Source organism: Lygodium microphyllum, chromosome 22 (genome assembly GCF_053477565.2).
Source record: "Lygodium microphyllum isolate KBCC chromosome 22, Lygodium_microphyllum_v1.1.10, whole genome shotgun sequence".
Classification (NCBI taxonomy): Eukaryota; Viridiplantae; Streptophyta; class Polypodiopsida; order Schizaeales; family Lygodiaceae; genus Lygodium; species Lygodium microphyllum.
The window spans coordinates 23,941,438-24,013,526 of NC_141156.1; the positions used below are offsets into that span (position 1 = coordinate 23,941,438).

The window sequence follows — 72,089 nt, forward strand, 5'->3', positions numbered from 1 at the left end:
TTTGTCACATAGCATTTAGATACAATTAAATCCCCTTGATTACTGCACTTTGCAACTTTATCTATGGAATGTATGAGATGAAACCTATCCCTTTGCATGACCTAATTCTCCTGCGGTATCTAATGTACTTCATGTGGGAATCAAAACAAGCATCTATTTATTTAGAAATACATTTCTTACAACTGGTACCGTTGTTGGATGGCCACTGATGTCCTCCCTTAACGTCGTTGTTGCGGGATTACCATTCGCATGTGACATCTTCCACTTGGGGGCCGTTCCCCATCTTCATCTTCCATGGACCTGAATCACACAAGCCTTCCATCCTTTTTTTCTTGATTAGTAGGTGGAATTTGGGAAGAGAAACAAACTATGGTGGGGGGGATAATTTCCTAGAAAAGGGGAGTAGGCGCATGTGGCCATCCTCTAAGGAGGGAAAGAGAAAGAGTCTCTCTCCCTCCCTCTCTCTCTCTCTCTCTCGCCTTCCCTCTTCTTCTTCTTTCTCTCTCTCTCCCTCTTCTTCTTCTTCTTCTTCTTCTTTTCCCCCTTCTCACCTCTCTTCTTCTTCTTCTTCTACTTCTCTCTCTTCTCACCTCTCTTCTTCTTCTTCTTCTTCTTCTTCTTCTACTTCTCTCTCTTCTCACCTCTCTTCTTCTTCTTCTTCTTCTTCTTCTTCTTCTTCTTCTCTCTCTTCTCACCTCTCTTCTTTCTCTTCCTCTTTCTCTCTCTCTCTCTCTCTCTCTCTCTCTTTCCCGCTCACTCCCTCCTTGTAACGCCCTCTCTCCCTTTGTCTCTTTCCCTCTCTATCACTCTCTCTCTCCCCTTTCTTTTTCCTGGTGCAAGTAAGGCGGTCTGTTGTCTTCAATTAAGGAGGGGGGTTTATAGGCGGTAAGGGGGGTGTTATTGGAGCACAAATTGGAGTGGTGGCATGGTTTTTCCCACCCACCACCTGTTGGCTACATGGCGGCTTTGCTCTAGACCGGAGGTGGTAGGCCTTTGGCCCCCCTCCTCAAAATCTTATTTTGCTTCATCCTTAGCATTGTTTTCATCTCCTCTATGTCATTTTCTTCCTCCCCCTACCATGTCGTCAACTTCCTCCTCTCTCATCATCAAAGGTCTTCCTCCCCTCCACGCCATCTTACTGATAGTTCCATCTTCTCCTACCTCCTTTCCCATTCCCCCCGGCACCACCTATCAACAACAGTGGGGGAGGGAAAAAAAAAATTCACTAATGCTTAGTTATTAAGGGGGGGAAGAAGCTCATTCCCATGTAGGTGGGAAATTACATCCTCGCCCCCTTAGAAAACTCGAGATGTCCTCATCTTGGAATAAACTGAGGAAGACAAGTACTAATGGGGGTTAAGGCATGTGGGTTAGGACCCACCATGTCTTCACTATGCTACTCTGAATCCTTACAATCTTTTGAAACAAAAACTTATTGTATAAGGTATAACCGAGATGTGATTAATATAAAAAAAAGTATATTGTAATTGCATCTCATGAATATCTTCTAGGTTTTTCCTAGGTATCTGATATATCCTGAATCACTGGAGCTTGTACAGTTTCATTCCTCGTAAGTTCAGGTTCTCCTTGAGTCTTGTTGGGACAATTGATGTAGTTATGTCCAATGTTGTGGCACTTGGAGCATTGGTGTTTAGGGTGCTTTGGAAATTACCTTTTGAAACAACCTTGCTCCTCGCAATAGAAACAATGCGAAGCTTTATCACTTGGAGTCACAAGATTCCTAGTCACAAGCTTTATCACTTGGAGTCACAATATTCCTAGTCGTCCTTGGCAAGTTTTTCTTCATTAGAACAAATTGTCTTAAGATCCTTTTAGCGGATCGAAGTGGTCCTTTATCTCAAAAACTCTATTTCCAGATCATCATTTCCTTAGTTTGGGACTGAGTTCCATGGATAATCAGCTTTTCTTGTAATATTAAAGAATACTTCCAAGCTTTGGTATTCTACTAAGACCCAATTTATATTAGTTGAGAAGAAACAACTTAAGAGAAAACCATTGCAAGTTATAACTGTCATACTTGCTAAAGTATCTCTGATCACTTGCAAGTTCTAAGATTAAAATAGATGCAACTCATATTACCCGGGTTAACTCTAGTTACAAGAGTAAGGTTTATTTTAATATAAGTTGTATTTCATGTCGATAAATTTTCTAGGATTTCTAATCATCTTGAAGAGGTGTTGTAGATTCTAGGTTTTCGTATTCTTTGATTCCTCTATATATTGGAATAGTGCACTTATGTAGCTACGTTTCCTTGGAGGCTCCATATCTTCTGGGATTAAGTTAAGACTGTCTACTTGGTCATGTCCTAGTTCATTGCAGTGAAAACATCAGTGGTGGAGATATCTCCTACAGATGTGCCCTATGTCTCTGCACAGGTGGCATCTCTTTTCCCCTAATCTCGAGAATCCTCTTTGTCACAATTGCCCAAATTAAGCTCTTGGATCATTGGCTTTGCTTGAAGTAATACATTTTGCAAGTCCATTGGATACGTGGCTTCTAGATGCTGGTTTTTAAAGGAGTGTTTAGGCCATGGCAAAACTTGAATACTTGCTATGCAATATCCATAAATGGGATGTATTTTAATAGGGTTACAAACTTTTAATAGTTAATTCCAGTTGCTTGGGCTTGAAGAATTCATCCATCTTCAAAGTCTGGTAGGTTGACAAAAGGTATCATCCCCGTACATCTTTCAGTTGAGATGAAGTGATAATGGCTTCAAAAATACCTTGATCTTTACACTATTGCTTCTACCACATCCAAGCATGGCCAACTAACTTAAGTTTGGCTATCATTGCTTGATTGGTAGAGATAGTTCCTGAAGCATAGAAATAATCATCCATCGACTCAACCCGTATCTCTGCCTCTGCTGTGACATCCATTCCTTTTCCATCAAACTTAGATGCCTTAATTTTCTAGAGAAGGAATTTCTTCTTTTGCATGTTAGCATTTGTGGGTACCAAAGGTGCCTAACAATCAAGCCATACCATATAGATTATCTTGTTTAAGATATGTTTACAAACCATACATAAATCAATCCTATATCATTATGAAGTTTCACTTTGATACCAAATCTAACGTGCATACCTATCGACTGTCCACGCACATTTTATCAATCCATCAAGAAACAAATCTAAGTGTCACTTGCCCGCCCCTCCCATGGAATGTTCTGGGGTTTGTCGCCAAGGGTTTTTCAAGTTTGTCTCACAATGGATTGTTCATGGCCAAACCCACTAGGATGATTGACCTAGAATCTAGGTTCCTTGTGATCAAGGTCTCCTGACAACATTCTAGCATCGGGTCCTCAACATCCTACTTTACGTAGAGATATCCAACCCGAAGTAGACCCATGCCACACTTGGTTCAAAGAGAATGGAAAATGAGAGGGATGCCCCACTCAACTCCTCTACCTGTAGGGCATAGTCCCATTCTGGTCCTCTAAAATGCCATGAATTGGGTTCTAACTTAACAATACCTAAAGGTCGAACGACAGTAAAACTTTGTAAGAAGCCTCCTAGTTCTCTGGGACCACTCTACTATATGATAGACTCGTTGGGGGTTCCGCCCGACCGCTTCCCTTAATAGGCATTCTTTAGTTATCTAATTAGGTCCTATCACATTTATATGTGCCATTTGAAATCAACTTCCTTAATTAAGCCTTTAGGAAATAGGTTCGTTCACGTAATTTATAGCACAAACACAAAAACAGAGCATGTAGTCATTTTGACAACCAAGTTCCTTAACTTATCTTCAAGTTAATATTTCTCTCCTACCCATACAGGGAGAAATTATGTATCCCTTCCATCCAAAAAGAGTACTCGATCCAAATCACATGGCACCACAATTTCCATCCATTATCTAGAATAGGATCTGCCAATGCCCTAGACATTGGAGTCTACAACTCCATTCCGGACTAGGCAAGGGGTGTCTTGAGCTCCACTGACCCCAACTAACCTAGGAGTGAGACCCATGAATTGAGAAGTGCCCTGACGGGTTGAAATGCGACGTGACCTTGGTGATGATCCACTTGTGTAATGTATCATTCTTTGATTAATCCAATTAAGAATCAATCACAATCCAAGCAATGAGCCTAATATCATCTTCCAAGAAAACATTCTTTTAATTTTCCATGGCAACTTATGATCCTAACCCCTGCCATGCATTTACCATCAAACATAAGCACTTGGAAAAATCATTCAATCACATCCCAACAATGAATTTAATGCAAGAGCATTTAGGACGTTATTTCATCAACCAACAAACAATGGTACTCCTTTGCAACATTGCAAGAATAGTCGCGATAACCCTTCCATTGCATACTCACTCTCCCCCTTGGGATCTAAACGGTTCCATGCAAAATTTACTTAATATGTCGACTAAGACACATGCCAAGATCTCATAAAACAATGCAAGAATATAAATTCTATTGAGCACTTACTTTGATCGACAAGCCGACCTTTTTCCCAACAAGTATAAAAGCATCGGTCTTTCCTTTGACCTAGGGTTTTCTAGTCCTGCCCGAATAGGATTAATAACATAGTCACTATCGCACGGATCTCAAGGTGTCTTACATCTAATCCTTATGATTCTTGTTGGTGTTAACTATGTACTAGAGTTTCGAAATTGACTTATCTATTATTTTTTAGAAAGGACAGTTGACAATACCTTGGAATGTTATTATGCTATGTGTGAGTTTGTCGTATAGCATCTAGATATAATTAACTTCCCTTTCCAACTTTATACTTGTAATGTATGAGATGAAACCTATCCCTTCCCATGACCTAAATCTCGTGCGGTATCTAGTGTACTTCATGTGAGAATCAAAACAATCATATATTTATTTGGAAATACATTACTTACAATCGGTACTACTAAAGAATGTCCTCGCTCGACGCCTAGACTGCCATTCACGCATGACATCTTCTACTTGGGGATCATTCCTGATCTTCATCTTCGCTGGATGTGAATCGCACAAGCCTTTCATGCTTTTCTTCTTAATTAGCGGGTCCAATTTGGGAAGAGAAATAAACTGTGGTAGGCAAGGCAAATAATTTCACTGAAAAGGGGAGTAGGTGCGTGTGGCCACCCTCTAAGGAGGGAAAGAGGAAGAGTCTCTCTCCCTCCCTCTCTCTTTCTCTCTCTCTCTCTCTCCCCTTCCATCTTCTTCTGATTTCTCTCTCTCTCCCTCTTCTTCTTCTTCTTCTTCTCCTTCTTCTTCTCTCTTTTCTCACCTCTATTCTTCTTCTTCTTCTTCTTCTCTCTCTTTTCATCTCTCTTCTTTATCTCTCTCTCTCTTTCCCACTCTCTCCCTCTCTCTCTTTCCCTCTCTATCACCCTCTCCCTCCCCTTTCTTTTTCCCAGCAGCAAGTAAGGTGATCTCTTGTCTTCACTTAAGGGGAGGGGGGGGAGTTCTATAGGTGGTAAGGGGGGTATTATTGGAGCACAAGGTGGAGTGGTGGTGTTGTTTTTCCCACCCAACACCTGTCAGCTATGTGGCCGCTCTTCTTTGGACTGGAGGTGGTAGCCGTGTAGCCTTCCTCCTCAAAATCATCGTCTTCTTCATCCTTGACGTTGTCATCATCTCCTCCATGTCCTTTTCTTCCTCCCCCTGCCATGTCATCAATTTCCTCCTCTCTAATCATCAAAGATCTTCCTCCCCTCCATGTCATCTGCTCTGACAGTGCCATCTTCTCCTATGTCCTTTCCCATTCCTCCCCTCACCACCTATCAATGATAGTGGGGGAGGGAAAACAAATTTCACTAATGGTTAGTTATTAAGGGGGAAAGAAGGTCGTTCCCATGCGGGTGGGACATTAAATCCTCTCCCCCTTAGAGAACTCGAGATGTCCTCATCTCGGAAGAAATTGGGGAAGACAAGTATTAATGGGGGTTAAGGCCTGTGGGTTAGGACCCAACATGTCTTCGCTATGCTTCTCTGATCCTTGTAGTCTTTTGAAATAGAAACTTACTGTATTAGGTATAACTGAGTTGTGATTAATATAAAAAAAGTGTATTATAGTTACATCTCATGAATATCTTCTAGGTTTTTCCTAAGTATTTGATATATCTCGAATCATTGGAGCTTGTACAATTTCATTCCTTGTAAGTTCAGGTTCCCCTTGAGTCTTGTTGGGACAATTGATGTAGTTATGTCCAATGTTGTGGCACTCGGAGCATTAGCATTTAGGGTGCTTTGGACATTCCCTTTTGAAATGGCCTAGCTCCTCACAGTAGAAACAACGCAAAGCTTTATCACTTCGAGTCACAAGATTCCTAGTCATCCTTGGCAAGTTTTTCTTCATTAGACCAAATTGCCTTAGGATCCTTTTAGCGGATTGAAGTGGTCCTTTATCTTAGAAACTCTATTTCTAGATCGTCCTTTTCTTAGTTTGGAATTGAGTTCCATGGATAATCGTCTTTTCTTGTAATATTAAAGAATACTTCCAAGCTTTGGCATTCTACTAAGACCCAATCTATATTAGTTGAGAAGAAACAACTCAGGAGAATAAGATGGCAGTAAGGAGAAGGGTTGCTCTCAAAAGTTCCACAAACAAAAATGAGCTCTTCCATTCATAGTCTACCTTTTATATATCATGGTTAAGCTTACGGTTTCTTCAAAAATTTGGGCATTGTGTCCCCTTTTTAGGCTCTTAACTGGTCCTTTATAAATTGTGCATACACTCAATGTTTATTGGATCCCAACTCTACCTAAAGTGAATAGAATATTTGTAACTACAACCTCATATGTGTTGCAAGTCTCTCTAGGTAACTGTCAGATATGTTGCAATTTGTACAAGAGTGAATCCAGTTCTCAAACAATGTTATAAATGTAATAATATTACCTTAAGAAAGAACAAAATATTCTTTTGGTTACATATTGCTCATGATAGTGCCTAAATTAAAATAATGCAACCTCTTGCTTATTGTAGCTCATACTACTAAAAGCTATCTAGACTAACAAGATGAATTTCTTGTTCCTAAAATCCTCCCAACCAATTTACATTTTTTGAAATGCACTTTTTGTTACATATTGCAGCTCAGGATGTCTATATGGTTCATCCAAAATGGTATGTTCACCCTAATTTTCAGCATTATGTATGCAAGCTGAAAAAGTCACTGTACGGGCTGAAGCAGGCTCCAAGAGCTTGGCATCTTAAGATGAGTAACTACTTGCAGAGGTTGGGATTTACTGTTGGTAGGGCTGATCATATCCTTTTTACAAAGAAGACTGACAGTGGCTTGGTAGTGCTGGTCATATATGTTGATGATTTGATAATCATTGGTAATGATGACTTGGGCATACAACATGTAATGAAGATGCTGAAATCTGAATTTGACATGAAAGATCTAGGTGAATTGAAGTATTTTTTGGGTATTCAGATAATTAAGGTTGAAAATGGTTTATGGCTGATGCACAAACATTATGCCATGGAAATGTTAAAAAAGTATGGCATGGCTAAATGCAAACCATTGGATACACTCCTTGATCAGAATGACAAGTTGGACATTAGCATTGGAGCTAAAATTCAGGATGTGACTATGTACAGGCAGATGGTTGTATTTGAACAAACTATAGTGGATCTAATGAGATTTTCCAATGTATCAAGGTAAACATCTTAGATTGTAATTGCTCTAATTTGTAATACAATGTAAAATTTAACTACATTTTTTATCTATACTATTGTACATGACATAATTGAAAAGCTTTAAATTCTCTTCTGAAGAGAATATCATTAATAGCTAGACTCAATTAAAAGTTTGTTTCAAATTAAAAAACCTAGATTTGGTGTTTTCTTAGTTGGAGTTCAAGAGGCATGCTTTGGTGGTTGATAATAACAATTGTTTTGACACTGATTAGCCAATTTATGAATCATGTAATATAGAAGTAACTTCATATAAAGTTTTGTTGTTTATATTATTCCTGTAGCTTTCGCAATTCTTGATCCCCACCCAGCTAATGGCATTATTGTTTCCCTAAATTGTTTGTCGGTATGATCACTACATTTTACACCACGTGTGACTCAGTGGTGGTTTCTTGAGTATGCTATATAAGTTCTCCAAGAAAAGAATAGCAAGTGCATGTCATCAATCTAGCTAAAATTCTTTCTTGTTTTATTTATTGAAAATTTTTGGGTTGAGATACCATTGAGAAGTTTCTTTTATAACTTGATTCTCATTTTGAATTTGTTTCTCATAAAGTAGCTACAAGAGAAGAGGAATTATGAGTTGATGATTATATAAATCTACAAGAGGAATTATGAGTTGATGATTATATAAATCTGAATTGTAGACATTTATTTCTGATAGGGTAGGTGCAAGAGAAGATGAATTATGAGTTGATGATTAATAAATCAAAATTCTGGACATTTGATACAAAAAGAAGCAAACAACAAAACATCAAAATTTTATCATAGTAGATATGTTGTTTACATGGTATGATTCTTTAGCTTACCTTGAAATTTGTCAAAATTTCTAGAAAACTAGACTCATTACATTCAATTGCCTCCAGTGTTATATCAATTCTGGAATGTAATTGGAATATTAATCTAGACTCAACCAAAAGTGACAAGGTTTAAAGAAGAACTTGATACAAGGCAATAACCTCTTTTACAATTGGTTTCCTTTCATGATAAATTGATTCAATACATAAAGCTTACAATAATACAATAATGAAAAGAAAGCAAACAATGTTAAGCTGATGCATAGGTACATTGAATGTTGATGATATTAGATATACTACTAGCATAAATTTTCATACTTACAAATATTGGACATGTTAGAAGATCAACCATGATCATCTTTTTTCCTCTATCCTCAATAGTCAATCAACAACATTACACTTTGTATTGTTTAACTTCCACACAATGGCTACCATTATTTCATTGAGTGCTTTGGCAACTTGTTCACAAGGAACTTTTAATTATTTCCTATGTAGGGAAAAAAAGGGAATTCCCTATTAATTCCTTGGTTAAAAATACACATAAGTAGCAAAAGTAAATAATAGGAAAAATGGAACATATCCTATCTAGAGAAATAAGGGAATGTTCCGACTTCCTAGTTAGAGAGCTAGAGAAACAAGGGAATGTTCCAATGTTACATTCCCTTGTTTCTCTAGCTAGGATATGTTCCATTTTCCCTACTATTTACATTCACTACTTATGTGTATTTTTAACCAAGGAATTCATAGGAAATGCCATGAATCAAGAAAGCAATCTATTTATAGCCAGTATAACATACCTACTATAATACTCATTCTCTATTTTTTAACTAGTAAGACAAATCTAAAGCTTCTTTCACTAAAAGAAATGATAATTTTTCACTGCTCAAGGCATGTGAAGCATAATAATACTCAAAAAATATAAACCTAGTGAATACCAAGAAGGCCTACAATTTCGAAATGTTGCAAGAGTGTTGCAATCCCACTAAAGCTTCAAACATTGGCATGCATAAGAAGATTTAGCACTTACAACATGAGACACATACTTGTAACTGAATACTTTTAAAATTATAGATCAATAAGCAAGTACTAAATGATGTATTGATTTTAGTGAGCTCAAAGAAAGAGCATAAGAATTTGACCATGAGTAAGTCAAACAAATTATAGTACCAATATCACCATTTAAAGCATGATATAGTATACATAAGAAGGTTCATCACTAGCAACATGAAATACCTACTTGTAACTAGAGACTTTTAAAATTGTAGATTAGTAAGAATGTTCTAAATGATGTATTTATTCCAGTGAGATTAGAGAAAGAGCATAAGAATACGACTATTAGTATTGTTTGAAAGGACTAATATCACCATCTAAAGCATGATAGACATAGCTATGATTGATTGGAGAAAGAGCATAAGAATTCAACTATTAGTAGTGATCAATATCACCATCTACAGCATGATACACATAGTTGTGATTGATAGAATTTGAGATAAACTATACTCATTAAACAAACTACCAATAACTATATTTATCCTTACAACTAAAAATTAAGAAGCATACATTGCAAGCATAGAATTCCACACACCTGTGTCATGCTGCTCATTTAATCCATTAAAAACATTCTCAGTAATCTCAATTACTTTAAAATTTCCATGTTTGACTACATCAATCTCTTCAAAATCAAGTAGAGGCTTAAAATTCATTGTTCTATTCTGGAATAAGTCCTCCATAGAAAGTACTTTAGCATAGGCCTTAAGCAATGAAATAAAAGAAGCCTTATCTGGGACAACTCCATCAGAAAGCATTATTGTATTCCATGAAACCACATCTCACTCAATCATACAACTAAACATGCTCCACACATCCTCTCGACTACGACACCTTCCTACATACTAAAAAGGGAATTAGTCATAATTAGATCTACCACAAGTCTACTCTCAATAATAATGCAAGCATGTACCGTCTAGCCTTCAACAATGCTTGTTTGCTTGGTAAGTGCGGCAAGGACACCTATAAGTGTAATCGAGTTTGGAACTAAGCTTTTCTAGTGCATTTAATGCAAAAGTTGAATGACCTCTTGACATACATAACTCATGTTGAGCACAAACCATAATCATAGAATTCCAAAGCACTAAGTCACATGCATGTGCTCTTTTGAATGTTGTCCAAGTATCATCCACATTGCCCCACCTCTCATAAATGCTTACCAAAGCACTAGCTACCATGGCATCTCCATGTAGTTTCTATGTGAACATGTATTTGTTCACTTGTAGCCAAGTGTCCATGGTTACGACAAGAAGATAGAATTGTGGTAAAAGTAACCTTTCTTGGAAGAACTCCCTCCTCATGCATTTTTCTAAAAAGTTGGAAGGCTTGATCTGGCTCTCCATGCTTGGCACATGAAGAAATCATAGATTTCCATGAAATTACATTCTGCATGGATAGCTACTCAAATTTATCATATGCCTCAGTTCGGAAAAAACATTTTCCATACATATCTAAAAGAGAATTTCCTAATTCTTTATCTAATTTCCAATTATTACTTAAAGCATGCATGTGGATGTGCCTTTGAGCTTGTAAATTAGCCAGGCTAGAGCATGCATCAAGGTTGTTAATAATTAGCATGACCTTATTTGGAAGTATTTCTTATTGTTGCATTTGAGCAAGAAGTTTTATTGCTTGAATGCCCTAACCATGATGGGAATAAGTAGTCAACATTGCATTCCAAGAGACCATATCCCATTCATACATCTAAGAAAAACCCACTCTACATAATTTAGGCTCCCACATTGTGCATACATGTTGACAATTCCACTACATATACCAGTGTCAATGCCACTGGTATATACCACTGCATATACTAGTGTCAATCTCATACTTCCTATTAACAATGCCACTGCATATACCAGTGTCAATGCCATTGGTATTTGGAAGTATTCCTTATTGTTGAATTTGAGCAAGAAGTTTTATTGTTTGAATGCCCTGACCATGATGGGAATAAGTAGTCAACATTGTATTCGAAGAGACCATATCCCATTCATACATCTCAAAAAAACCCACTCTACATAATTTAGGCTCCCACATTGTGCAATGTTGACAATGCCACTACATATACCAATGTCAATCTCATACTTGCTATTAACAATCTAGGCATGTATTTTCTTCCCTTTGAATAATTTTTTTGAGCCACCACATGTAGAGAGAGCACACACATACATGCATTTGTCCTTCACAACTCTCTCTTGAAACATCTAATCAAACAAGTGAAGATACACCTAGTGCTTCTCATGCTACATACATGCCGTGATGATGAAGTTCCATGAGAAAGGTATCTATTTCAAGCATATCGATAAACAGATCCAATGCATGTTTGACTGTACCACACTTGCCATAAATCTATGTCAAAAGCGAAGTATGTGTCCTCTGCTAAATCATTTTGAACCATATGATGATGGATGTGCTTTGCATTAGACAAGGCCTTCTAATCCCCGCAATGCTACAAGAGGGAAGCATAGGAGGCTAAATCTTATAGTAGATCAAGGTTACTGAGAAGATCACAAGTTTCAGCAGAGATAAAATCCATGAGTTTCAATGTCTAGGTAGCCAACACAGGACCTAATAGCCATCTTTGTGCAGACAACAATGGCTTTATGGTTGGTTGAGCCGAAAACCCTATAAGTTCAATGTGTGAATGGAAACCACAAGATGTGAAAACCATCATTATGCAAGCGAGAGTGATTGCTTCTTGGCAAGAGAATGAAGAAACTAGAGCAAGGCCAAGCCAAGATGGGAGGTTGCACACTTGACTCACCCTCCAGTCCCCAAAAGCAATGGCTCCCATATTGGTTAGATCCCATTTTGAAGTAAACTAGGGTAAGGGGGCCACCCCCTTAATTATATCAAGTGGTCACCCAGATTTCACACACTTGTGGCCTAGTAGGAGAACAAAAGCCAATCATCCATTGGAGGAGGCTAAGCACTCTCCAATCTCAAATTGCCACACATCTAGTCTCTTTAGTTGTGCATGTTTTTCTTCCTTCTATGGGAAATTTTTTAATGAATGTGAATCCATTCAAGAGCTTCAATCTTCATTAAGAGGGGCATTGAGCACCTCAAATTTCTTTTGGACAGTTGATTCTAGGAATTGAAGGGCCTTAGAGATGGAATTTTCTACACGCACACTTGATGACTAAGATCGAAGGGGAGGAGTTGCGTGCCACTATACTAGTCCCCCTTACCCTAGCAAGCCTCTATGAAGTCTTAATCTTGCTAAGAGTGAGATAAGATATCCTATCTCTCTATACTTGCAATGGAGTCTCGGTTCATTATGACCCTTTCTCTTTCTAGGTATGGGTATATGTGTGTCTCTAATATAGATTTGATCTTGCAAGTCAAAGTTCTCACAAATGCACATATAAACCTCATGCAATTGAGAGAAACTAACACATAAATACACATAAAAATGCAAATGTGCATGCACAAGGAACACCAAAACACACACATGTAGATATACATGCATATGTATAGATGCACACACATGCATAAAAGTATACACACACAGAGATGTGTGTGTGTGACCCTACACATCACATGACACCAATTTATGGAATGATAACTCAACCCTAATACCAAGAAGGTCTTGAATGGGGCACCAATTTATGGATGGTTGTCCTATTATCCAAGGTAAAATATCCTGAAAAGCGACTAAGAAGAATAGGAATTAATGAGCTTTGGGCTCTAAATGATTATGCAACTAATAATAAACTGTCTTGGTCAAAAACCCTAGGTTTAGACCTCAACCCACCAACAAAGACACCATCTTAAAAAGTCTCTTTCTACTTGCATGTTATGTTTCTCAATGATCAAGGCACCTTATATCTTGTTTTTTATACTCATCTTGTTTTGAATGAGTTTGCTTCTATGCTCTAGACTAGACTAAGGTATCCCTCTAAGTTTTACCTCCTTTATCTTTTAAAATTAACTTTTATCCTCTTCATTGGTTCACTCTAGGTTCTCTTTTACACACTCTATGGATCATTTCCACTTTTACACATTGGCTTCTTAACCTCAACAAGGTCATGATCAGCTCATTAGAGATCTATGCTCGTGTGACTTTCATGACACACATTTGTCAAAAGTGGGGAATGGAATGATTACATTCTCTTATCTAGGGATTTTTGAGAGTATCTAAGAATTCTCTATGTTGGCCTATAATTCCCTACTATTAGAAGTAGGGAATTAGGAATAACATTCATGTTTTCTCTTAAATAGGGAATTTCAAAAGAATGTAGGAAATTCTCTACATTGAGCTATAATTTCCTATTACAAGAGGTTGGGAATGTAATTCACTAGATATATATAAAAAATACATACGAATTTACATAGAATTTTTTTTGAGAATTACTTATATTTCACAAAATTTCCTATATACGGAATGATTAAAATTTCCTTGTGGTTACTTTGGGATCTAGTCTTAAGTCTTTTCATTTTAGCAACATAAGGATTTATTGTTGATCATAAAAAACGGATTCCAATAATAATGATCTATCGAGCATGCTTGGCAATGACATTTAGAACTATTTGAGTATCTATATGCATAGTTTAAATTTTCAGATAAAACACATACCTGACTGCACACTAAGGAATAAGCATTTAAGCTTTATAGACTCCCATAATAGATTATATCCGATAGATATATCAAATGCATGGAAGATTTTGGGAGTTTATTTGATTCCATGGGTATTATCTTGACTCCAAGCTGTATCACTTATGCTGAAATGGATGGTCGAACTGAGCTTATCAATCAATGGCTATAAGTCTAATTTGCTTGTTTACATATATGACATTTTGGGATACAAGAAACAGAAAGCATGAGGAAAACATCAAAAAAGAAAAGATCTAAGTAGAGTCGAATCCTTAAGAGACTGATCATTCATAGCTAAAATACTTCAAGAATCTGCTAGTATTTCGAAGGGCATAGCAAATTTCCAACAGGTATTCTACAGTTCCAACCGATACAAATACACTAAAATGTCATTTTCTTCGGTTGGTTGGCTAGCTAATCGAGGTATGTCTGCAAATTGCATGCGTTCCACAGGAGTTGGCCGTTGTTGTTACCAATGCATTCGTTGAGGTCAACAACGCTAATGTTGTTCGGGAAGAGACGAGCGTGATCACCCACGCAGTTAGCCGTGAGGAAACCGTTGGGCAAAAGAGTAATGTTGATGCACGTCTTAGAGAAGTGACAACTGCGGTTTCTTCTTGGGTCCGTTGGGCAGAGGGGACACGTACGATACTGGCAAACGATCCCGCATTGAAGCACACCGTGAAGGTTGGCCACCCTCCTGTCCAGGTGGATGGCCGCCCCGTTGCCGCCGGCGCACGATGCTGTCATCCCCACGTCACCGTCTTTCCACACCAGCGCCAGATCGGTACACGATTTTGTAAAGTTCGTCATTATCTCGGGATGGCATTTGGTATGCAGGTCCTCCTGCAGCTGTATTAATGTACATCATCATGATTCATACCCAACTACCGCATATGTCTAACACCACAACATCGTACATCATATGATATGCACGTACAGGAGCAACGTCATTCATGTTCATGTTCATGATAACTTAGGGTTAAGAAGACACATGAGAAGTAAGAATTATTAACATACACACGTCGGCACACCAATATCACGATAGCAACTACTGTATTATGCAAGCGTTGGTTAATAACTAATTCCACAACAACAAAACGAATTGAGCGGCCTGCACTACCTATCGTAGCTGCCTTAACTAAATCAAGACAGGCATGACGAACATCATATTAAACGCAAACGACAACCAAATCTTGAGGCTACTTACTGAGGAGGGTTCCTGCTGCGCCAAGGCCAGCTGTACTATCGTCAGCACTGTCACCGTTATGTCCACAGCCAGACAGGCAGAAGCGTACACATGCAGCTTGCCACCGCTCACAGGAGTCCTCGACTTTGACGCCATCTCGTTGTCCTTACTGGGCGCGGTAATGAGATTACTAAAAGCCCCTTTTCTAGTCCCTCTAATCCGTAAACACCGACCCTCTCTCAAAAAGGTACTCTTCCAATATATTCAGTGTTTCGGTTGGTCGTTTGAAGCGTCATCTGCGCAATGTTCACAGTAATCGTCCCATTTTTATGGGCTGGGTAAGGGGCAGTGCTCATGAAAAACTTTTTTCCATTCCAATGGAAAATAGAAGTAGGTTAACCCTAGCAGATTTTGAGAGGGAAATAGTCAGTTTTATAACTAAAATGCTAAAACGTTAGCCGCTATTCATAAAAACAAGTTTCAATTTTAACCAGTTTTTTTAGAATCTTACCTCGAAAAAATACACTAAAGGATGGGTCTCTGTGAGCACTGGTAATGGCTTTTCAAAAGTCTTCAAGTTTGCCTTCATTTTTCAAGGTGGATCTTCAAAGGAGTTTTGCCCCCATGGAAATTGACTAACTTTTAAATATTATTGTTTTAAAATGAGTTGTTTCTTTCCAAGTACAGTCACATTTCAACGGACATTCACATATAAAATAACATCTATATGTACTAGAAAATGTAAGTAACACTACAAGGATTTGAGCTAGTAGCGACGGCGGATAGCGGCGTCGCTATTTGCGCAAATAGTGACGTTCCATAGGGAAAAAAAGCGGCCGAAACCGAGCGCGGTTTTCATTTCGCGTTTGCAGCTTGTGAGTTTTGAGAGCGAGAGCGAGGGAGAGAGCGACCGTCGTGAGAGAATGAGAGGAAGAAGACTTGCCGCCGCCGCCGCCGCCGCCGCTGCCACCGTTGTTCGCGAAGGAGAGGAGGAGCCTTCATCGCAAAGAGGAGCCGCCCCACGCTCGCCATATCTCATCGGTAAGTCTCCCTCTCTCTTTCTTTTGCTTGTTTAAGGTTTAAATCACTCTCTTTTGCTTGTTTAGGAGAGGAAATGAGAGAGAAAGAGAGGGAGAGGGAGAGAGAGGGAGAGAAAGAGAAAGAGAGGGAGAGGGAAAGGGAGGGGGAGGAAATGAGAGAGGGAGAGAAAGAGAAAGAGAGGGAGAGGGAGGGAGAGGGAGAGTGCATTCTCTCTCTCCCTCTCCCTTTTGCTTGTTTAATGTTTAAATCACTTTCTTTTTTGCTTGTTTAGGAGAGGAAACGAGAGAGTAAGAGTATAAGAGAGGGAGAAAGAGAAAGAGAAAGAGAAAGAGAAAGAGAAAGAGATGGAGAGGGAGAAGGAGAGGGAGGGGGAGGAAATGAGAGAGGGAGAGAAAGAGAAAGAGAGGGAGAGGGAGGGAGAGTGCATTCCCTCTCTCCCTCTCCCTTTTCCTTGTTTAATGTTTAAATCACTTTATTTTTTGCTTGTTTAGGAGAGGACATGAGAGAGAAAGAGAGGGAGAGAAAGAGAGGGAGAGGGAGAGGGAGGGAAAGGAAATGAGAGAGGGAGAGAGAGAAAGAGAGGGAGAGTGCATTGTCTCTCTCCCTCTCCCTTTTGCTTGTTTAATGTTTAAATCACTTTATTTTTTGCTTGTTTAGGAAATGAGAGAGAAAGAGAGAAAGAGAGGGAGAGAAAGAGAGGGAGAGGGAGGGAGAGTGCATTCTCTCTCTCACTCTCCCTCTTGCTTGTTTAATGTTTGAATCACTTTCTTTTTTGCTTGTTTAGGAGAGGAAATGAGAGAGAAAGAGAGGGAGAGGGAGAGGGAGAGGAAGGGGAAGGAAATGAGAGAGGGAGAGAAAGAGAAAGAGAGCGAGAGGGAGAGGGAGAGGGAGGGAGAGTGCATTCTCTCTCTCCCTCTCCCTTTTGCTTTTGGAGAGTGTTAAGATATATTGTGAGAGGGAGAGGAAATACGAGAGAAAGAGAAAGAGAGGGAGGGAGAGGGAGAGAAAGAGAAAGATAACATATATTGGAATTATAGCATATCCATGATTATGGTAATGGTATCCACTTTACTTTTTTTATGGGTACCATTACATCGACTCCTTAAGGGGGCTAAAAATTAGTCATACCGTTTAATAGGTCTAATTCGGAGATTTAAGATGCACGACAATAGACTTATCGATAATGGTATGCAATGTGCTTTGCCATGGGCCACGTACATTGGTGACTCTTTAAGATGGCTTAAAATTGGTCATGTCCTTCATAATGTCCAAGTAGGGGACCTAATTGTGATATGCATAATTCATTGTTTTTGTATTAACTTTATAGGCATAACAAATTAGAAATCATGCCAACTAGTCGACGGAAGGACTAAAAGAAAATGATATCCTAGCTAATGATCATTACGGTACTTCATCAAAATGAACCCAAAAGTATTGTTATAGAAGAAGAATCCCTTAAATTGAGTATAGGATATTTTCTCTCAGGTCTTATGACTACGAGTAGAATTGATTGAAATAAATTTTATTACTATAGTTGATAAATTTCATAGATGGCATTAATTTTAATACGCGATCCTAGGACAAAAAAACCACATTTCTAAGATACTTTTTGTTGAGACTGATTTATTATTAGACTAAGAGATCCTCAATGATGCTCATAAATGGATTACTTATACTCAAAGCCCTCCAGTGCAGTTTTTTACAATAATGAATAATTATCTACCGGGACAAACAAATCCTTGAACATGATACAAGGCCAAGATATAACATCAAAAAATCTCTCAACTACTATGTACAATGCAAGATTTATGGTCAACTTGCAACTTGACGTACATCTCCATAAAGCTATCCATTTAAGCCTCGTTTGTTGTAATGTAGATAAGATGAAAAACGAAGGTCTTATTGTTCAAGATCGCGAGACGTATCTTAATCAGCGTGTCCCATGTCCTTGCTCTCAATGCAAGTTGGCAATTAGACGAAAATGCCGATTGTCTATAGAACACGTACGACAATTTGGCGAGTTTCAATCTGAGATCATTGATCAGGCGATTGCGGATTTTCAGCAAACGGTAATTTGAAGTTAATATTAATCATGCATTGTACTCGCAAGCTAATTGAAAACCATACACAATAAGATTGGGTCTTGTTGGCAAATTTTCTATCCAGGGGGGTGATGTCTCGACCCAAGGGGGAGTGCACCCTTTGCGGCCAATTAGAAGAGTTCGTGGATGTGCGATGGATGGATTGCAGGAGCCAATCCACCACTCGCAAGGCCCATTCGGTCTGCGCTCCACTTCTTACAGTGTGTGGCCTATAGTGCTTGTCAACTACAACATCCCTCCATGGCTTTCTACGAAGAAAGAACATCTCATCCTTAGCTTGCTCGTCCCGGGCCGCTACAAAGTAAAAAATATAGACGTGTATCTTCGTCCATTAGTCGATGAGCTTAAGATTTTGTGGAAGGAGGGGGTCACTGTGCAAGATATGAGCAGGCGCGATGGTCGGCGGTCAGCCAACATTCGAGCCATTCTCATGTGGATGATGCATGACTTTCCGGGATTGGGAGAGTGCTGAGGTGAGCAGACCTCCGTTCTCGCTGGTAATATCTATATTTTATTTCATTCAATCAAGTATTCACTAGGTTGTGGCTCGCCTTACAGGTCTGGTTACCTCAGGTTATCATGCATGTCCATTGGGTGGGCCACAGTTAGACTCTCGAAGGTCACGAACCATGAAGAAGATGATATATCAAGGACACGCCGCTTTCTTACCGGAGGATCATGAACTCAGGGAAGGTTTTCTTGGACGACCTCCAACACGTATGAACGCTACAAGCTGGTACGAGCTGAAAATGGTAAACCCGGAATCACATCCAAATGGAATGCGACGGTTCTCAGTTTTCTACGAGTTGCCATATTGGACCCACTTACAGGTCAACTACTTGTTGGATCCCATGCATATTTTCAAGAATGTGGGCAGCTTGCTATGGGACTTCATCACAGGAAAGAGAGACACTATAGGGTCACGAATGGATTTGAAGGAGGTAGGTAAGATGGAGGTGCTTTGGCCGCAGTCGAGTGCTGAAGGGGGAGTGCAGCTTACTCGCGCTCCTTGGGTTTTGTCCACCAAAGAAGAGCGCATTGTGAAGCAAGTAATCAAGTCTATCCGCACTTCGACGGGTATGATGCGTTCTCTCAGGTCTGCATTTTCTAAAGATGACCAATTATCGGGGCTAAAATCCCATGATTGGCATAAGATATGTCAGGTTTGTGAATAGAATGGATTGTAATTAGCGTGGGCATTTTGCAATTTGAAAAGTTGTCATTATTCATAATGCTTTCTCATTTGTGGTAGTTTGTCCTACCGATCGCGATCGTAGGATGCCTTACTCCAGAAATTCGCAGGGCCATTTACAAGTTGGCGACTTTGGTGCAATGGATCTCACAGAAAGAGATTAAGATGTCCTCTATTGAATCCGCAAGGCGGGGAGCAGTGGAGAGGGTCTGTCTCTTTGAGAAATACCTGCCCACTAGCATGCTCATGATACAAGTTCACCTTCTTGTGCATCTTGTGGGCGAAGTGGAGATTGTTGGACCTGTCCATATGCGATGGATGTTCTTCCTGGAGCGCTTCATGAAAACCCTGAAAGGTTTTATGCGACAACGAGCTCGTCCAGAAGGTAGCATGGCGGAAGATTGGTTGGTGTCAGAGGCATTAGTGCATATCTCACAATGGCTACCAACGGTGGAACCAGACAATGAAATGCTATGGACGCTGAAGGACGATGATAGACTGACTAGAGATGTAGTGGTTGGAAATGGGATGGAAAAAAGAATGGATGCCTCAATGGAAGAGAATGTGAATCGCTTTTGTATATTGCACCATGCCTCCATGGAGACGTGGCTCGCCAAGTACCAGATTGCAAGGCAAGATCGAGAGGAAGCGCTAGCTGAATTCCAACGCAGTACGTGTCATCGACCGATTCGATATCCCGAAGGCATGGAGGAGATGCCACGGTTTATGTCAACACGATGGTTGCATGGAGCCTTGATCGCAGCATCCAACGAAGGGACAGAGGTCTCAATGGAGGAGTGGGAGTTCTCGAGGGGATGTAGTCCAAAGGTGATGAGGGGTTTAGAATATGTCGTATCTAAATTTTATATGCGACATCTAATTTGAGTGTTTCAATGTACAGTACAAAATATATAGTGCAGTGTGGTCGCGCGGACGGCATATTCGCGTGGAGCGTATTGACAAAATGTGCTTCACAATGGACTGTGGTGTCATGGCAAGGTTTGAGCAAGAGAGCCGGCGACGAGCAACGGATCCGAACACGGTTGTGGATGAGATGGAGTATTTTGGGAACTTGCAAAGTATTATTACAGTGGATTACCATAGCTTCTCCATGATACTATTCGATGTGCAGTGGTTCAAAGTGGTACTTGGAGGAGCTAGAGCAACAGTTCGACGAGGTCCATCTGGATTTCTCGAAATAGATTCCGAAAAAAAATGGATGGATTTGCGCGACACCTTTGTATTGCCGGCCCATTGTGAACAGGTGCATAGAGTCATTTGCTTGCTAATTGTAATACGACATGGTTTATGTCACAATAGTTTGAACTCGCTTTGTACGTGTTTGTGAACAGGTAATCTTCTATCCAAACCCCCGACAACCTCGATGGTGGTATGTTATACATTCAACTCCTCGAAGTGCGAGATTATATGATCAAAGCGATGTTTCGGGCATAGATGAAGATAATATGCAAATAGAGGGGTCGATATTACAAGGGGTGGAGGCCACCGCAAGCTTGGAGCCCGCATCGGCTAACAATGATAGAAATACAGTAGTCCAAGAATTTTTTGAGAACGAGGCAGACTCGTTCTTTTGTGGTGACATGTCTATCGACCTTCCAGTGTATGCAGAGTTGTGTCAAGAGATTAACATGGGACCATAGAATAATTCATTCTTGGAGAATTGTATTACTCAATTCGTTGTTTAGATCTTTCATAAAGGTAGATAAGATATGCATTTTAAGAGGGATTTTTCAAAAATGATTGATATTACTATGCTTTGTATAGTTTAAATTGATTATTCTAACACCATTTTTAATCTGTGCAGATCACATTTTCAGGATGAGTCGAGGGATGAGCGATGAGGAGTTTCAGGACATGATGGCACGCATGTCTCCAGACCAGCTCGCGAGATTCAAAGAGATGGTAGACCAGGAGCTGTCTCGTTCTTCGTCAGGGCGCTCTTCTAGATCTGCTTCAGCGCGATCAGATGCTTCAGCTTTGAGCAGACGATCTCGACGCTCACGACTTGGGCCAGAGGGAGGGATTACATCGAGATCAGGGGGTGCTACTGTGGAGACACGGATGTGGTGTCTCCGTCTCGTCGTTCAGTTGGAGCTGCATCACCTCTAGGATTTGTCACACCTGTGGGGATGTCTACTCCAGTTACTCCGACTTTTGCACAGCCGTCAGCAGGTGGCACCCCTTTGAGTGGCACTCCGAGAGAGGTTACCCCCATCGATACACCGGATGTACAAGGGTCTCGTGGATATGCCCAGGAGCGTGGACGGAGGTGGGAGAGGACCCATCTTAGGCAGACTCCTAGGGGTTATGGATACCTGGTTGATAGTAGGTCAGGAGCCATCATCATGAATGATGAGGGGAGGAGGGTGATGGCTCGCATGAGAGAGTTGTGCCAACAAGTTTTTCGGCATAACGTCCTGGATCATTGGAAGAACATACCGGAGGGGAGCAAGGACTACATAGTAGCATCCTTGCACGAGGAGTTTCCGGTGCCAACCGCAGTAGATAGATTCTCTAAGGGCTGCATGATGGATTGCATGCGTGCAAACATGTCACATAGACGATCCGACGCACGCAAGGCAATCAAGAGTGGGACTGCAAAGCCCGAGTGGTTAGATGCAGACGACTGGCGTCGACTGAGGGAGTAGGCTACAGATTCGCCAGGACGTTGAAGTCAACAGGAGTGGGAGGCGGCGAGCGCACGACTCGACGCCAGAGTGGTCCATCATCTTGGGAGTGGCAGCCACAGGACATATTTGGAGGACTTTGTAAGTTTCTCTTTTGTTTTGCTTGTTTGTTTTTTTGAAATATTCTTTGTATTGACAATCATGTTTCTAACAGTTAGCATTTTGTTTTCTTTGCAGCACTCCATTACAAATCGCGATCCGCAAGGCCTTGAGACTCGATATGCAGAGAGGCACGGTTTCAGGGCATTGATCGACCGATTGTATAGACGCGGCGACCCTGTAAGTCACTCATCTTTCTTGTCCGTAGTTACCATGAGATATTTGAATGCATTATTGTATGGTGGATTGATATGTTGTTTCTTTTTCTGCAGAATCCGTTCGATGCTCCTTTGCGGCGGGACGAGCTTTCGGGGGACGAGGATTTATAGCTCGCCCTTGGATCCTTGGAGCTCACACACCTTTAGTTTTTAGTCACGTGATCTATGTAGACATTTTCTATGTATTAGTGATATCCTTTCATGATTGTACCAATCGCATTTTATGCGATCATGTATTTATTTCATGTATCAGTTTTATGATTTCAGTATACATTCTTTTTGTTTGCAAGTGCTTTGTATGCAGTAGTGCAGAAACTATTTTGTATGGCTCGCTGCCCTGCCACAAAATATTTTTTCTCCTGTTATTGTCGCTATTTGCGTCGCAAATTTACTGTTCGCGTCACTATTGGCCTCGCTATGTGCGTCGCAAATTTACTAGTTGCGTCACTATATGCATCGCTATATGCATCGCAAATGCGACGCATATAGCGACACCAATAGCGACGTTTCTATGGAGTCATCAATAACGACGCTTTTTGCAACGATGGGGGCAAATTTTGTTGTTTGTATTTTCGTCACTTTAAACGTCAGTATAAGATCTATATCTTGTAGTGTAATATTAGAAATGCATAAGCTTTATGAATCGAAGTGATTATCATTACAAGACCATCCTTTCAATATACTAGTTCTCTTGATCCAAAGTGTAAACTCCCGTATTGTTTTATCTGGATGTGGCACATATCTTTCTATTATTGATTGGTAATCCCTTCCATTATACCCCTCTTCTCTTTCTTCCACTCTACCTCTAAGCAATAGTAGACTTCTCTAGTGGGGAAGTCTTTTCTCTATCATTTTCTTGTGGATATATACATGCCACATCAATAATGAGCTTTTACCTATGGTGATTGGCATCATTGTATTTTTCCATCTATTTGCAAGCCTTTTATTCTTAAGAGTCACGAATCTCTTATATATAGTCTTTATAATCTTCACTAACAAGCCTGGTTTTTTTTACTTGAAGAACATGAAACAATATTTGATTGTGGTGTGCATCATATAACAAAGCTAAGCTATGATCTCCCTGCCACACATATCCATCTTGATGCCATCGTTTCTTTTTACAAAAAATCCCCCAAAAATGGTGGTTGAAAGGTACTTGCTTTCTTTTACATGTCATACTATTCTAGAAGTTGTCTACAGATTTTGGATATTTACAAGAAATAATATCTAAAATATCAAAAATAGACTAAACTTACACAAAAACTCTAGTATTTTTGAACCATCCACACTAGGGACACTAACATTAATGGCTAGTATGGCTTTAGCTCTCTAGATCAATAAGAAAGCCGAATGATGATGCATTCTAGAGTTTTTCACACTGCATACACGTAACAGCATGACATCCACCCCCTCTTAACCTGGACATCCTCTGGCATGTGCCAAAGTCTTATGGATCTGTAATGTCAGAAGAAGTATCCTCTACCATGTCAATGTCTTCATCTTCTACCTCTTCTTCTTCCATATTCTCATGTTCACTCTCAACAAACTCTTGAATGACTTCATACATATCCACTACAAGATATAGACCTTATAGCGACATTTAAAGCGACGAAAATACAAACAACAAAATTTTTCCCCGTCGTCGCAAAAAGCGTCGTTATTGACGACGCCATAGAATCGTCGCTATATGCGTCGCTATGTGCGTCGCAATTATTGCGACGCATATAGCGATGGTTTCAGAGAATTTGCGATGCTCATAGCGACGCCAATAGCGATGCGTGCAGTAAATTTGCGACGCAAATAGCGACGGTAACAGAGAAAAAAAATTTTGTGGCAGGGCAGCAAGCTGCCCTGCCACATATAGCACTGTGTGCTGTATGAGAGCCATACAAAATAGTTTATGCACTGCTGCATACAAAGGGTTTGCAAACAAAAAGAATGTATACTGAAATCATAAAACTGATACATGAAATAAATACATGATATCGCATAAAATGCGATTGGTACAATCATGAAAGGATATCACTAATACATAGAAAATGTCTATATAGATCGGGCGACTAAAAACTAAAGATGTGTGAGCTCTAAGGATCCAAGGGCGAGCTACAAATCCTCGTTCCCCGAAAGCTCGTCCCGCTGCAAAGGAGCATCAAACGGATTCTGCAGAAAAAGAAACAACATATCAATCCACCATACAATAATGCATTCAAATATCTCATGGTAACTAGGGACAAGAAAGATGAGTGACTTACAAGGCCGCCGCGTCTATACAATCGGTCGATCAATGCCTTGAAACCATGCCTCTCTGCATATCGAGTCTCAAGGCCTTGCGGATCGCGATTTGTAACGGAGTGCTGCAAAGAAAACAAAATGCTAACTGTTAGAAACATGATTGTCAGTACAAAGAATATCTCAAAAAAACAAATAAGAAAAACAAAAGAGAAACTTACAAAGTCCTCCAAATATGTCCTGTGGCCGCCACTCCCAAGATGATGTACCGATCCGGCCTCGATTCGTGCCCTCGCCGCCTCCCGCTACTGCTGACTCCAACGTCCTGGTGAATTTCTAGCCTCCTCCCTCAGTCGACGCCAGTCGTCTGCATCTAACCACTCGGGCTTTGGAGCCCCACTCTTGATTGCCTTGCATACGTCGGATCGTCTATGTGACATGTATGCACGCATGCACTCCATCATCCAGCCCGTAGAGAATCTATCCACTGCGGCTGGCACCGGGAACTCCTTGTGCAAGGATGCTACTATGTAGTCCTTGCTCCCCTCCGGTATGTTCCTCCAATGATCCAGGACGTTGTGCCGAAAAACTTGTTGGCACAACTCCCTCATGCGAGCCATCACCCTCCTCCCCTCATCATTCATGATGATGGCTCTTGACCTGCCATCCACTAGGTATCCATAATCCCTACGAGTATGCCTAAGATGGGCCCTCTCCCATCTCCGTCCACGCTCCTGGGCATATCCAGGAGACCCCTGTACATCCGGTGTACCGACGGGGGTACCCTCTCTCGAAGTGCCACTCAAAGGGGTGCCACCAAAGGGGGTGCCACAAAAGGGGGTGCCACCAAAAGGAGTGCCACCAAAAGGCGTGCCATCTGCCGACGGCTGCGAAAAAGCCGGAGTAACTGGAGTGGACGTCCCCACAGGTGTGACAAATCCTGGAGGTGACGCAGCTCCAGGTGAACGATAAGACGGAGACACCGCGTCTGTGTCTCCACAGCAGCACCCCCCTGATCCTCCTGCAGTCGCAGTCCCTCCCTCTGGCCCAAGTCGCGAGCGTCGAGATCGTCTGCTCGAAGCTGAAGCATCCGATCGCGTTGAAGCTGATCTAGCTGAAGTTGATTTAGCAGAGCGCCCTGACGAAGAACGAGACAGCTCCTGATCTGCTATCTCTCTAAATCTCGCGAGCTGATCTAGAGACATGCGTGCCATCATGTTCTGAAACTCCTCATCGCTCATCCCTCGACTCATCCTGAAAATGTCGATACCTGTACAGATAAAAAATGATGTTAGAATAATCAATTTAAACTATAAAAGCACATTAATATAAATCATTTTTGAAAAATCCCTCTCAAAATGCATATCTTATCTACCTTTATGGAAGATCTAAACAACGAATTGAGTAATACAATTCTCCAAGAATGAAGTATTCTATGGTCCCATGTTAATCTCTGACACAACTCTGCATACACTGGAAGGTCGATAGACATGTCACCACAAAAGAACGAGTCTGCCTCGTTCTCAAAAAATTCTATGACTTCTGTATTTCCATCATTGTTAGCCGATGCGGGCTCCAAGCTTGCGGTGGCCTCCACCCCTTGTAATTTCGATCCCTCTATTTGCATATTTTCTTCATCTATGCCTGGAACATCGCTTTGATCATATACTCTCGCACCTCGAGGAGTTGAAGGTATAACATACCACCATCGAGGTTATCGAGGGTTTGGATAGAAGATTATCTGTTCACAAACACTTACAAAGTGACTTCAAACCATTGTGACATAAACCATGTCGTATTACAATTAGCAAGCAAATGACTATTTGTACCTGTTCACAATGGGCCGGCAACACAAAGGTGTCGCGCAAATCCATCCATTTTTTTTCGGAATCTATTTCGAGAAATCCAGATGGACCTCGTCGAACTGTTGCTCCTGCTCCTCCAAGTACCACTTTGAACCACTGCACATCGAATAGTATCATGGAGAAGCTACGGTAATCCACCGTAATAATACTTTGCAAGTTCTCAAAATACTCCATCTCATCCACAACCGTGTTCGGATCCATTGCTCAAACCTTGACATGACACCACAGTCCATTGTGGAGCGCATTTGGTCAATATGCTCCACCCGAAAATGCCGTCCGCGTGACCATGCTGCACTATATATTTTGTACTGCACATTGAAATACTCAAATTAGATGTAGCAAGCAAATTTAGATATGACACATTCTAAACCCCTCATTACCTTTGGACTACATCCCCTCGAGAACTCCCACTCCTCCATTGAGACCTCTGTCCCTTCGCTGGATATCTTATGCCAATCATGGGATTTTAGCCCAGACATTTGGTCATCTTTAGAAAATGCGGACCTGAGAGAACGCATCATACCCATCGGAGTGCGGATAGACTTGATTACTTGCTTCACAATGCGCTCTTCTTTGGTAGACAAAACCTAGTGAGCGCGAGGAAGCTGCACTCCCCCTTCAGCACTCCACTGCGGCCAAAGCGCCTCCATCTTACCTACCTCCTTTAAATCCATTCGTGACCCTATAGTGTCTCTCTTTCCTGTGATGTGGTCCCATAGCAAGCTGCCCACATTTTTGAAAATATTCATGGGATCCAACAAGTGGTTGACCTGTAAGTGGGTCCAATATGGCAACTCGTAGAAAACTGAGAACCGTCGCATTCCATTTGGATGTGATTCCGGGTTTACCATTTTCAGCTCGTACCAGCTTGCAACGTTCATACGTGCTGGAGGTCGTCCAAGAAAACCTTCCTTGAGTTCATGATCCTCCGGCAAGAAAGCGGCGTGTCCTTGATATACCATCTTCTTCATGGTTCGTGGCCTTCGGGAGTCTAACTGTGGCCCACACAATGGACATGCATGATAACCTGAGGTAACGAGACCTGCAAGGCGATCCATGACCTAGTGAATACTTGATTGAATGAAATAAAATATAGATATTACCAGCGAGAACAAAGGTCTGCTCACCTGAGCACTCTTCCAATCTCGGAAAGTCATGCATCGTCCACATGAGAATGGCTCAAATGTTGGCTGACCGCCGACCATCGCGCCTGCTCATATCTTGCACCGTGACCCCTGCTCCCACAAAATCTTAAGCTCATTGACTAATGGACGAAGATACACGTCCATATTTTTTACTTTGTAGCGGCCCGGGACGAGCAAGCTAAGGATAAGATGTCCTTTCTTCATAGAAAGCCATGGAGAAATGTTGTAGTTGACAAGCACTATAGGCCACACACTGTAAGAAGTCGAGCGCAGACCGAATGGGTTCACACCATCCATGGCGAGACCGAGCCCAAGATTCCTTGGCTCTCGCGCAAAGCCTGGGAAGGTAGAGTCAATGTGGCTCCATGCGCGCGAATCTGCTAATATTCGTTGAACTCCATCCGTGGACCTATTCTGCACATGCCACGTTGTCAAGCTTGCCATGGCAGACGTGCGAAACATGGGTTTATGCGGGGGATGAGCGGAAAGTGTCTGAGAACTTTTTGAGGGATGGTCTGCCCTTGCAAGTCCTGTCGATACCTGTGAGCACCACACTTTGGACAGGTCTCCATAGTCTCGTATTCATCTCGAAACAATATGCAGTCGTTGATACATGCATGGATGTTATTATAGTCCATGCCAAGCTTCCGTAAAACATGTCGTGCATTATCACGAGACTCAGGCATGGTGTTTGCAGGTGGCAATATATGATATTTCAATAACCTGAAAAAAATCATAAAACACCTTGAAAAAACACAAATGTTTGCAATAATATTGTTTAAAAAAAAACAATGAAGTCTGTGTGCAAGGTACCTGAATAACTCAGTCACACTCGTATCGCTCCAACCGTATTTTGCTTGCACACTTAAGAGTGCAAGCAATGTCTTCAATCGAGATACTCGGCACCCATCATATAATGGTATGGATGCTTCCTCTCCAAGCGGGTCAGATGTCTCAACATCCATGGGAATCAATGCATCGATCATTGCCTCCATCTCAGACTCCAAGATTGTAGGCAAGTCGAAAAGGTTGTCTGTCTCCTCTGGCATTGACGGTATAGATGGGCCTTGCGAGTGGTCGATTGGCTCCTGCAATCCATCCATCGCACGTCCAGAAACTCTTCTAATTGGCCGCAAAGGGTGCACTCCCCCTTGGGTCGAGACATCACCCCCCTGGATACAAAATTTGCCAATAAGACCCAGTCTTATTGTGTATGGTTTTCAATTAGCTTGAGAGTACAATGCATGAAAAATGCTAACTTCAAATTACCGTTTGCTGAAAATCCGCAATCGCCTGATCAATGATCTCAGATTGAAACTCGCCAAATCGTCGTACGTGTTCTATAGAAAATCGGCATTTTCGTCTAATTGCCAACTTGCATTGAGAGCAAGGACATGGGACACGTTGATTAAGATACGTCTCGCGGTCTTGAACAATAAGACCTTCTTCATTTGCCATCTTATCTACATTACAGCAAACGAGGCTTAAATGGATAGCTTTATGGAGATGTACGTCAAGTTGCAAGATTGCCATAAACCTTGCATTGTATATAGTAGTCGAGAGATTTTTCGATGTTATATCTCGGCCTTGTATCATGCTCAACGATTTGTTTGTCCTGGTAGATAATTATTTGTTAAATCTCGGCTTTGAGTATAAGTAATCCATTTTAAAATTAATGCACGCCATCTATGAAATTTTATAACTATAGTAATAAAATTTATTTCAATCAATTCTACTCATAGTCATAAGACCTGAGAGAAATTATCCTATACTCAATTTAAGGGTTTTTTCTTCTATAACAATAATTTTGGGTTCATTTTAATGAAGTACGTGGCCCATGGCAAAGCACATTGCATACCATTATCAATAAGTCTATTATCTTAAATTTCCTTCCCCTCCCTCTCCCTCTCTTTCTCTCCCTCTCCCTCTCTTTCTCTCTTTCTCTCACACTCTCCCTCTCCCTCTCGTTCTCTTTCTCTCCCTCTCTCATTTCCTTCCCCTCCCCCTCCCTCTCCCTCTCCCTCTCCCTCTCTTTCTCTTTTTCTCCCTCTCCCTCTCTATCTCTCTTTCTCTCTCATTTCCTAAACAAGCAAAAAATAAAGTGATTTAAACATCCTCCAATCAAAAGGGAGAGGGAGAGATACAATGCACTCTCCCTCTCTTTCTCTTTCTATCCCTCTCTCATTTCCTTCCCCTTCCTCTCCCTCTCGCTCTCTTTCTCTCTCATTTCCTCTCCCAAACAAGCAAAAAATAAAGTGATTCAAACGACAAACAAGCAAAAGGGAGAGGGAGAGAGAGAATGCACTCTCCCTCCTTCTCCCTCTCTTTCTCTTTCTCTCCCTCTCTTATTTCCTCCCCCTTCCTCTCCCTCTCCCTCTATTTCTCTTTCTCTTTCTCTTTCTCTTTCTTTCCCTCTCCCTCTCCCTCTCCCTCTCCCCTCTCCCTCTCTTTCTCTCTTACTCTCTCGTTTCCTCTCCTAAACAAGCAAAAAAGAAAGTAATTTAAACATTAAACAAGCAAAAGGGAGAGAGAGAGAGAGAATGCACTCTCCCTCTCTTTCTCTCCCTCTCCCTCTCCCTCTCTTTCTCTCCCTCTCTCTCCCTCTCCCTCTCATTCTCTTTCATTTCCTCTCCTAAACAAGCAAAGGAGAACGATTTAAACCTTCAACAAGCAAAAGAAAGAGAGAGGAGACTCACCAATGAGATATGGCGAGCGTGGGCGGCTTCTCTTTGCAACGAGGGCTCCTCCTCTCCTTCGCGAACAACGGCGGCGGCGGCGGCGGCGGCGGCGGCGGCGGCAGCAAGTCTCTTCCTCTTCTTCTCTCACAAAGCCTTCTCTCTCTCCCTAGCTCTCGCTCTCAAAAGGCGAAAAAATGAAAATGAAAACGGCGCTCTGGTTTCGGCCGCGCTTTTTTTTCCTACGGCGTCGCTATTGGCGTCACTATTTGCGTCGCAAGTTGCGACGCCAATAGCGATGCCGATATCCGCCGTTGCTAATCGGCGTCACTAATTGCCCAATTCCTTGTAGTGATCTAAAGTGTCAACATAAATAACCTCTTTTTTTGTCATGTTTTTAGCATTAATTTCTACAAAAATTTCAGCCACTGTATCAACATCAACCAGCCCTAAAAACATCCTTGAAACACCTTCATTTGTAGCCATCAAACCATATGTCTTTAGCTCTTTTTCAGCCCATTGTACATATTTATTTTTAGCCCTACATATGGCTTAAATATTCTTAAAACTACCAAGACTACATGCTATCCATTCCTGCAATCCAAACACAAACATAGTTTTCCCGTTTCGTGGAGGTATACTTATCTTTCTAGAGGCATAACCATAGCCTCCACTTATAGCAGTGCTGTCTAAAAACCCTTAAGCTCTTGTGCATTAGGTGGCATGGGATTATCCCACAGCCTATCTTGATTGCAGGGATGATTCACATAAACAGTGAGAAACTATATTGTCTTTACTCTGAACACCCGAGCATATTAAGAACCATCATACAATGCTTTTGCTTCCAGCCTTGATTCAGAAATGTAGGATTGCCCCAAAATCACCCTGATAACTACATAAGTCCTGCACAAAAATATGATATTCATCCCTAACATCTCCAATAGTCACAGGTACATTCGAACAAGCCGCATAAAGATTCCTTGATGAATTGTTTGCTACCTGCATACACCATCCCGGATGTACATCAATCGACAAACTTCCATTCTCATACAAGCTATGTGCCATAACATTCATTTCGAAACCATGATCCAAGAGAGCTATGCAAGGAGTCTCTTTTTCTACCACTTTAACAATTGTCTCTATTGTAGCACGAGCCGAATGCATTCGTAAATAATGACTACTTGGAATAAAATGAGCATCTTGTTCTTCATGTACTTATTGTTGGAAATCCCAATTATACATAGCTTTCTCTCTATACTTACTATTGCCCATAAGACCTATTTTAGCCACAAGCTTGCTGTCTACACTCCAATTTAACCCATTTTCAACATTACCCTGATCCAAATCAGTAGTACATGCATCATCATATTCCATCTGAAGTTGTTTCTCTATATCTTTATCAACCTGCATCAATTCTTGCAAAATTTCACCATCAAACTTTCTTTTTCATTTTAGTATATCAATGATTGCATCATGAAATTCACACTCTACTATTCCAAGAACTTTGCCAAGTGTAAATTCCACTCTCTTGCCAATTATGCAATCTTCCAAGACCTTTTTAAGGTTTGCGACAGTCTCAAGATCCGATTGTAACATGTAACCGGCTTGCTTTTCCCTTTTCTTCATAAAACCATGCTTTATCTCACATGTATCTTGCATTTGGATCGCCGATGATACACATTAGAAATTGCTAACACTCCTCCGAACATCAATATACCCTCCATTTTATTTGAGCATCATCTCCCAATCAAAATCTCACAAATCAGTCCATCCACTTCTCTCATAGAATAAGGCATAAAAATAGGTACTAAGAGGAGAGAGAGGGAGAAGAGAGAAAGATTTGATTTTGAGATTTCAAACTAGACAACCAAATTTCACAATATAACAAGCGATGCAAAGCGAAAAAATCGAGGAATTCATTGCCATGATCAAATTGGTTACTTATTTGTAGGCCCCCAATACCTGTTAAGCACAAATCGTCATGGAGAAGAGAATGTGCCATTTTGCAGCCGTCGCCATAAAAAAGATGCTCCCCCATTTGTCAAATTTTGGTGGCCTTTGAGCCCCCTAAAGGCCCAATAGGCCATGCCTTTTAAAATCTTGGTAATTATTTGACCCTTTCTGGCCTCCTGGTACTCCCTGTCCGACGAGCTGATTCATGATCTAAAAAATCCTATGCATTCGACTTGGAGTTCTAAATGGTGGAGAATTTGTATTACTATTCAATCCGATGGTTAGAAAAGTTATGAAAATTTTACAATCACTGCATAGTCAAAATTTGCATTTCGATTGTCCATGGTCACTTAAAGTTGTTGAATCTACGTCTTCCACTTCCATCGAGCTTTAAGTTCTACCTCAAATTTGTATCATTTTGTACCTTTCTATCATGTCCTAGGCATTTCAATTCCTCTCTCATTGGGAACCATGAAATAGAGTGGCTTATCTCGTCGAATCCCTTGAATTGATCTGCATAATCAACAACAATAAAAAGCATCAAGCTACCACAAAACAGAATCCACAACAAAGCACAAGAACCCATCAAAACCTTGTTTTTCCTCTCTGCAACACCGTTTTGCTGCGGTGTATAACTACATGTGAGCTGTCTTCTGATCCCGTATTTAGCAAGATACCTGTCAAAGTAATGAGACATATTCATCTCCTCCATCTGATCTCAAGCATGATATGTAACAACCCAATTCATTTTCAGCATGCTTCTTGAAGTCTTTGAATGCATCAAACACATCATCCTTATGCTTCCAAATATAAGGCCAAGTGTACGTGCTGAAATCATCAATGAATGAGACATAATACCATGCACCGCCAAAAAAAGCATTATGTGAAGGACCCCAGACATCAGAGTGCACCAACTGTAAAGGCCTAGTGCTGTTTTTTACATGTCTCATGAAAGGAAACTGTGCGTGCTTCCCAAACTGACACGCAAGGCATACATGACCAAAATCGTTATACTTGAATTCAGTTTCAGCTTTTGTACATTGACATGTCCAATCCACTTGTGCCAAATCTCTACATCCCGAATGGCACTCTCATCATGAGCAAACATGGCTGCCTGAAGTCCCAGAATGGTCACATCCAATGTAAACATCCTGCCATCCCTTCTGCCCTTGGCAATTAACTTGCAGCCATTTCCATACTCCTCAATGAAACACCCATCTTTGTTAAACCTCACTTGCAAATTCTGTTCTGCCATTTGACCCATAGACAACAGACTCTTCGTTTTGGTCGGTACATGTAATACATCATGCAGGCCTTTCTTCTTGCCATCAGGCATCATAAGAGGAACAATCCCTTTATGCTTTATGTCATGTTGGGTGTCATCCCCAGTACGTACATGACCATGTGTACCTGCAACCATCTCATCAAACCACTCTCCATGTGGTGTCATGTGGTTTGATGCTCCAGAGTCAATGTACGATCTGTCATCTCTATCATGTCTCGATGCATTTAGGATACATGTTGCATGGCAAAGAGTCTATCAACTAGCTCATAATGAGCACCACTGGAAGATGCATTGTGCCCATGTTGTCTGCTCTTTGCCTTGATATCTTCCTTCTTCTTGTAACAATCCTTTGCAGTATGCCCATACCAGCCACAATAATGGCAATCCTTGTCCCTGTTGGACTAATCAAATGACTGCCATGAACCAGAACCACCACCTCTACCTCGGGATGATCTCCCCCTACCTCTAAACCCGCCAGATCCACGCTGGCCTTGTGTATTTGCACCATGCCAATTACTCTACTGCTGATGCTGTCCATAAGCATTACGAGTGTCACCACGACCTCGAAATGAACCACGACCTCTAGATCCTCTACCACGCTGGCTAGAGTATAACACAGTGTCTCTACTCTGAGATGCACTGGAACGTGTATTCAAATCAAGTTTGACTTCCTCATGCAGTAACAAAGCAACTAGCTCTTCCGAGCTAGGGGGCTCTTCTCTGACAGAAATGGAATTATCAAAAGCTTTGTACTCTTTGCCTAAGCCATTCAAGGCAACAGCAATCATGTCATCTTCTGATACACTTGAGCCAATGGTAGCAAGTTGATCAGCTATGGTCTTAATCTCCATGGTATACACCTGGATGCTCTTGCCATTCCTAGACATGTTGTTGAACCACTGTTTCAACTGGATCTTCCTTGCATGTGTCATGGTTCCATAATTTTTCATTAGTATGTCCCAAGCATCCTTCAGAGTCTCACATCCAGTGATTTGAATTACCATAGCATCAGATATACATAGAGAAAACCAATGCAGCACCTTGCATGCTCTTTCATTCCATAGCCTGTAAGCTCTTTTCTGTTCATTAGTTGGAGTCTGTGCAGGCAACTCAGGAGCAGCCTCATCTCCTATACATAGATCCCAGTAACCTCTGCCAACCAAAAAGTTTTTCATCCTGAATTTCCATAATACAAAGTTCTTATTGTCCAACTTCTCTCCAACTATCTGAGTGATATTGCCAGTCCCATGTGCATTAGCCATGATGTAATAGACTGTCTATCAAGTGCCTGACTCCCTACAGACCAATAAGTATGACTGACCAAGTTCAGTCCGTAACAGTTTATGACAGTTTTCTGCACTAAATTGCAGAAAAAATAGGGTATTTCAGCCCACTGACACCCCAAAACAACCCACAAACAAGTGGTCTCAACTATAGGTATAACTATCAATACATAAACTATGTGTTTGCTTCAGCTTAAGCTTCTGTAACCTCACTGCCAGGGTACATACATGCAGTCTGAAAACTATAAACTGTGAGTAACCAGCAGCAATTTCAAGTCCAAAACTGAGTGGTAATCATGCCATACATGTTCCAGAACCTCCCAGATAGCCGCTAGTACATTTGGCAGTCAAGACATGAGCAAAGAGGCACAGAACAGTGCATAACCAGCACATACAAGTGTTAACAAATTTAGTTGCAGGTTGCAGTCAACCAAAATTCAGCAAAACAAGCTCCAAGCAGCTCCAAAATGTCTTCCAGTCATGTCATACATTTACTTTGTAGTGGCAAGTTCAATACATGAGCATCTGAGTAGGCATAGACAACCTGTCTTCATTGACCAATGGCATAAACTTCATGAACTATTTGTAATTAACTAAGACAGTGTGACTGCATTTACTTTAGCTTCAGAATTCAGTTTTCAATGATGGTCATTGCTTGCTTCAATCCTCCATACATTCAGCATGTATAGGCCAGTTCATATAGATGATAGAACCCCCAAGATAACCTATATTGCTTCAGTAATACACAATGCTTGTCATTGACTGTGTATGACAGTTTTCAGCCACTAACATACTTCAGATCTTAGTGATTTTAGTGAGCAACTTCAGCTCAAATGCATTACATCCGGTACATATGGCTTCTCGACATACATCTTGGCTCCAGTGATGCTTCTGGGTATGTATGAGTGCTTCAAGCTCATGCCAGACAAGTGTATATACTTTGTAGTGGCTGTATACAACAGGGCACTGTTTATGACAAACCTGTGATCTCTATTCTCAGCTCATAAGTGAGCTCCAGCACAAGAAATGGCTGCCTATTATCTTCAAGTACCTTCCAGGGATCTCTTGCAAGCAATGTACAGACAAGTGAGTGATTACAACCAGCAAATGAGGTAGAGGAGTTCAGGCCTGAAATAGGCGAAATTTGTGCAGACTGGACAGGGGTTTGTGGCAGTACACGATGTTGATGATGATGATAATGGAGCACACAATGGTGCTTAATGCTCCCTTCTCAAGGTTCTAAACAAGCCCCAAACAGTAGCTTGGACCATAGAGCAAACAATCACACAATGCATACCTTCCATGTTGAGTGTTGAAATGACTTGTTTTTTGGCTGATTTTTGTTGTTTTTGAGAGCTGAATGGTTGATTTTATGAGATGATTGATTGATTTGGAAGTGGTTTGAGAGTGTTTTGGATGATATTGATTGTGTTTTGGAAGATCATGATGTTTATTGGTGGTTCTGTGATGTTCTGATAGGTTCTGATAGGTTCTGTATACCTTCTGTTTTGTTCTGTTTTGGTCTGTTTTGTTCTGATTGTCTTCTGTAAGGAGGGATGGAGTATTGATTGATGAATATTGAGATATTGAGAAAGCTTATTGAATGGTTTGTGAGAGTTTGGAATGATTTGAGAATGAGTTATGTGGTTTTGATGACCTTCTGTAACCTTCTGTAGGTCTTCTGTAGAGCTTCTGTCTCTGTGACTGTTCTGTATGCTTCTGTATGTGTTATGATGGATGAGAGTGTAGCTTGGGAAAGTTTTCTAGCCTTGGAAAGAGGTGAATACAAGTGCAAAAGAGCTGAAAGAAGTGAAAGAAGTAGCTGCTGAAGACTCAAGAGAAGACTGGAGTGAAGTGACAGTAGTGAGCTATGAAAGGACACTGTAGTGGCTCTGGTGACCCTTCATATCAGACATACCTCTTGGGAGGGGTATCCACGACCTAAGAGGGATTATTGAGAGTAATTTTTGAGAGATTTTAGTGAGGATATGATGTATTATTGATGGAGAGAGAGAGAGAGAGTCAGAGATAGCCAATTTTACTCAAACAGAGTGATTGTATATGAGAGATTGAGAGAGAAGACTATGAAGATATTGAAGATGAATACTATGTGATGTATTTCCATTCAAAGATGGTGTATTTCTTTGTTTTCTTTGTTCTATTGATGGATTTTGTGAAGATGTTGAAGAATATGGTTGATTCTATCAAATCCGTGGGAGATCTACATGATGTTGTATGAAGATTTGTTATGCCTGGTGTTCTTTTCTTCATTGTGATCATATGAAACATGATAAACAAGCTTGTTGATGTTACAAGATAGATTTTCTTGCAAGATAATTTCCTTTTCCTTGGTTTTCCTCTCGGGGCTCCATGTTTTTGGTGCGCAGCCGGGGAAACTTGCCATCAACAAGCACCAGAAGAGGCTAAAAATGAAGGAAATGGCATTGCCAAGAAGAGAAGAATTCAATGGATGTTTGTAAAGTTCCTTCTTCCACTGAAGAGTTGGAATTCCTCATAATCAAAGCTACTTTCCACAAGAAGTTCATCCCACAATGGCGGAGACACATCACCATCATGATGCATGCTTTATGTGGTGGACAGTTTCCTCTTCCTGTTGAAGCAGCAGAAACTTGCATCTTGGTGGCAAACTGTTTGGGAACAAACTGAAGAGCAGAAACAGAGAGAATGACCATCCATGGAAGATTTGGCATTCATTGAGAAGTTTCCAGACAACATCAAGTGGGAGATTGTGAAGAGGCTTCAGGAGTCTTGGTCTGTAGAGGTTCACAAAGACAAGAAGGAAAAAAGTTGGAATTTGTTCGTGGACGCTCAACAGCAAGATACATGGGATGCTTGGTGTACTGATAATCTTCTGTTTGTTCAATTAGCAACCCACTGGAAGTTGGTAGACAGAGTGTTTTTCACAACATACACTGTTGAAACCATCAGAAGCTGGCATTACTATGATGATGGCACCACCACAATGCTCAGACGTATGCATTTTGACACCTTCAGAACCAAATATCTTCCTCTGTGCAATGGCATGAAAGCAGAATTCAGGGACGTTGAAAAGAAAGAAGTAGAAGAAATGTTGGCAAGAGAGTCCCCCAGAGACTGAAGACTTCTGTTAACCCTCTGTGGAGCACTAACAACATAGTGGAGCCAACCCCCTGATGAATGACGCAATAAAGAGGCAAGCATTAGAATGAGTCCAGAGGTACGTGAGAAGAGAGAAAGCAAAAATCAGAGCCGAGAGCAAGCTCGCAGCAGAAGCCGCCTTTGACGCCCTTGCGGAACTCTTTACAGAAGTCCCAATGGCACATCAAGCCCTTCCTCCTCCTGTTGGAGGTCCACTTCCAAGCTAGATCCGTCCTGGAAATATTGATGACAGGCCAGCAAATGTAGTCCCATTGCCAGTTTTTAAGGGAGAGTATAATGAAGAGCCCGATCTTCATGTAGCAGAGTTTATGGTAGCATGTGTGGCTAACAATGCCAGAACCCCTGAGCATTGGTTAGCAATATTTTTCGCCACTTTCAAGGGCGCGGCATTTCACTGGTATGAGAGACAAGCAGCAGGAACTTTTGTCACATGGGACGACCTGAAGTTGGCCTTCCTCACTGTAATATTTCCATCATGAGAATATTTCTAAACCCACGTGATAGTCATGCAAGGAATTCCATCATCCAAAAATTACGCCAATGATGTGATTTTCGAATGTCACACTACGTATCTTAATCTCCGCTTGCATAAACGAGTTAATCGAATTCACATGGGAACCTCCTCCTAGAAAGCCAAAAGGATAACCTTTAGATTAAAGGAAATTTTTTTTTATTTATTACTTTCTTTTTTTCTTTTTCTTTCCCCCCAGCGACTGTCATGCTGGAGGGGAGGGGAATAGCAAGGATGACTAAGCATCCTTGCTGGGGATCATAGGATGGGTTAGGCCCATGCACCAGCCGCGTGGGGAGGGGAGGTACCTCTCCCCCTCCCATATAAACCCTGTGGGAGGGAGAGGGAGGGGTACAGCCTTCGCTCTGTTGAAGCCGGAGTTGTGGGAGAAAGGACGATGCTGCGGATTAAGGAGGAGGCCACAATCGCCACAAATCGTGAGAAGAAGGAGCTGAGGCGATGACGTTGCACCAATCGTAGCTGAAGGAGGGCCGTGTGTTAGCCAAGGGAGGAGGACGCTTTGCCTGGAGCCTTGAAGTTGCCGTCAGCCCCTGCGTCAGCTGGGTTACCTCAAGCTGAGCCGCCTTCAAAGGATGTTCCAAATTACTGCCGCCTTCCGCCTCCTGGCCGCCGTGAACTCTTCCACGTCATCTCCCCTTTCTTCCACGTGGTTCTGAGACCACAGAACTTCCAAGAAGCTTCTTGGAAGCTTCTAAGGGGAGAGATATAAGACTCTTTTCCTATGGTCTTCAAGTGGGTTTTTTTTTTGTAATAGGATTTAAGTTCCCATTCTCATGGGCTTCACCTAAGCCCTATCCTATTGCCTCTCAAACGGGTTATAGAAAAAACCCCTTCCCTTTCCCGGAGTTTAGGCCTTTCCCAAACTTGTCCTACACCCTTTTTCCGTCACAATTTAAGACCTTTCCCCATTAAGACCCCTTTCCCTAGTGGAACCCAAGCCCCGTGATCTAAAGCATTATATACTCTTCCCCATTGGGTTCGGAATCATTTTCCCCTTTACATGTGTAAACCCTCATGAGCCTAAATTGCCTAAAGGTCCTTAGACCCTTACTTATAACCTTTACGGTTATTAAATTCCCTTAAAACTCTCCTATACCTTGCGTCTTTTTCCACACTTTGATATTTCCGTTCGTGCAAGCTTACTAAGGCCATTAAGCTTGTCCCATGGCTTTAATGTGTCTTAGTGGTAAAAGTTTCTAAAACACCCTTTTCAATTCCCGAATTCAAGGAGGGAGCCTTCCAAAACTACTTTTGACGAACGGTGCAAGGAGCGACGGTGGAGTTCTAAGGAGAAGTTATAAAGCTGCTTCCACGTTCGACGGACCACACTTGCGATGCCTCCTAAGAAAGTCCAAGGCGTAGCCGCGGGAGGGTCATCTCCCGGTATCCATGTGGATATCTCACCTCAAAGCCAGGTTTTCTTCTTGATGTTAATTTGGGTTTTAGTCAATCATGCAAAGAAAAATTATCAAGGAAATATATATATTTGTTCGAATCAATTCTAACGAAGGAGTTAGCTTATGAATGACAATGTATTCAAATTAGCTTCCATCAAATTGCATCAAGCATTATAAAATAATAGGTAATACTATCCATTTACTATAGTATTATAATCCTAAAATGAAGAAATTATATCTTGCTCCATTAGTCTTATTCTTTTCGCAACGGATCATGGCAAAATGGCTAAATTCATGAAAAGTTTCCTTCAATGCTCAAATTATTAGAGAGTTATCTTTGCTAGTTGCAAGGCAACTGTTGTTAATTGGCATGAGTTTATCTTAAAGAAAACGGAAGTTAAAAGTTAGAAATTAACAAGTATAAAAATTAGACATACAAAATCATTTGGAAAGAAAATGTAATGGGGAATTGCTGAATGATACTTTATTAACACTTTTTCCCCTTCCAATTGAGGACTTGGAACAAATAAAGTGTGTATTCACCAATTCCTTAGCTAGGTATTTAGGAGTATCGTCACTCTTTGTATCATCATGGCATTAGGCTATATGCCAAATTAAACTGTATTGATTGAGAAAGTTAATCGAAGATAGTAAAACCGTGACAAGACGAGTAAGATTACCTTCCAAAAGCTGACCAGACCAATCTTTCCAAAAGCTAACCGGACCAATCTAAACATAGAAACATTCATACCCTAAAACACTGGACTACTTACCTTACCGCAAGGACAATAAATTCATAAGGATAAGAAATTAGGGTTCGTCCCTAAGGTTCTTAAAAAGAAGGAACCCTAGGCCTGACATACGTCAGCTTAAGGAATCTAAACAGATTATTCCATCGCCGGACTTGCGCAACATGTATGAAATCATTTTGTGATTGAGTCACAAAAAGAAAAGGAAAAAAACCCTTTTCAAAGACGGCAGATCCTTACGCAAGTTATCTTGCAAAAAGACGTAGTTTTTGGATATCCTTCAAAATAAGAAAAGTTGTAAAATAGAAACTAGCATATCTAAGGTACCTTAGGGTAAACCAAACTAGGTATACCCTACATCCGAATGTAGGAAATCTTGCCAAAGTTACAAGACATCTTAAGAACGACTGTTGATACACTCAAAAAGGAAAGAACACTTCTTTAGCAGTTTGCCATACAACTGGATTGGTTAATGGAAATGTTTGTGCTTGCTAGAGATTTTAGAGCTCTGTTTGATTTATGAATTACAAATTAAATAAGTATCCATACTTCAGGTTAAAAACCTGAAGGGAGAGGCGGCTTCAGTTACCCCCGACTGCCTGCCTGACCCTAACCAAGGGGGTTGTTTGACCGTGCCGGGAACGTGGACCGAACCCGCCGCGAGAGGTCTCTCCGTTGAGTTCTACTTGGAGCAGGAGGACGCTTGGGTGCCAGGGGGGGCTCTAGCCGTAAATCCCTCGCCTTCCGGGTCCTGCACAAGGGGCTAACGCGACTCAGGATTGGATCCCGAAGCCCGTATACTAGTTGACGGGCGGAAGCTTGGAATAGTGATCCCTGGAGATTACTTGTTAGCCTCCGGGCAGATTATGGATAAGCCTACGGGCGGAACTTCTTGTAATTCAAATATAAAATGATGAGATGTTGAAAGAACTTGCTTGATATTGTTTTTATATGTCACGTGATAAGATTACGTGAAGGAACCAGTGCTTAAACAAGGTTAATTAAAGAAGCTGATTGTTATATGTCAAATTAATGTGTTAGATAATTACATAACTAAAACAAACCGAGGAAAGTGCGGAGGATGGACCATGGGTCCGTCCTACGGTTGGGTGGTCCCGATTAGCCGGGAACTTTTCTCATAAATCTCGAAAGACAGCGGAATGATCATCATCATCAAATAGAATAACGAGAGCGATGACTTAGAGTTACGTCTTACCCAATTTACGTTGTTTTAGGGGAACGGAATGGGACTATGCCTTATGGCAGAGAGGTTGAGATTAGCATCCCTCTCGTTTCCCATTCTCCTTGAACCAAGTGCAGCGTGAATCCGCTTCGGACCTGGCGTTTCTGCGTAAAGTAGTTCGCTCGAGTCTGACGCCAGTTGCTGTTAGCTAGTGACCCATTAGGAAAACCCTAATTCCGGTCGATCCTAAGTGGAAACGGCAAGGATACTTCCGCTACGTGGCAGACGCGGGAAGAACTAGATCACAAAACCTGTAACATTCCATGGGAGTGTCGGGTGGAGCTTTCTAGACATCCTTTTCGATGGACTGCTAAGACGTGTCCTGGATGATACTAGGGGACACGTTACACTCACTAAATTCAGGCGTGAAGGTTTTGAAAAGTGGATGCGAGAGGAATTTATGAACCTAAGGCAGTCTTCTGGAGAAAGAGTAGAAGCCTATGTCTCACGAATAGAATCCATCCTGAAGAAATGGACTAATCATAATCTAGATGATGGCATTCAGAAGGGGGTGTTTCTCAGAGGATTACAACCAGAAGTCCGTAAGTTTGTGGAGCTGCAAAGACCAGCCACCCTGCAAGCTGCAACAGAAGGTGCAAGACTGTACGATGAAGTGGAAGCTAGATTGGCAATGAATACAGGAAGAGGAGTCCTACCTCCCCTGATGCCAGAAATGATGTACCCACCAAATGCAATTCCAGGGACTGTTCCCTATCCCTATCAACAGATGCCCTCGATATCACAGTACAGTGCACCAAATCCACAGTGGCCACAATCCATGCCTCAAATGGTGGTTCAACCACAACAACAATGGTCCCAACCAATTTTCTCAATGCCAAATCAGCAGCAACAATGGAATCCTACCAACTGGAGCCCACAGCCAACAGTTCAAACAGGAGCTCTGAATCAGAACCAGAACAGAGACCCCTCTGTACCAGCCCAACCCGTTTATGCAGTGATTACAGAGACTCCTCAAAACCCTCCTGCCAGTACGTCCGGAGGTGAAAGCTTGAAGGACTACTTATCTAATTCAGTTGCAAACATCAAAAAGGAGTTGATGGATGTGATTACAGAGCAGCTACAGACGCTGAAAGTAAACACAGCAAGCATATCCAACGTTGCAGGAGCAGGAAGAGATGTGATGCGGTCAAATACTTGGTGTGGTAAGTGTCATCAAGCAGGCCATTTAGCCACCGAATGTACACGAAAACCAACTATTCCTGGGGCCTTCTGTTCCTACAGTTTGCGGAAGAACCATACAGAGGACATTTGCTCTTTGAAGGAGATGCATGATAGGAGAAGGAAGGAAGAAGACGCAAGATTCAACTTGCTGGAATCCAAAATGACAACACAGGATATTGGACCCAAGCCTACAGAGTTTGGTCCTAATTTCGGACCCAGAAGATTTCCCTCTCAAAGTTACAGAGGAAGACAGTCTGGCGGTGGTCAGAGATCAGAAGTGGAATGTTACAGATGCGGAGAAAAGGGACACATTTCACCAAATTGTCCAAATCCTCGAAGGTCAGTGGATTACAAGCCCTTATGCAGTCGATGCAAAGGAGAAGGCCACACTGCAAAAGACTGTCCAAGCCCAGCCCCAGTGAAAAACAATGCTACTGATAGTCCAGCCAAGGCCCAAGAGCCTACCTCCAATTTAGTGGAATTGGAAGTTGCTGCCATCACGCGTGCAAAGCAGAAGGAACCACCTGTCCAGAAAGAAAATAACCCTCTTGCCAGAACAGTGAAGTTCAATCTTCCACCAGAAGAACATAACAGAACAGAGCTTAACAGTGCCGTACAGTGCACTACAGTGCCACAGAGAGTTACAGAGACAGTTACAGAGACAGGACCAGAGGTCCAGGATACAGAAGAGGAGGAAGTGCCACAAGTGGCAGAAGAAGTTCCTGTAATTCCTCTGTTGGAAGAAAGAGGGAAAATGAAAATGGGTGTTGCCCCATTCCCTAACCGATTAGAGAAGCCAGTGGATCCTATTAAGGAATACGATCTGGTAAGAGATTTAGATACCTTTAGACCAAATCTCACATTTCGACAATTATTGATGTTGTCTCCCAGTTGCTGAAAAAGGTTCAAAAGTATATTGACAAGAAGACGTGGTTTAAGGATTGCTCCCTCAATAGCAACAAAGTCCAACAAGGCTCCAGAGCCTGTAACAGAAGTGGATGTGGCTAATGCTTTCCTGGATCTGGGTACTCCAGAGACTGGTGTGTGGATAGAAGGTTACTTTATTTCAAATGCACTGATTGATGGTGGTTCATCAGTAAACATTATGACGGATGTGACAATGAAGGATCTAGGCCTACAAGGTGTGCAACCAACCCAATGGCTCATCAGACTGGCGGATCAGAGCAGAATCAAGCCTTTGGGCATTCTTCCATATGTGAAGACTACAGTGGTTGGAAAAGATTATTGGCTAACCTATTTGGTGGTGAAGCCAAACTCTTATGGTACATCCTATCCTCTGTTACTGGGCAGACCATGGCTTTTTGAAGCCCGAGCAAGGACGGATTGGTTCAAAGGAACCTTGACCTTGGGTAGAGGACCCAATAAAGTGGTGCTGAAACTGTATGGCTCTCAAAAAGGACATGGATCCACCTCCTTGGAATTATCTTCTGACTCCCCTAATGAGGCTACGGATGGAACATCAGCAGAGACGAAGATGCTGTCAAACAGATCTTTCCCAAGAAAACAGTGGCACATTCCTTAACAATGGATACTGTAAGCCGACTTCCAAAAGATGCAAAGCCATTATCAATGGGTGAATACTTCCTGCCTGAACCAGGAATGACTTCTGAAATCACTTCTGACAGTGAGATAGAAGCATGGATGTACTGCTCTCCCTGTTACATGGCCATAGCAGAGCCAGAGACAGAGGTAGAAGATGAAACAGAGAATCTGTTCTTCTGTTACAGAGCTCCTACAGAGACAGAAGCAGAAGCAGAGACAGAAGTAGAAGCAAAAGCAGAAGCAGAGACAGAGACAGAAGAGGTTGGATATGAAATGGACGAAGAAGATTATGAAAGTGAGATGGAAGAGTCTATCCCACCTAAAGAGGATACATTTGAAGAAGAAGTTCCAGAAGCATCAGAAACAGACGATCTCATGCTACAGGACAGAATGGTGATGGTACCATTTGGTCTAGTAAATGGATCTTCTCATATGCAAAACCTTTATAAGAAATGGATTAAGAAGAACAAGCCGTCTTTTAACAGTGGCTCATGCCATCTTAACCCATTTTTTCCAAAGAAAGATGATGATGATGCACCGTGCCAACAAGCACCAGTCCCACAAACCCAACAGAAATCAGAGGGTCCCTGTTATGTGACGTTCCTGGATGCGTCATCAGAAGAGGAGTCTTCAAGCCAAGAGGTAATTACTCTTGAAACCAAACCCGAAACGGCTCTAATCCCATTCCAACATCTTAAGGAGCAACCTAAGTCTCCACCAAAAGAAGAAGTTGGTTCTAGTGGGACATCAGAAGAGGACACCACTCCCTTGAAGGAGTCGGATCTGTATCCAGAAGCAGTCCGTGGAACCTTCATCCGTGAAGTAGAAGGTGAAAGGCAATTAACCTTTGTGGATGCAGAAGGCACTGAACGCCACTTGAAGGTGGGTAGCAGCCTCCCAGAAGAGGAGTTGTCAACCTTGTACAACTTGTTGAAAGAAAATTTGGACGTCTTTGCATGATCTTACAAAGACCTAAAGGGGATTGATCCCACAATATGTCAACATCATATTGACTTGGAGCCTGATGCCAAGCCAGTACGGCAACGACAAAGGCGAATGAACCCGAATTATTCCACATTGGTGAAAGCAGAGCTGCTAAAGCTTCTGGAAGCCGAGTTCATCTATCCAGTGGCAAATAGTGAATGGGTTTCACCCATCGTGGTTGTACCCAAGAAGAATGGCAAATTGCGAATATGTGTGGATTTCCGAAAGCTCAATTCTAAGATGAAGAAGGATCACTTTCCTATCCCTTTCACAGACCAAGTGTTGGACACAGTGGCAGGACATGAGCTTTATTCCCTTCTGGATGGATTCAGCGGATACAACCAAGTCCAAATCGCAGAAGAAGACCAGTCCAAAACAACCTTCACCACAGAATGGGGAACCTACGCTTACCGAGTGATGCCATTTGGACTCTGCAATGCCCCTGCTACTTTTCAGCGAGTCATGATGTCCGCATTTCAAAATCATCTGCACGACTTCATTGAGGTATATTTGGATGACTTCTGTGTCTATAGTTTGATCCGTGAACACTGGGAACACCTAGAACAATGCTTTGACCGATGCCGGGAGTATGGGATTTCCCTCAACCCCGACAAATGCATCTTTGGGGTTTCTTCTGGAGTCCTGTTGGGCCACATTGTCTCTGCACAAGGGATATCAACAGACCCTGCAAAGATCGAAAAGATCGCAGCTCTGGCAGCACCCACCAACCTCAAACAGTTGAGGGGATTCCTTGGCCATGTCGGTTTTTACAGAAGGTTCATAGCTCATTTCGCAACAAAGGCAACCTCCTTGCACAAGCTTCTGAGAAAAGATGCAGAGTTTACTTGGACAGAAGAATGTGACAAAGCCTTCCATACTTTGAAGCAGTGTGTGATTGAGGCACCCATTCTGCAACCTCCTGATTGGACGAAAGAGTTACATGTACACACTGATGCATCAATTGACGGCTTAGGTGCTGTCCTCTGCCAAAAGGGCTCCTCGAAGTTGGATCAACCGATCTATTACGCAAGCCGAAAAGTCACTGATAGGGAAAGGAACTATACAGTGACAGAGCTGGAGTGCTTGGCAATGGTGTTTGCCCTCGAGAAGTTTCGCCACTATCTCCTATCCATCCACTTTAAATTTTATGTGGATCATGAGGCCCTGTCCTTCCTGATGAACAAAGCAGATGTGAAAGGACGAATGATGAGATGGCTCCTTCTATTTCAGGAGTTCGACTTTGAGGTGATTACTAAGCCTGGTCGTTCCCATGTTCTGGCTGATCATCTGTCGCGTATCCCACAAACTGCAGACGCGGAGCAGGATGATCCAGACCTCCCTGATGCTTCCCTATTCTTGGTAGAAACTATAACTCCCTGGTTTGCAGACATTGCCAATCTGCTGGCAACCCAACAGTATCCTCCTGGTATTTCTAGTCGAGAGAGGAAGAAGCTTATGCTAGAATCAGCCCCCTACACCCTGCTAGGCGGTGCACTTTATAAGAAAGGCAAAGATGAAGTGCTCAGAAGATGTGTTGCAGGAGATGAGATTGGGATTGTTCTGAAGGCTTGCCATGATGAGCCATGTGGAGATCACTTTGCAGGAGAAGCTACAGCCAGGAAGGCTCTGCTAGCAGGATATTGGTGGCCTACAATTCACAAGGATGCCTATGATTACTATAAAAGATGTGATGCTTGTCAAAGAATGGGGAAACCCACCAAGACAAGTGCCATGCCACTACAACCTATCCTTCCGTTGAAGCCGTTTGAGAAGTGGGGCATTGACTTCGTCGGTCCAATCGACCCTCCCACTAGAAGGAAACAAAACCGATACATCCTTGTATCTACGGATTATGTCACAAAGTGGTGTGAAGCTAAAGCCTTAAAGCGGGACGATGGTAACAGCGTGGCCCTGTTCATGTATGAGAATATCATCACCCGTTTTGGCAGTCCCTTAGAGCTAGTAAGTGATAGAGGCACTCATTTCCTTAACAAAGTCATGAAGGAGTTGACAGAGTTGTATAAGATCCGCCATCGCAAGTCCACTCCTTATTATCCTAGAGCCAACGGCCAAGTCGAAGTCACCAATCGCATCCTCTGCTCGATCCTGACAAGAACGATTGCCGCACATCGTCGTGATTGGGATGATCGAATTACAGAGGCCCTCTGGGCATACAGAACCTCCCATAAAGCTGCAACCGGACAGACACCCTTCCAGCTGGTATATGGTACAGATCTGTTTTTCCTGTTGAACTGGAACTACCCTCTTTGAGAGTGGCTATGAAAGAGCGTTTGGGGGACGATGATTCACTGCAACGCCGTCTCCTGCACTTGGAATGTTTGGACAAAATTCGTAGGATGGCTCTACAGTGCATGGAAGCCACGCAAGCTCGACGCAAGGCTTACCATGATAGCTTCATCAGCACAAGGAGTTCAAAGAAGGTGATTTGGTCCTAGCCTATGATTCACGATTTGGCAAGTTTCCTGGTAAGCTCCAGCAGCGGTGGATGGGCCCCTATAAGGTACTTGCCGTCAATCCTAATGGTTCTGTCCAAGTGCAGACCGTTGATGCCTTTGATGATCCCTTTCTGATCAATGGATATCGCCTGAAGAAGTACTTCCCTCCTTGGGGATCTTGACAATTATGGTCACTTGATCTTTTCCCTCATTGGCACGGCGCTGTACTTCTTATGATGCTACTTCTGATACCCGTTCTTCAGTCAGTCCTGATGAAATGGACGCAACCCTTTGTCCCCTCAACTCCATCTTCCAGCCTTGATCTCTTATCCTCTATTTTCCACCAGCATCAGTGGCGAGGTTGGTTCTGACAAATGGTAGTTCTACCATTCCCTTGCTCAATTCGAAAAAAAAAAAAGAGAAAAAGAAAAGAAAAGAAAGAAAGAAAGAGAAAGAAAAAAAAAAACAAAACATATCGATCATGGGAGAAAAGGACTTAGGTCCCTGTCATGCCGACCTATTCTTCGAGAAAAGGTGGAAACACCCTCGGGAATAGGGTAAAACAAGAAAAAGAAAAGAAAGAAAAAAAAACAAATCTGTTATGAGAGAAAAGGAAGCAATTCCCTGTTATAGCGGGCCTCGTGCCAAGAAAAGGTGGTAAACACCCTTGGGCGAGAAGCTGGCTGTGGAAAAGGTGCTAACACCCAGCAGTCCAGAAAGTGAATTCATTAATTGATATTCCCAGGATCCAATTCCGAAGCTGCCTCCCTTGGTACGCTGTGTCCTGGGTCTCTCTGCAAAGTGTCTAACTGTCCTCTAGCAGACGACATGTTCCTGTCCAATAAAACGTTCGATTTGATGGCTACCTCCCTGGGTACGCCTCTTCAACAACTGATGATGCAATCTTCATCGACAAACAATCGAGTGATGTGAGCTTTCATCCTAACCGGATGGGGAAGTGAGTATGGGTTGCCCTCTATATTTATCAATAGAGAGTGAGACAGAGGGTGGGTCGAGAGACCAGTCTTTCCCCTTCAAATCAAATGAGAGGTGAGAAGTGTGAATGAAGTGTTGCACGCACGGGATGGGCCTCTCAATGCACAAAGCACAATTTGTTTCTGTGCACTGCACCATAAGGCTCCCTGGCCTTCCTTCTTGCACCATATGCCGGCACAGGGCGGGATGCACTGTTGCACCATCAAATGCACACAAGGCATACAATCTTTGCACAAGTGACTGTGAGGATTACATCAATGGGTTTCAGGAAAAGGCTGCCCTCTTATATCTATCAACAGAGAGTGAGACAGAGGGTGGGATGAGTGTGACTGGAGTTTCTTTAATCAATTACCGAGAGGTGAGATTGAGGGACGTTATGACACTTCGAGTCAGGTATGTTCCCGTTTCCCTGTGCACCCCCGGGATGGGACTTTGCCCTCATCAAAAGACACATCACCCTATTCTGTACACTGTACTGTAAGGCTCCCTTGCCTTCCTTCTTGCACTTATGCCAGACGGGTTGGACGCACTACTGCACCATCAACTGTGCACCCTGGCATACTCCTTTTTTCTGCACCATTCCCCCTTGTTGATTCCTCAACCGGGTATGAGATATGGGTTTTAATCATTCTTCCTCGAGTGATATTAGTCATGGGGCGAGTGACTGTTCTTTCATTTCATTTGAGTGACTGCGAGTTGAGTGAAATATCCCTCATCATCGACGAATTTGCTGCGATTCCTTCCATCAGCTACCTCCCTGGCTGCTGCCACGTGGTCCCTGCCATGAAGGACGTGTGCCGAGAAGATGCCTTGGTACCTCCAGCGCCGACAACCACACTGGACGTGCCATCGACACTCAACCTTGATTCTTGACGAAATGGGCCAAGTCTTTCTAACCCTCCCACTTTGGTTTCTCAGTGACGGTCATGTTTTAAGTGTGGGGACGTTAGTGGATGGTCTGTGGCGTGGTCCTAGGTCCCTGTTGTTCGGTTAACCCTATCCGTTAAGGTCTTAAGTGTGGGGACGCGTCCCTGCGCGTCTACAGTGCATATCTTTCTGCATATGCCTTAACCTGTTCATGCATGTATGCCATGATTTGCTGTTACCCTGATGGGGTCCCTTCCCACCCGACCGTTCATTTTCCACCCACCCTTGGGGCTGTTCCCTTACAGTTTTCCTTCATTCCTTGATTTTGAGGTCTTGCCATGTGAATGCACCCTACGTTCACCGAAGTCCAAATCCAACCTTATAGCCATGTTCCTCCCTTTGAATTGACTATTTTTCCTTTTTACCTACCCATGTTCCGGTGCACGGTTTTTGAGTTATTAATTTTTGAAGCATTTTGCGCAATTTAGCCGGTTTTCCCATGAGAACGCGCTTTTCTTGTTTCGGAACCATGCTCTGATGTCATAGCCCTGACAACCACTTTTCCCCTGACATTTTTCCTTTTTACTCCGTGTCATTCTGCTCCACGGTTTTTCCAATATTAATTTTCCAGTTTTTTCCACATTTTTCGTGCGTATTTTTGACATTTTTCCATGTGAACCTGCCCTGTTTGCATCGGAATTCCCATTTGATTTGACAGTTGTGTCCCCTGTGCCTTCCTCCACCTTTTTCCTTTTTCCTCCACCCTTTTTCGACTTTCAGATTTTTACTTATTAATTTTTAAATGAGTTTTCAGGAGTATTTTTGGAGTTTTTCGCATGTGAACCCCTCCTACTTCCACCGGAACTGCGCTTTAACGTGATAACCCTGTGCCATTTCATCCTGCGGACATTTTTCCTTCTTACTCCAAGTCATTCTGGCACACGGTTCGTCCGATATTAATTTTCGATTCCATTTTCGGGTTTGTTTTTTGGATTTTTCCCATGTGAACGCGTCTTATCTCCGTCGAAATTATGTTTTGATGAGATAGGATTGTCGGGAACATCTTTTTGCACAGTTTTTCTTTTTTCTGCACCTTATTCCGCTGCACAGATTTTTTGATATTAATTTTTAATTGCGTTTTTTGGTTCATTTTTTGTGTTTTTTGCACGTGACCGCCCTTTCCCCCTCCCGAAACCTCCGTCATATATTTTTCTTGTTTTCCACGTGCCGTCCTGCCCACTTTTTGTTTTTACGCTATTTCGTTTTGACATCCGGATTGGGAGTTATTCATTTTTCTTTATTTTTACGTGTATTCGCGCGTCCGTTTTGCTCGTGAACGCGTCTTTTTTCGATTTTACGCGTCTCCACGCGCCCCGGTCATGTCCGCATGACCCGTCTCGTCATCCCAGCACCATTTCAATCCCGTCACGACAAATTTTTTTACCCCGCCCCGCGCACGTGCGCGGGACGGGGGTATGCGCCCTTGGGCCCTGCCTACCCCCCTTGGGCCCTGCCTATCCCCCTCGGCCCACCCTCTACCCCCTTTGGGCCCTGCCCACCCACCCTGCCCGCCCACCCTACCCACCCACCCCTTCCCCCCAACCACCCGATCCCTTCCCCCCAACCATCTCCCTCCCCATCTCCCTTCCCTCTGCGTGTCCTGCCTCCTCCATTTCCCTCCTCCTCCTCCTCCTCCCTCCCTCCCCCGTCTACTGCCCGCTCCGATGCCGACGACCTGCGCTCCTTCGTCGCCGTCTCCTCCTGCCCCGTCGCCGCCTCTGTGGACTGCTGCGTCACGTCGCCGCCACCTCTGGGACAGCGCCTGCAGCCGCGTGGACCACCGCTCCCCGGCCGTGCCGCCACCTCCTCTAACCACCGCCACCTCCTCTAACCACCTCCTCCTCCTCTAACCACACTCAGGTTAGTTACTAACCTTGGTGTAGTTAACACTAACCTAAGTTCAATTAGGTTAACAACTAACTTCACTCTAGTTAAAACACTAACCCTAGTTAGTTTCCTTAACTAACCCTAGTTAGTTTCACCAACTAACCCTAGTTAGTTGTCCCTAACCCTAACCCTAACCCTAACTAGGACCCCTAACCCTAACCCTAACCTACCTTAGGTTACCTAACCCCCTTTAGGTTAGTTTCTACTAACTGGACTTATCTGGCTTATTCAACCTGACTAACCTAACCTGACTTGACTTCCTGTGACTACCATGACTTACCCAGACTAACCAGACTTAACTGACTTACTTCTAACTGATTTATCTGATTAACATGATTTATATGATTTAATTAATTTCTAAATTAATTTTTCCATCAAAATAATTCAGAAAAATTTCTAAAAATTCCCTTTGCTTTTTGCCAATTTTTGGGAGTTTGTCCGCTGGAAATTTCCCACCCTACAATTTCTGAAAATTGAATATTTCCTAAATTTACCCCTAAATTGCCAATAAATGTAGCAAATTCATTTAAAAATAGTAAAAAATTCTAAAAAAATTCCCCTCACCTCCCTTGATTATTTTTCATTTATTCAACCATAAATAATCCCCAATTACAAACATTAAAAAACCAACCAAAAAACAAATCAACCCATCCACTAAGGTGTTGTCTTTGTTGTTTCGTTAGTGGTTTTTCCTTTTCCTTTACTGGATTCACTCCTTTTGGGAGACTCTTCCGTGCGCATTTCTGCATTACATACACACCCCTTCCAGGTATTTATTTTATGTGCTTTATTTATTTTCATTTTCCCCTTAATCACAAATTAATTGTTAAAATGAACTCTTTATTCACCCACAGTTCCACGCGCATTCGCGCTCAACACACACATACTTTTTAATTAAAATAAACCCGCCGTTCACTTAGCACGCGCTACGTGCGCTAAAGAGGCACTTTAATTTTTAATTAAAATGAACCAGCGTCACATGACCACGCGCTGGCAAAAAAGCGATTCACATCACCTTAATTTGTAATCAATGAACTTGCATTTAGAGACCCAGTCGGGTATCGAAGTCCGGGATTCGAATTAATACACCGCTTCACCTACTAATTGGTAATTTAATTTCTAATAAGGAACCGTCGTTTTCTTGCTAAGGTTTATCACCTAATAAAAATTCACCCATTTCTTAATAATTTATTAAAATGAACCCTTCATTAAATTAATTCCCTCACTGCACTTAATTCCCCTTTTTAATGAACCGTTTCGTGGGATGGGTATGCGCCGTCCTTAGAATTATTTTCCTGGTTCAGTCCTGGGTTTATCACCGATGTAGTATTGATATGTGTCGGATATGGTATTGTTTTGGTTTACTGTCTTTGTTACGGTTCCGAGTACGGTATGCAGTTTTTTCTTTTATTGCCTGATACGGGGTTTTGGTTGTTTGTTTGATGCATCGCATGAAGCTTTCGGTCGCATTTGTCTCAAGGTCATGTCGAATTTTTTCTAGGATGTGGTTTGTTTGGGGTTAGTTGGTCGAGTCACGTTTTCTTGTTTGGTTATTCTCTTATCCTTGGATTTTATATGTTGCTTTGCAGGCATTCTCCTTGATTGTCTGTGTTTGTGGTGTGTGTGTAACCATCTGAATGGCGCCTTCTCATGCTCCTCTCCCTATCCAGTACGTCCCACTAGTTAGTAGGGATTACTCTTCCCTACTTACTTTTGAGCCTCTCACGAAGGCGGGACTTGCTGCTTTTGTGGCTACTTCTTTTCCATTGCTTCCAGAGGATCCGTCGTTATGTGATGAGTTTCTGGCCTCTTACAGCAAGAAGACAGGCCTAGTCCAGGGACTTTCTATGACTTTGACACCTCGAGGCTTAGGGAAAGCTCTATCTCTACCCTCCAAAGGTGAACCTTTTGTGACCACTCGTCAGCTTTTCTCTAATGAAGAGATTCTGAAGCTGTTGCAAAAGCAGACAAGGGAAATCCTCGATGTTAAGAAGGTGATAAACTCTTCAGGAGTTTCCTTTTCTATGATCACTGATCCCGTATAGAAGACGATCTGTCAGTTTCTTCAGGACAGGTTTATGCCTGCCAAAACGCCATCCCAGTACTTGTCCAAAGAGCTTTTTACAGCTTCCAGGATGGTGCTGAAAGGAGTTGCTATTGATTGGAGTACTTACCTCCTTACTAAAATGGATCAGCATTTCGTCAAAGTCACCAGGGGTAATGTTACCAATGTCACATATGGATCATATTTGTCTGCCTTCTTGACCTATTCAGGTTTACAGAAGACTGTGCCTCCACCTCCTCCATCAGATCCCGTACCTCCTCCTCCACCTTCAGATGAGTCAGAACCTATTGACATAGAGGATGATGATTCTCCGCCTCCCCTGGTCATACAACGCAAACGCTTGAAGAGGGTAGCGGATAAAGCTCCTTCCATACTTCCTTCAGTGCCCATTCCTGCTACTTCTGGCAGTGAACTCCCTGGGTATCTCACTTGTACTAACCTGTTCAGAGCACATCGAGAAGGATCATTGGACATATCAGTTCCCTCCCTGAACAATCTAGTCTCAAGAGATACGATTCCTTTCCTCTGTAAAGATATTCAAAGTTCCATTGAGTTGTCAGTGACAGCCTGTGTTCAACAGCTGTACGCGTCTTTTTATGAAGAGCTCATGCAGTCTAAGGACCAGTTGCATAAGGCAACATCTAAGTTAGCTTCTGCTAAGGATACCCTAGCAGATTTATTTAAGCAAATGGAACAGCAAACCCAACTGGTTGCCACCCAAAGCGATGAGATTTCTTCTTTGAAGATCCAGCTACTCGAGGCTCAATCCCAGGTTACTAGCCTTTCAGAAGAGAAGGAGAGGATGTCCAGAGAAGCACAGGAGTTCCAAGCTATCTTAGATGACAAACTTTCAGCTTTACAGACTGTTAAAGCCACAGTGGCATCCCAAGCCTCCCAAATCCAGCAGTTGCAAGATCAACTTGCAAAGTCCCGCTCTGTTCCTCCAAGCCCTAATGTTCCATTGATTCCTTCTCTTTCACAGCAGGACTTGGCTGCTCTTCAGAGACAGGCTACTTTGTGCCCTCTATTCCAAGATAAAGTGGAAAGATTGCAGTCCAGAATGGACTTGTTATGGTCTACCTTTGAGCAGTTTCAGGAATATGTTCTACCAGACCATTCTTTCTTTGTCCACTACCACTTACAGAAGTTGGTTTTCTACATGAAGCTTTCCACGATGGATTTACCTCTTCCAGAGGATGGCTAGAGTGGGGCTTGGTCTGCTGAGTTGTTGACAGAGGTAGTCAGGATGGTCTTTGAGGATTCTGTCATGCCAGATACCATGTTGATGTCGTACATGTATCTACGAGGAGACTTGTTAATTCCAGATGAGGTGGATATGGCATGGTATGTGGGGATTGTGGTCTTACAGGCTGTTTTGTATGTTAATCATTTGGAGTTGCGCATAGCTGACATGTTCCAGAGTTATTCCTCCAAAGTGGCTGATTGTCATGATAATTCGTGGCATCCCATGATTGATTCGGTGGTCCTAAATCAAAGACAAAACACAGCTCCTACCTTTGCCCAGAGTACTAACCAACTGAGGATGGATCTCTTAGCCTATCTTTCAAAACATAATCCATTTGATGCTCCCTTCTTTGATGCCTATCATGGCCGATCTCTCTTAGGACCTTCTGTTCCTACCCTCCTCTCTTACCAACAAATGGCTCACCGCTATGCTATATATCTTTCCCTTTGTCAATCTAATTCCACCACTATTTTACCCCTTCTTTTCCAACCTTCATCTTTCCCTCAAATTCCCATTTTTACTTACTGTTCCTTTATTGAGGATAGGGTATTTTCCCCTTCTCCACCATGTCCTTCTCCCTCCATTAATGTATCCTCCACATTTCCTATTTATCAGTTAACACCGTTCCTTAGTGATTCCCTCCAAATTTCTGCCACTCCTTCTTTAACTTTTTCTTCTTTTTATGATTTTTCATATCCCTCCCTTCATCCACTCTTCCTTATTCCATTACCCTCTCCTAACACTTCCATATCTCAACCACCTCAGTTGGTTAGTGACTGTGACGGGTTTGATAATCAGATTTCCAGAAGAAGGGGATGGAGTTCGGATGATTGCCTTACAGGACCTCAGATCAATTGGCCAGTCATTCCAGGAGAATGGACAGCTTCCAGTCAAGCTTATCAGAACTATGTTCATTTTGCTCAGCAGTATTCACAGTCTGTAGATCCCTTAGTGAGATTAACTGCTCACTTTGCTTGGTACCTGGCATATATGCATAGGCACTCTCATAATGATTCCAAGCCTATTCCAAAGTTGTGCATGAATGTCAATGTGAGCATTGATTCCCAACAGCTGGATATATTGTATTTTCATGCCCTTTGTTTGCCTAGCAGATACTTGGTCTTGTTGGAAAGGATGTACTGTCTCCACTTTTTTCAAAATCCTTCCAAAAACTTTGTAGATGAATCCTTATCTATGGATCGTTTCCGACAACATCAATCTTTTAAGAGGGATCATCTTCATTGATACCTTTCCAATGTATGATGGATGCTTTTTAATGAAAATCTCTCTTTTTTTGAAGGAGTCATTCAGATGGTTGTGTTGTGTATTAGTGTTTGTGTTGTGAGTTCATTTATGTCAAATCAACGTGGTGGTTTCTTATTGGATTTCGTGTACGAGCTACATTTTGGGAGAATTGTGGTGATGGGGTCGTGGATGCAGAATTGACACAGATGCTAATGAAGAAGAAGAAAACTTTTATATCCTTTACAAATTTGTTGTGATTTTTAGTTTAATAAGAGGTGTTAATGTATACAGGGTTTTCCTTTCTTTGTATTTTTATATCAGAAACAGGTTCTAAGTTGGGGTCGTGGTGGATGGATTATTTTTTAGGAGATATTGAAGATCAAAGTTGAGCTTTTCAATGAACTTGTATTCCCTTTTTCCTGGAATGGTTGATTTTATGAGATGATTGATTGATTTGGAAGTGGTTTGAGAGTGTTTTGGATGATATTGATTGTGTTTTGGAAGATCATGATGTTTATTGGTGGTTCTGTGATGTTCTGATAGGTTCTGATAGGTTCTATATACCTTCTGTTTTGTTCTGTTTTGGTCTGTTTTGTTCTGATTGTCTTCTATAAGGAGGGATGGAGTATTGATTGATGAAGATTGAGATATTGAGAAAGCTTATTGAATGGTTTGTGAGAGTTTGGAATTATTTGAGAATGAGTTATGTGGTTTTAATGACCTTCTGTAACCTTCTGTAGGTCTTCTGTAGAGCTTCTGTCTCTGGTACTGTTCTGTTATGTACTGTAGCTGTTTTGGTACTGTTCTGTGACTGTTCTGTATGCTTCTGTATGTGTTCTGATGAATGAGAGTGTAGCTTGGGAAAGTTTTCTAGCCTTGGAAAGAGGTGAATACAAGTGCAAAAGAGCTGAAAGAAGTGAAAGAAGTAGCTGCTGAAGACTCAAGAGAAGACTGGAGTGAAGTGACAGTAGTGAGCTATGAAAGGACACTGTAGTGGCTCTAGTGACCCTTCATATCAGACATACCTCTTGGGAGGGGTATCCACGACCTAAGAGGGATTATTGAGAGTAATGTTTGAGAGATTGTAGTGAGGATATGATGTATTATTGATGGAGAGAGAGAGAGAGAGTCAGAGATAGCCAATTTTACTCAAATAGAGTGATTGTATATGAGAGATTGAGAGAGAAGACTATGAAGATATTGAAGAGGAATACTATGTGATGTATTTTCATTCAAAGATGGTGTATTCCTTTGTTTTCTTTGTTCTATTGATGGATTTTGTGAAGATGTTGAAGAATATGGTTGATTCTATCAAATCCGTGGGAGATCTACATGATGCTGTATGAAGATTTGTTGTGCCTGGTGTTCTTTTCTTCATTGTGATCATATGAAACATGATAAATAAGCTTGTTGATGTTACAAGATAGATTTTCTTGCAAGAGAATTCCCTTTTCCTTGGTTTTCCTCTCGGGGCTCCATTCCATTTGACAATGGCATTCAGCCTGTTTAAAAAATAACATAAGTCTTCAACTACAGATCCTCTTCACTCCCTCCTGCTCCAAGAAGTCCACCAAGTCAAGCTCTGATACCATGTTCAAAGTTGAGAGAGAGAGAGACAGGGAAACTCCATTGTCATGAACCTTCAGGTTCCATAGCTTTCTTCCATTATTCTTTTTCTAATTGAGTAACACACACAACAAAGATAAAGTGACCTAGTGTAGGTGTAGACTAGACAGACTAATTCTAGTCAGGTCACTAACTAACTACTAACCCGACTTATTTAATGTAGTCACATGTAGACAACTGCACACTCTAGTTGTCATAGATGTCGGTCATAGATAAAGACATACTGACGGTAAGCTTGATTTCTAACAACACTTGCCATAAATCTGTGTCAGAAGTGAAGTAAGTATGTGTCCTCTGCTAAATCATTTTGAACCATATGATGATGGATGTGCTTTGCATTAGACAAGGCCTTCTAATACTTGTGCATGTTTTTCTTCCTTCTATGGGATTTTTTTTAATGAATGTGAATCCATTCAAGAGCTTCAATCTTCATTAAGAGGGGCATTGAGCACCTCAAATTTCTTTTGGATAGTTGATTCTAGGAACTGAAGGACCTTAGAGATGGAATTTTCTACACGCACACTTGATGACTAAGATCGAAGGGGAGGAGTTGCGTGCCACTATATTAGTTCCCCTTAACCTAGCAGGCCTCTATGAAGTCTTAATCTTGCTAAGAGTGAGATAAGATATCCTATCCCTCTATACTTGCAATGGAGTCTCGGTTCATTATGACTCTTTCTCTTTCTAGGTATGGGTATATTGTTGAGATATCGAGCTCCACTCGTGATATGCCAAGGTGACCGTTGTGCATTTATGTCACCGACTTGTTGGTTGCAGATGCAGTTGGTACATCGCCCATGAATAATAGCTAGATGATAGCTATCCTTATCTACTCTAGTTCGTGGCTTAGTTAGTATGTCACCTTAGTTAGTTGAGTTTGGTTTGAGACCCATATATAGGGTTCTTCTATTTCTATGTACTAGAGTTCTTTTTGGCTTCCATAACTAAGAAGAGGAAAAACTGTTTTCAGCCTCCACCCTTGTTTGTATTCCCCCATTGTGCAAGCAAAAAAGCTACAAGTGAGACTCCTTCCTTCTCCCCCACTATCTTGACATGGTATCAGAGCCTTGTTCGTGGTAAGGAGCTCAAGAAAGCAAGCCAAGTTCGCAGTGTTTTGGTAAGAGGACCAGTGTTGCTTTCATTCTTATGTTCTAGGAGCAAGTCTCTGCAGGTAGCACAGCCGGAAAGTGCAAGAGTGCATTGTCTCAGATTGAGACGTCCTTTGCGATGTACCAAGAGGGCAATATATGCTGTGGGAGAGGGCTTAAGCCCCTGGTTGCTCTGTTTTTTTTATTAGAGGCCATTTCAGGGCCTGTTTTGGAGGCGGAAGTTTTCTACACGCACTTAGGAAAATGCCCGGTTTTATGCTGTGCGACCATTGTTCTACAGTTTAGTGAAAAGTTACTGTAGAAATTGCATCGTATGCCTGTGTGTAGAGACATTGGGAGTTACAGAATCATCATTGTTGCATGTTGATGCAAAATCGTCACTAGGAAGTGACTGTGTGGTCAAATACCACTTTCGTCAGTTTTGCAGATTTACCCCTGTGAGGCTGAAGCTGTGTTCTTTGTAGTGACAAAATTTTTTGCAGTGTTCTGTAATGGCGTCTGATTCTCTTTCACAGATTGTCACTGAAAAGCTTGACAAGAACAACTTCCAAGCATGGAAGTTTAGAATGACGAATTTCCTTATGGGAAATGATATTGAAAATTTGTTGCAGGAAATGAAAAAGAACCAGTTCTTCCTGATGTTCCCAATCAACAGCAAATGCAGGCATTTAAAGCATGGCATGAGAGAGCTAGGAAAGTTATGTACTGGCTGTCTATTAGCATTTTAGACTCTATGATTGTGCATATTCAAGATGCAAGTACGCCCAAGGAGGCATGGGATACTTTGTCAAAAATGTATAGCACAAATACGCAAGCCAAGAAAATGCAGCTCAAGTAAGAGTTTCATAATGTGCAAAGAGAAAATATGAGCATCAATGACTACCACATGAAGGTGAAGAAGATTGTAAATGCACTTGCTTCCATTGGGTCGCCAGTGGAAGATGATGATTTAGTTTCTGTGACCTTGAATGGTCTAGGAAAGGATTATGCACAGTTCCGAATATCCATTTCCGTCCGTGAAAGATTTTCTAATTTTGAGGAGTTGATTGCTCTTCTAATTTCTGAGGAGCAGAGAAATGGTGGTGCATCTTCTTCAGGAGGAACTTCAAAAGAAGCTGTCTTCTACTTAAATGCTGGAAGAGGTAGAGGAAGAGGTAGAGGAGGCCGATCTGGAGGCCGTGGTAGAAATCAGAATATGCAGCAAACTCAAGAAAACCAGTCCTATGGAGGAGGACATGGTAACTCTAGAGGCAGGGGGAGCCAAAGAGGTCGTGATGGATGGCAAAGAGGCCAAAATGAAAACAACAATATTGAATGCTACTACTGTGGTAAAATGGGTCATATGGCTAAGGACTGCTATAAAAAGCAAAATGACATCATGAATGGAAAATTGCAACAAGGGAATTATGCATCCTCTAGTAGACAGGGTGATGACAGAAATGAGCATTTGTTTATGGTGCAGCACATGAACAATTATGTGACAAGTGCAGAAGAAAGCAACGAAGTGTAGTATGTTGACTCAGATGCATCAAACCACATGACAGGTCATGCAGAATGGATGCAGGATGCAAGAAAAATGAAAAAACCAGGATTTGTGGAGACTGGTGATGATACTGCACATCCTATTGTGCAGATTGGAAAAATTACTTTGTCTATGCAGGATGGGAAAAAGAAATACCTGTCAGATGTATTTCATGTCCCGAATATCACCAAGAATCTGGTTTCTGTTGGTCAAATGGTTGAGCAGGGCTTGCAAGTCAGATTTAATCCTCATGGATGCTTTGTTGAGGATATGAAAAATAAAGGTTGCTTGATAGTAAAAGGAAAGAAGAAGGGTAGAATGTTTACATTGGATGCAGACTTGCCTGAATTGAGTGCAACAATGTTTGCACATGGGACTGGTGTAGTTGTAGATATTGATATCTGGCATAAATGCATTGGTCATGTTAATGTACAACGACTTAAATCAATGCAGGCCCAAAATATTATTGTAGGATTGCCAAAATTCAAGGTTGTAGAAATGCATAAGGTATGTGAAGCCTGTCAGTTTGGAAAACAGGCAAGGAAACCATTTCCTAGACATGTTCAAGAGAGTAAGAAGCCATTGAAATTAATCCACTCTGATGTGTGGACTACTAAAGCTGCATCTCTTGGAGGCTGTCATTATTTTGTCACTTTTATTGATGACTATAGCAGAAAAGTTTGGGTGTATTTTATGAAAAAGAAAAGTGAAGTTTTTGGGCATTTCAAAACTCTTAAAGCTATGGTTGAAAAAGAAACAGGCCTACAAATAAAATGCCTAAGGTCAGATGGAGGGGGAGAGTACCTCTCAAATGAGTTTGCAAGGTTCTTGTAGGAGCATGGCATAAAGCAGCAATATTCATGTAGTCATACCCCACAACAAAATGGAATTGCAGAAAGGAAAAACAGGCATATTGGAGAGGTATCTCGTGCCATGCTCAATGAAAAAGACCTGCCAGATTTTTATTGGGATGAGGCAGTTGCTACACCAGTCTACATAATGAACAGGACTCCCACTGCAGCAATACATGGGATGACTCCAGAGGAGAGGTATACTGGTAGGAAACCAGATATTTCTCATTTGAAAATTTTTTGTTGCATTGCCTATGTTCATGTGCCAGATGAGTTGAGATCCAAGTTGGATCCAAAAGCTGAGAAGTGCATCTTTATTGGTTACTCTTTGCAGCAGAAAGGGTATAGATGCTATAACCCTTCTACTCGTAAGTTTACAGTGAGCACAGATGTTGTTTTTTATGAGATGAGTAGCTGGTGTAAACTAGTAAATGTGATTGATAATGTAGATGCACAAAATGGTAATGCTGCATAGAATTCACAGCAACAGTCACAAGATATTAGTGGACCTGGAGCGTCCTCTAGCAGTGGTTCACATTCTTCATGGTCAGGCAGATTGAGATCAGGAGAATCTTCTCAAAGCAATGCAGATAGTGGTATGCAGGTACCACGAAAAGGAAAAGAGAAGGTAGATCAGCCCATGTTTGATGTGAATGCAGGTCACTCTTATGTGGATGGTGAATCCAGTGGCTCAGAACAGAGCATTGATGATGAGTTAGGTATTACTTCTATTATTACACCTGGAGTAAGGAAGACCAGGGACGTTTTGAGAGCACCTGGAAGTGAGCCTACTTTGCGTAGGTCTACCAGAGCTAGATATCCTGTGGATAGGCTGAAATATGACGGATTTATAGCCATTCACTATGCATATATAGTCAAAGTGATACAGGAACCAGAACCCACTTCTTTTGAGCAAGCCATGGGAAAAGAAAAATGGGAGAAAGCCATGGATGAAGAAATGGATGCCTTGGAAGCAAATGCTACATGGGAGTTGGTACCTTTGCCAAAAGATAAGAATGCAATTGGTTGTAAGTGGGTTTATAAGGTGAAGCATAGTGCAGATGGTTCTGTGAACAGATAGAAGGCAAGATTAGTAGTCAAGGGCTATGCACAAACATATGGCATTGACTATGAAGAAACATTCAGACCGGTTGCAAGGATGGCAATCGTAAGAGCATTCATTGCTATGGCTACATCAAAGGGATGGTCTTTACATCAGATGGATGTAAAGAATGCCTTCTTGCATGGTGATTTGCAAGAAGAGGTCTATATGGAGCAGCCACCAGGTTATGTGCATGCTATTCATCCTGAGTTTGTTTGCAGGTTGAAGAAAGCCTTGTATGGCTTGAAGCAAGCACCTAGAGCATGGTCTAACAAGATAGGACAGTATCTTGTCACTATTGGCTTTTAGATTTCCAAGGCAGATTTCTCACTTTATGTAAGAAAAACAGAGAAAGGTATTATGCTTCTTGTCATTTATGTTGATGATTTGAGTATCACAAGTGATAGTGATGAAGATATCCTTCATGTGAAAATGCTATTGAAGCAAAAGTTTGAGATGAAGGATTTGGGAGTGCTACGTTATTTCTTGGGCATTGAGGTGATTAGATCACCAAGTGGGATATGGATCTTGCAGAGGCAGTATGGATTGGACATGCTGTCCAAATATGGGATGACAGGCTGTAAGCCTATTTCAGTTCCTTTGGAGTAGAATGTGAAGTTGAGCGCAGATGCAGGTGAGCTTCTCGAAGACCCTACTATGTATAGACGCATAGTAGGAAGTTTGATTTATATGACTATTACCAGGCCAGATTTGAGCTATGCTGTTGGATTGGTAAGTCAGTTTATGTAGGCTTCAAGGAAACCACATTTGGATGCGGCTAGACGCATACTCAGATATGTGAAGTCCACATTGCAGTATGGACTATTTTATGAGACTGGGGTTCAGATACAGTTGCATGGATACACTGATGCTGATTGGGCTGGTAGTATTTCTGATAGACGATCTACCAGTAGATATGTGTTCTCTTTTCGGAGTGCTGCAGTCACTTAGAGCACCAAGAAACAGCCTACAGTTGCCTTGTCGAGCACAGAGGCTGAGTACAGGGGTGCAGCAATGACTGTATGTGAGGTAGCTTGGTTGCATAAGCTACTTTATGATATGCACTAGCCTATAGATGGGCCAGTTGTCATTTATTGTGACAACATGAGTAGTATACACTTGGCAAATAACCCAGTCTATACTGCTAGAACAAGGCACATTGAGGTGCATTATCACTATGTGCGGGAGAGGGTTTTACTAGGTCTTATTGATCTAGTTTATGTCAGCACAGAGGATCACGTAGTTGACATATTCACGAAGGCATTGGGCGCAGAGAAGCTGCGCAAGTTCAGAGACCTACTTGGTGTGCAGGAATTGGGATTGAGCTCGAGGGGGAGTGTTGAGATATCGAGCTCCACTCGTGATATGCCAGGGTGACCGTTGTGCATTTATGCCACCGACTTGTCAGTTGTAGATGTGATTGATACACCGCCCATGAATAATAGCTAGATGGCAGCTATCCTTATCTACTCTAGTTCGTGGCTCAGTTAGTATGCCACCTTAGTTAGTTGAGTTTGGTTTGAGACCCATATATAGGGTTCTTCTATTTCTATGTACTAGAGTTCTTTTTGGCTTACACAACTAAGAAGAGGAAAAACTGTTTTCAGCCTCCACCCTTGTTTGTATTCCCCCATTGTGCAAGCAAGAAAGCTACAAGTGAGACTGCTTCCTTCTCTCCCACTATCTTGACATAGATGCATGTCTCTAATATAGATTTGATCTTGCAAGTCAAAGTTTTCACAAATGCACATATAAACCTCATGCAATTGAGAAAAATTAACACATAAATACACATAAAAATGCAAATGTGCATGCACAAAGAACACCAAAACACACACATGTACATATACATGCATATGCATAGATGCACGCACATGCATGAAAGTATACACACACAGAGAGATGTGTGTGTGTGACCCTACACATCACATGACACCAATTCATGGAATGATAACTAAACCCTAATACCAAGAAGGTCTTGAATGGGGCACCAATTTATGGATGGTTGTCCTATTATCCAAGGTAAAATATCCTGAAAATCCACTAAGAAGAATAGGAATTAATGAGCTTTGGGCTCTAAATGATTACGCAACTAATAATAAACTGTCTTGGTCAAAAACCCTAGGTTTAGATCTCAACCCACCAACAAAGACACCATCTTAAAAAGTCTCTTTCTACTTGCATGTTATGTTTCTCAATGATCAAGGCACCTTATACCTTGTTTTTCATACTCACCTTTGTTGGAATGAGTTTGCTTCTATGCTGTAGACTAGACTAAGGTATCCCTCTAAATTTTACCTCCTTTATCTTTTAAAATTAACTTATATCCACTCTAGGTTCTCTTTTACACACTCTATGGATCATTTCCACTTTTACACATTGGCTTCTTAACCTCAACAAGGTCATGATCAGCCCATTAGATATCTATGCTCATGTGACTTTCATGACACACATTTGCAATGGATTAGTTTTAGCTAAGTTGCATGTTGCATGTGTGCTAGTGTGCTACCACTTCCTTGACTCACTTGGCTAGTGACTATATCACATTCACAAGCATGAGACCAAGAACTCCATGAAGCCAAATATCACTGTCTCAACTCAAAGGCACATTAGAGTATGAGAAATATACAACAAGAGCTCTAGTGGGTCCTCGTATTCGCAGCAAGATGCTATTGGAGGGGCATGGGAGCATCACGGGTACTAATGGTGCACTTTTGGTAGTCTATAAGTAGAAGCATTCATAGGCAATGCAAAGTCAACTAGGAAGTCTTCAAGGAGCTGTCAATTCCTCGCACCCTCTTTTTTCTCTTATGACTTTTGTGGAATTTATAAGATAGGGATGTAGCTTATTTGGGGTCTATCAAAGAAGATGAGAAAATTCAATGCTATACATACATGTACTCCAACACTAATTGCAAGTTTTCCCTTGTTGCATCTTTCAAGCTACATGTTAACAAAGTAGTGAAGAATTTCTAGCTAGAGTATACTAACATGTGTAATAAAAATCATATAGGATTTCGCTACTCTAATATCCTTTAAGTTATGAGATAAGGAAGCTAAGAGTTAATTTACATCAAATTTTTACAAAGAACTGGACTAGCCAATTTACTTGATCAAAATATTTTCTCTGCCTAATACAAAAAAGGAATCAATTTTGATTAAGTAATATCAAAAAAATTAATCAGCAACTAATTCTTATTAGAGGTTGATTGTTGTTGACACAGACTTGCTCAACAATAAGAGATTGGATAAAGTCTTAGTCTTTCACAAGTTCAAATGCTTACTAACACAACCATCTCTCATAGAGTCATCTCACATCCCAATCTCCATGCCATTTTCTCTCTCCTCACAATCCCAATGCAAGCAAGAAAAACAACTAAGAGGTTGTAGTAGGCATAACTTCTCACCTTCAAGTGTTTCCCAAATTTCTTGGAAGGTTCATTGCTACCCTCACGATTTATTTGTTGCCCTTTGATCCACTTCTGCTACTCCATTGCATCTCTTGTGACCCATTATTCCATTGCTCTCCAAGATTTGGAATAATAAGGGGAACAAGAGAAGAAATGTAAGAGGAAAAAATACATTTGCTCTCCAACTTCTTTATTCATAATCTTAATCTTGATAAGGTGCACAAGAAAATAAGATGGTAGTAAGGAGAAGGGTTGCTCTCAAAAGTTCCACAAACAAAAATGAGCTTTTCCATTCATAGTTTTCCTTTTATATATCATCTTTAAGCTTACGGTTTCTTCAAAAATTTGGGCATTGTGCCCCCTTTTTAGGCTCTTAACTGGTCCTTTCTAAATTGTGCATACACTCAATGTTTATTGGATCCCAACTCTACCTAAAGTGAATAGAATATTTGTATCTACAACCTCATATGTGTTGCAAGTCTCTCTAGCTAACTGTCAGATATGTTACAAATTGCACAAGAGTGAATCCAGTTCTCAAACAATGTTATAAATGTAATAATTCTACCTTAAGAAATAACAAAATATTCTTTTGGTTACATATTGCTCATGATAGTGCCTAAATTAAAATAATGCAACTTCTTGCTTATTGTAGCTCATACTACTAAAAGTTTTCTAGACTAACAATAGAGCCTATAAGATGGACATTAGAGATAGGACAGATTAGCGTTTGTCCCCTCCTATTAATATCAAACCAAAGCAATGTCACTCAATCAGGTAAGATGCCAATTTGTACCCAAAAGAAGACCTAGACATCAACTTCATAGGAGGTACCTCGACCACACACTTGTATTTCCATATAAGGGAGATACTTAAGACTATGGCCCAACCCTACTTTCCCAAGATTGTCTCTTATCTTTCTAGATGAGAGATGCACTTCATTGTATGCACTAGTTTGGTTGGTCTAGTCTCATAGTCTATCCCCTCCCCCCTCTCTCTCACATGTGTATCAAGCCATCTAGCCTTAGTAGACATCAATATGATTCTCTTTTTTATCTCTCTCATATAAACATAAATAAAAAAGTAAAAAACACGTACATAAGGCTCCTTTTCTAATGGTGTTATTGACAACTTTCACAATAACCATTGTATCTATGTTGCCAATTTAAGTGCTAAGAAAATGATGAAATAAATTAAAGTGCTTGATATCAAGAAGAGTTTTGCAAGTGATGAAAGGCGAAGTGAGAATGAATATTTCACCAAATGGACATGAAATGAATAAAATGGACACATGTACTTAGCACAAGATAGAGTAACTACTTAGTTTGAGGCCTCCCATTTGTATAATATGGTGGCTATTTCTAACATCTAGTGCTAGCAAAAGTAAGTCCACAAATATATCTAGATATGGCCATCTAGCTAGAAGTGGAGAGGGTGTGTGTATGTGTGTGCATGCATGTGTATTGTGTGTTGGGGATAGGTGGGTTCTTTGAAAATGTGACTTCAGCTCTATATAAATTAATTTAAGTTTTACCATACTAGAGATTGTGTTTACAAGCTAGTTCTTAAATACCTAGATCAAAGAAATTGCTTGTATTCTCTTTCATAGAGAATATTGAGAGAAAGTACACAATTTTCTATATATTGGGTGGACTAAAAGGCCGAGGGATAAACAAAAGGTTCAATGAGTCCTCATCACCCATCAATGCATGGTGTTCTTCGACTTGTCGTTACTTCAGATGGTGAAAATGTTGCTAATTGCCAACTGGTGCACATGTTGATTCTAGTGAAAGGTGCTTTAGATGTGTAACATGTCCACATATTATCTTCAGGGCACGTCTTAGCAGTCCATTGGAAAGGATGTCTAGAAAGCTCTGCCCGGCACTCCCATGGAATGTTATGAGGTTTGCGATCTAGGACTTTCCACATCTGCCACGTAGCGGAAGTATTCCGGCCGTTCCCACTTAGGACCGACCTGAATTAGGGTTTTCCCTATTGGTCATTTCCTAACAGCAACTAGTGTCGAACCCGAGTGAACTACTTTACGCAGAAACGCCAGGTCCGAAGCAAATTCAACTACACTTGGTTCAAGGAGAATGGGAAACGAGAGGGATGCGAAGCTCAACCTCTCTGCCATAAGGCATAATCCCATTCCGTTCCCCTAAAACAGTGCAAATTAGGATCATTTATAACTTAGACTCTAGGTCAACGCTCTTGTTGTTTGTGATCTTTGAACGATCTTCTTGCTTTCCATCATGATTAAGAAAAGTTCCCAGTCAACCGAGACCACCCATATGTAGGATAGACCCATGGCCACATCGACCACACTTTCCTCAGGTTGTTTTAGTTATTTAATTACCTAACACATTTAGTTGGACATGTATTAATCAGCTTCCTTAATTAGCCCCTTAGGCATTGGTTCCTTCACGTAATCATAGCATTTGACATAGAAAAGCAATGTCAAACAAGTTCCTTTTCAACAAGTTATCATATTTATCTTTGAAATACAAAAAGTCCAGCCCATAAGCTTATCCATAATCCGCCCGAAGACTATCCAGCAAACCAGAGGGATTACTAATCCAAGATTTTTCCCGTAAACTAGTATGTGGGCCTCAAGATCCAATCCTGAGTCACGTTGGTCTCTTGTGTAGGGCCCGGAAGGTGAGGGATTTATGGCTAGAGCCCCCTCTGGTACCCAAGCGTCCTCCTGCTCCAAGTAGCGCTCAACGGAGAGACCTCTCACGGCGGGTTCGGTCCACCTTCCCGGTGTGGTTAACAATCCCCTTGGTTAGGGTTAGGCTAGTAGTCGGGGGTAATTGAAGTTGCCTCTCCCTTCAGGCCTTCAACCTGAAGCATTAGATATCCTTTTTTCATTTAATTCTTTGAGTAAACAAAGCAAAATAGTGCTCTTAAAACTGTTACAAGCACAAACAATTCCATTGGTTGTTATTTTTGGCCAACTGCTAAGGAGTGAAGTTAGGGCCGTATCTTGACTTAGTCAATACCTTAAGTTCATATATTATTCCAATTTATTGATTGGTTTTTTTTGCTTCCAAGCAAATATCTAATCCCCATATCTTGGTCACTTTACCCAAGAAAGGTACTATATCAGGATGATTGTTCATCCTCATGCAAGATAACTTGTATAAGAATCTCTCAATCTCATTCTGAGGAATTGGTCATTCCCTTGTGATCAAATCACAAGATCATGTGACTCTGCAACTTGTTGCACAAGTGTCGCATCAACTATGGGACTATTCTACCCATCAACGGTGTCTTCTAATCACGGTATCATGATTAGATATAACAATCCATTCTTGATTGCATTAGGCTGACATTGTCGGTCCTAGGGTTCCGAGTTTCGTCTTTTTAGCGAGAGATCCTTAGGGTAAAAACCCTAGATCTTTTCTCACAAGTATGTCCTACTGTCCCTACATTCTGTGAATGTGGGCAAATCTTTGGGGTATAGGAGTTTTAGATTTGGGAATATGAGTGACTAGGTCACGTCTCAACGTGTTAAATCCTAGTTAGTTCTTTGGAATATGTTGCATTGAATTAACCCTTCCTAAACGAGTACTTCGCAATTTTAGGTGTTTAGGTTTAAACCAATTTAACTTGTCTGGTCTTGAACATGATTCATTGTCTACATATAAGTTGATTTACAAACCCTAATTTTTCAGGTTAAGTTCAAAGCATAGGCATAATTCCAATTGATCATCCCCCAATATGCAAACAAGATTCAAGCTAAAAACATGCAGCTTTTTTCTACTTTCATTTCCGAATGAAGTTGTCATATCCTGAACTTACACACTCTTTCGTTGATTTAAGTTATTAGGCCACTTGCCTAGATTTAAATCTCCTTCATGCAGCCCTAACAATTTCCTACGGTTGCTAGTAACTTTCTTTAAGAATCATTTCAAAAAATATGTTCAATAATGTGATATGTAGTTTATTTCTTCCATGCTTAATCAAAGTGTACTACCATAATTCTGTTTTGTAAAAATGCACATTAATCTAATTTCAATTCATTGCAATGCATAAAAACTATTGGCCAGAAATGCATAGGAATCTTATGCTCACTTTATTTTGTTCGTTTTATTGAAAATACTAACGACTAAATTCTTCCATTGAGAGCTATCTCTTTTAAATTAGTCAAGGTATTTAAATGAAAAATGCATCCTATCTCCAAAAATGATCCATGTACGATTGGATAATAACGACGTAAATCAAAAATTAGGAAGAAAAAACCTGGACTTATGGTGAAATATCCACATGGATGTTAGGAGAGGATCCTCCTGCGACTGCGCCTTGTGCTTTCTTAGGAGCCATCGTGAATGCGGCCTTTCCGTCTTGGATGCGGCTTTGTGAAACTCCCTTGGTAATTCCACCGTCCTTGATGAATTTTTTTCCTTCCTTTCGTAGAAGCTCTGGTGTAAATTGTATACATGGAAAGGGGTTTAGCACTTGGGCTAATTGGGAGATTGTAGGAAATTCAAGAGGGAAGAAGGCTTTACGAGGTTTTTTTTTAAAGGCCTCGAATGGGACTCCACAGGAAAGGCTTTGAAGAAGGCCCACAAGAAAGGATTAAGGCCTTTGAATTCTGGGGTTGGGGAAAACCCATGGGGAGGGTTTGAATCCCGGGGAGGGGTTTTTAAAACCTTTCGAGGGTAAGGCTTAGTAAAGCCACGAGAAAGGGCTTAATGGCCTTTTACAAGGTCTGCCGAGACCCCATGAAAAAAGGGGGGGAAGCAAGGGGTGTATAAGCGCTTAAAAAGGGGATTTTATGTGGGGGGGAAAAGGGGGTATGAGGACCCCAATAGGGCTTTGGATTCCGGGGGGGGGGTTTACCAAGCCCACATGGTCAAGGGCTAAGAGGAAGCCCACAAGGAGGAATGGGGGTGTAATGTGAAAGGAGGCTTAGGAGGCCCACCCTTGGAAGCTTCCAAGAAGCTTCTAAAGCTTTTGGAAGATTGCAGAAGCCCACGTGGAAGGAGGCCAATTGGGATTCGATTGGCAGCAGTGGCGTGCAAATTTGATGGCGGCCTGGCGAACGGTAGTGGCAGATAGTGACATGATGGCAGGCAGGGCCAGACTGCAGCGGCAGGTGGCAACATGATGGTGGGGACCTGCGAGACAGATGGTGGTGACCTCCTCCCCTTAAACTGGTGACGTACAGCGTGAAGACTCCTCCTCTATCTCTCGACAACAGCTTAGTGTCTCCACTCCTCTCTCCTTCCCCAAAGCTCCCATAGTTATGGGTTTTATAGGGAGAAGGAGAGGTACCTCCCTCCCTCCACGTGCCAACATGCATGCCCTTGCCCTCTTGCGAGCTCCAGCAAGGAGCTTAGTTGGCCTTGCTATTCCCTTCTCCTCCAGCACGACAGTCGGCTGGAGGGGAGAGGGATAATTTTTTTTAAAAATCCCTTATTCCCCCCATGAAGAATGTGTGTTTTCCTTTTGAAAATTGGGAATGTTACATTCTCTCCCCCTTGGAGAAATCAAGATGTCCTCATCTTGAGATAGACTGGGGATATTGATGGTTGAGAGAGCTTTCATCTATCCAAGTGGCATCCTCCTTAGGATAATCTTTCCACTAGACGAGGCATTCTCTCAAGGTTCTGGATCTCAGCTGTCTCTCCCTAACATCTAAGATCCTGTCTGGCCTTAGTTCAAGAACTCCTTGACTAGGCATTACAACTTGTTGGTCATCAAGTACATGGTTAGGATTAGATACATACTTCTTCAATAGGCTGAT

General features: G+C 41.7%; 1 long non-coding RNA gene across 1 annotated transcript; it reads right to left on the reverse strand.

The window, feature by feature from the left end:
• Window positions 1-24,726: 24,726 nt before the first annotated feature.
• On the reverse strand, window positions 24,727-25,051 carry LOC148016953 (uncharacterized). The gene is made up of 2 exons (XR_015687970.1): window positions 24,904-25,051; window positions 24,727-24,811 (listed from the first exon to the last, which is right to left on the reverse strand). It is a non-coding gene; the product is annotated as an uncharacterized LOC148016953 (long non-coding RNA).
• Between the last annotated feature and the right edge of the window lie 47,038 nt (window positions 25,052-72,089).